Here is a 72,089-nt window from a genome sequence, read left to right as displayed (position 1 = left end):
TTTGCCTCTGATGCTCAAAGCAAAACTCTGCTCAATGATGCCTCTAATGTGTCTCCTTCATTCTTTATTGCTGATTTATGCTGATCTGAGTCCATGTCAGCTGTTCTTTTGCTGATCCTTCTACTTTTTGCTGATTTGATTGTTAATTGTCGAATGATCCAACGTTGCCGACGGATTGTTCACTTATTGAAAAAGAAGGGTTTAGGCATTTCTACAGGGGAAAGAAAAATAAAGACAGAAAAATATTAATGAGTGTACCTCTAGTCTCCAGGAAGAGATACAAAAGGCCCACCAAAAGGCATGGATCAAGTGCTGATACTGACTACAATGGAATGAATGTTCTTCGGATCTAAACGCCACTTTGACGCAACACACACCAAGGTTACACACCAAGGTCAGCCTTGAAGTTCTTTCCTCAAAAGTATACATCTCTATGTCTCTGCATAGCAACTCTATTGAGCTAAATACATACGACACTCTCGAGTACCCACATAAGCAATGCTTTAGGATCAACCGTGAGGCTCATGTGTGCCTCTGTGTCATGATATAGACTCTTTTCAAGAATACTCTATGATTCGAGATCTTTGTGCCAACTTTGCAGTTTATATCTTGAGCCAAATACTCCTCATCTAAGATGTCTTGACTCTTAGAGCCAAGTACTCCATGTCATCATATAATTATTTTGCTGGCAATCTCGCAAGTCACCATATCATTCTTGGGGAAGACGCAAATCAAATACACATGACATGACCATGCAACGCCATTGCTATGCATAAACCCTAGACAAATTCATCTCTAATATTGCCCAGTTGAATCGCCAAATCGACATGCCCGGCAGCCTGTGGGCTGGAACCCCTATCAAACCCTAAATCCAGATCCATGCACTGATGGTGAACTGGACCATTACCATTGGAACTAAACCTCTCCCTGCCAGAAAGCCCCTTTATCTTTTATGCGGGCCAAATGATTCTATCACCGACAAACCCAAAACCCAGTGCCAAAACCCCCCAACACCCAACGCATACAAAACGGCGTCGGCGCGATCGCAGGTGGCCCCTCTTGCTGACGTTCTAGAACCATCTTCTCCGGCCTGGGGAGTGGGGAATGCTGGTCTATGTACATTATCCCTCCAGAACATTTTACTTCCGGGTGAAATTCTAATAAAGTCGAAATCAAATTTAATTTCCACACAGAGAAAATACTCCCTCCTGTCGTCCTGGGTTAGTAAAATGGGTTCCCGCAGACATAATAACCAAACTCTCCGATAAAACCCAGCCGTCCTCTCTCCATTAGCTCGCTAGGGTTTTTCTCCGTTGCTCGCTCTCCTGGCATCAGCAATTCGTGAATTCCGTGTAATCCCTATATTCTTCATAGTTTTTCCCATTTTCCATTCTATGGTTCTTCTCTTCATCATTTTTTCCTACATTTCTCTCTCGAAATTCCCTTCAAAATTTGATCTTTTTGGGGCATTTGTTATGGTTTAATTTCTTCGCAGGTGACCATCGATTCGTACATTGATGGAGGCTGTGCGGTTCTCTGGGTCTGGAGTGGCGGGGAGGACAAGCCTGCCGTTATTCGAGGGGCTTCGCTTCTCGCCGGTGCCGTTTAGGATTCCTTCCTTGGTGGGAGCGTGCGGGGTGGGGCTCGGCCAGAGGAGCTTCCGTGGCCTCACCGTGAAGGCCGCCACTGTCGTCGCCCCAAAGGTATAAACCCTATGTCATCCTATACTGTCCCGGCACTAGTGTTTTGCCCCATTGTTTAGGCTAATTTTGTTGATTTGATTGGTTCGCTTTTTCTTGGTCATCATTTTGAGTTTTGATGGGCTTGTGGGGTTGATAAATTAGAACTAAGCAAAGTGATAAGTTACTGCTATTGGAAATATGAATATCTTAAATTGTGATGGAATTCTGTAGTTTTGCGCACCATTGATATGTTAAAGAAATCTTCTGATGGGTGTATGGAAATTCTTTCACCTCGTTTTGTGTTTAGTTGCTTTAGTAGTTGCATTTTTGTGCGTGGATTCTAGTATAGTATTACTTGGTAAAGGAAGGCACTTTTGAATTACTTTTAATTAATTTGCATTAGACTTGGTAATTTATATGTTTTTGGTTGTCTTATCAAAGTGCTCGGCTTTGAAAATCTGGATTTTCGGTAATAAATTGGCCTAAGTTAACAATTGCATGTTCTTTTTGTTGGTGTAGATATTTGCTGAATACATCCTCCAAAATGGCAATGTAGGAAATGTAATTACATTCAAGGATGAAAGCATGTTTCTTAGTTCTTAGGAGCATTATGATGCTGATTGCTGTACATTGTAGTACATTAACATGTTGGAATCATTTGGTCAGCCATCTGAAGTTTGAATAAATGGGCATATACATACACTTGCTCTCTACATCTGCATGATGCTTGGCTGAGTGCCCCACACATCATTTAATGCAGGAGCACTCTTCATTGAATGTAAGTGTGGTTTTGTGTGTGCATGCATGGTTTTGGGCAAACATGCTTGTGCATGTGCATGGTTCTCGCCTGCCTGCACAAAATGCACATCTCACTGGATGTAAGAGCACTCGTTATCGAATGCCCAATGAGGCGGCATTGTAGTGCAGCTTTGCTTATTAATGTGTTCACATTGGATGACGGGGTAGCTTAATATGGAGAGGTGGTGGAGATGCAGAAACCCAGACAACATCATAAATGGTGTGGCACTCAAGAGTTTTTGTTATACAATATGCAGACATGGTTTGAAAATTTATGGGCTTTATATTGTGCTCTTGTTAAATTTTGATATTTCTGTGCCTTTTTTTTGGGCATGTTGAACATCAGAAGTATTGAAAATATTTAATAACTCAGAAAATTATTAATATCTGATATTTTTATTTAAAATTTTTAATGGAACTTTCCTCGGTTCTGTACATTGAGATGATTGGATGTGACATCTTATCCTGTTTACTTTGTTATGTTCATATAAACTTATTTGCTCAAGTGTTTCTAAGAAACTAATATTTAATCATCAAAAGTACTTTCCCATCGCTTGTTATTGTTGTACACAATTAATGTTGGGCTATTTTGATAAATAATTTTATTTTACTTGACAAATAATAGTCTTTGACTTGGTAGTCTTATTTCTTTATTCAATTGATTCTGAATAAATTGTTTGATTTTCTAAGAATTTTTTAATTTGTTAAATCTTGTGCTTATGACCGGAATGATGATGTAACTATGGTTAATCACATAAATAAATAATTATCTGACTTGCTTAAATTGACTATCGGCAATACTGGTTATACATTGTATTTAAACAATATTAAGCTGTGCATACTTTTCTTATTTTGGACTTAAACTAAATTATTTTATGAAGATTTTTGTGGATTGGTTTTTTTAATCTACATTTAAATCATAGAGAATACCAACAATATTGACAGTTGATTTTCAATAACATTATTTGTTACTTGACTGCTTAAATCCTTGGTCAATATGTTGAAGGCAAACAGATCTTGTTTATTTCCTGGTTATCTGATTGGATCTGTTTCCTGATTTAACAGTATACATCCATCAAGCCCTTGGGAGACAGATTACTCGTTAAGATTAAATCTTCTGAGGAGAAAACTAGTGGGGGGATATTGCTTCCAACAACAGCCCAGTCAAAACCTCAAGGAGGTGAGGTTGTTGCTGTTGGAGAAGGTAGAACCATTGGAAAGAACAAAGTAGATATCAGTGTTCAGGTACCTCTTTTCTTCGACATAGCTGGATATTCCTATGCATCATCTTGATAGGTTGTAGACAATGTTTCTACTTTCCGGCTTCAATACCATTGTTAAAAATCGCCACCTTTCATGGTTGAAGATATTGTGATAGATGGATGTAAAAAGAAGTTAGCTTTATCTAAAGAGAAAAGGTTGGTTATGTTACCAAAGAAAAAAAAAAGAGAGAAAAGGTTGGTTGCTTTAAAATCCTGCTTCTTCACGTATATGCACATTTGTTACATCATCTCTTGGATGTATTAAGTTGCTTTTTTAGGTTTAATAATCTGCAAACTTTCTTGGAATGTAGGCTGGCAACCAGGTTGTATACTCCAAGTATGCTGGAACAGAGTTAGAATTTAATGGGACTAACCATCTTCTGTTGAAGGAAGATGACATTGTGGGTGTTCTTGATACTGATGATGTTAAAGATCTCAAGCCACTCAATGATCGGGTTCTGATTAAGGTTTGTTTACGTTTGGTTAAGTTTCGTTCTTGTTGTATGTCATTTCTTGAATGCAACTTTCAAAGCTGAAGTTCTGGAATTTGAACAATTAGGATAGCAGTTTAATAGGAGTGATTTGACTTTGGTGGGCTTGGCTTGCTGGAATTTCTGATTAAGCCTAAAAAGATTAAAACCTATAATTTATGAACTTTACAGCAAATTAGTATATGCCCTGATGGAGTAAATTTGAAGATAATGGAAACTGATAACATGAGCTGACAAGGCCTCATACCGTGAACTCTGAGAGGATTATAAAACTCGGTTGGCAGTTCAGGCTTGTCCAAGACAAACACTGTTGATCACCATGGCTTTTGAATGGTTACAATTTTCTTCCTCTTTTTTCCCCTTCTCCTTATCCTTTTTCTTTTGTCCATCTCAGAATCTTGTCTTTCTATGAAATCATGGTAAAATCAGGGAAATGCAACAAGTTCGATTGAAAATTCATCTACTTCATTCATTGGAGATTGATCCCAATTTAACAATCATTAGTAATAATTAAGCTAGTGTAGATTAGTCGCTCCTTTTGATGTAAAGATTTTTCTTTATTGCACCTTTGCCTCAATGCTGTGTTTAGTTGCCTAGAATTCTAATTGATAGAACTTGGATGGAATCATTGTACGACATTCAGTTGCTATCATCTCTAGAGAAGTTAATTAGGCATCTGCCATGTGCTGTCATATCCTCATTTTTTGGTACAGCTTGGTGAACACATTGGATCAACAGTTCATGTTAACTGTTAATCATGATGAAGTATAATATGTTTGGTAAGAAAATAAATGAGCTCATTGATCATCAATATTGGTGATCTTTGATTTACAACATCCTCATGCTAGATGTATTGAGTATGCTCTTTTATAATGACCAGCAAGGACAATGTTGCTGTCCTGCTTGCCAATGTTAAATTTAATGCAGGGCTTGGTTCAAAAGTCAGGATATCATGTCTCTCATAGGTTGGGTGTTTACAACAGGGTGACAGCACAAGTCATCTGATCATTATTAACTCTTTAAGATATATGATCTCTGATACATCTGCTAAGATATTCTAAAGTTACTAATCCCAAGTAATGTTTCAATTTTAATGGCATTTTGGGTACTGAAGAATTTACCAACTTGGCCTGTATTATAACCACTAGTTTTCCTGTTATCCTGTGTCTGTAAATGTTTTATTTTACTTCAGGTTGCAGAAGCTGAAGATAAGACTGCTGGGGGCATCCTGCTGACTGAGGCTGCCAAGGAAAAACCTTCAATTGGGACGGTGAGTATATTCTTCTGTTCTATAGACTATTATTTACATTACAATCTTAAAACTATTGCCTTGAATAACAAGAGTCTTCAAAAAGAGGCTTTATTATGGTTATGCTATTTTTTTGGCTTAATTAAATGCTTTAGTAACACGGAAATGTGGAGAGCTGTCAATCAGTCTGAAACTCTAAATGGCCTGATGATCGGACACATTAAAATGGCCTGTGCTCATTTTAGGCCCTAAAGCCTAATTGAAGCAGGAATCTGTGAAGCCCAATTTTTTTGGGCTGGGCCTGGGCTTAGGTTATCGAAATAGTTTAAGGCATGTGCCATGCACTGTTTGTTCAATGATTAAAGAGGTATGGTGCTTTTAACAGTTGGGGCTTGTAGCCTCCGTCAAACTGTGGAGCCCTCTGTGTGTGTGCGTGCGCGCGCGCGCGCGCGCGCGTGTGGCAGGACAAACCCTCCCTCCAACCACCAAAAGAGAAACCATTTAGATACAAAGGGGAGTCCAGCCAGAAAAGGCTCTCCAATTCAAATGGTATAAATGCATGGGCCTGGTACTGGCCCCCCTGCACAAGGAAATCCCCCAGTTTTGGTCGGGCCCTGGTTGCTGTACCAGTTTGTCTCTGATCATTCGCTTGTGTTTGACATCAGGTCATGGCCCAAGTGCTGGACCAGTTTGTCTCTGATCATTTGCTTGTGTTCGGCATCAGGTCATCGCCCAAGTCAGCACATTGAACCAACCTATCACTCCGATCTGACAGCCTTGATGGTGTCAGTTGGAGAATGAGAGGAGAGTACAAGAGTAAAGATGATTTATGTCAAGTTTTCTTGTGACATTTACCTTTGTGTTACCATTCCTCTTGGGATTAGATCCAAATGCTGAATGATCTTATCAGCACCTTCATCTTTCACAACTGAATAGCTGGTAGAAGCTAGCAAACTTCAGTTGGATGATCAACCTGAAATGACCTAGAGGTCCATCCTTGGTTTCCCCATAAGTGGGACATGGCACTTTTTTTTAGTATAAAACGAATAAAATAACAGCGAGAACTCCACCAACCCTAGCGCAAGTGCTGTGGTCTGTGGATAAACATCTCAAGTTGTCTGGAACATGTTCCGTATTGAATTGCAAGATATGAGAACACAGATGGCAGCATCTCTTCATGATTGATACTGTTGCACGTTTGAGAACAGGATGGTTGTTGGGTTGCATTCATTCTTTAGCTGAAGTAAAGGCCTAAGGCAATAGCTCCTAGATGCTGAACAATTTTTGTGGAGTGCCGAACTATATGTGTTATTTATTTTTCTTGATGATGGGAAGTTCCATCTAATTTAGTTTATTGATGGCAACTTCCATGTTGTAAAACAGGTGGTTGCGGTGGGCCCCGGGCCATTGGATGAAGAGGGCAAAAGAAAAGCACTAGAGATCGCCCCTGGTGGTACTGTGATGTATTCAAAGTATGCAGGAAGTGAATTTAAGAGTGCTGATGGCTCTGATTACATTGTCTTGAGAGCCTCCGATGTGATGGCGGTTCTCTCTGTTTAGAAAGGGATCGACTAGCCTATGTGACTTATCTTTGGCGGAATAGATAGTCGCAGGACTTATCAGGCGTTTGCAACTTAAATTTTTCTGTTGTTCTACACCATTTCTGCTATCTGTATCCATTCAGAGCTGTGAAATTTTGTTAGATTCTTACAATCAAAAAAATTTTTGTTAAATTCTTAGTTCATCCTTGCGATTGTGCTACCGTATTTTTCTTATTTGGGAGTGAGTGAATCCGGGAGTTATCCCAGAATTGAGCTGTAGCTGGAATGTCTCTCAGTTAGGTGGAATTCTCTGCTTAACGTCCCTCAATTCGCCCGTTGAACGGGGGGGGAGCAAGCAGAGACAATCGGGCCGATTCTTCCGCCAGAGTTTTGAAATAAGAAGATATGGACTTCCATTCTCGGTGCGAAGGTAACGTTTTATCTCAGAAGCCTGGGTAGAGCGGGGTAGCTCCGTTTGCTCATGTTCGAAACTTTTTGCCGCCGGCAAAATAGAGGAAGCCAGAGCTTTATCAAGCCATAAAAAACAGGCAGTGTGCAAGATAAGGATGGTACACACCACTGGCATCAGTCATATGCGAACAACATCTTCCAAAACAAAAAGAAACGGTAAAACAAACCTAAAATAAAAGACAAATACAAAACAGAGGATGCCATTACATGACTTTGCACTGCCTGAGTGAATGTATCCTCAAAAGAAGTGAAACAGTGCCATGAAGTAACATGAGCCCAACGGACGTGTAAAACCGAGTAATGATCAATCGATGAACGATACCGATAAAGATTGGCTGTTGAAAAAGTTAACCACACTTTCTTGAGAGAAACAATCCAAACCCAGCAGAAGTGGGAAATGAACCAGGTAGCTCAGAGATTGATGGAGGGAGCGGTCACACAGTGAATCAGATGATGTGGAAAATACTGCAGATGCTCCTGTGTAAACAATAGACACAGTACTGTAAATAGGAAGACAGACCACATGATATTTACATGGGAGTCCTGTAAATAGGATCCCAGATGAAGGGCACTGGTGCCTAAACAGTTGTATAGCCTCCATGGTCTAGCGATGTAAGGAAACAAATATGGAATTAAACTGCTGCCGGGAGGAGCCATCCAACTGTAGAAGAAAGTCATGAACACCAGCGGAACGCATCTATGTATACGAGTTGATTAACCAACAGAAGCTTCGAAGAAAAGCATAACTTGGGTGAAGGAGAACCAAGAATATGCAGGGGACCGTAAAATAGAACAGAAGCACACAGCAGCAACATGTTGCAATAAGTGATTGCAGTGGCAGAACCACTAGGAGTTAACCATACGTGCTAAATTGTAGGTGTGGCTTGTCTACGTTTGATTCAGTTTCAATAGTTTTCCTGGGTATTAGATGCTGGATATGCGGGATACAACAGTAGATTGGTGCAAAAGAAGGTGAACTCTTATTTTGCGCTCCGGATATAATTCCGGAGAGGTGAAATGATAGGACCTAAACCTTCAACAACGTTCATACACTCCTAAAAGATGGATTTTATTGATGAATGGTGTGGAAAATTTTAGAAATAATCTGCCGATCCCTCTTTTTTTTTGGTTAAGAGAAAAATGCTGGTTTCTTATGGATGCAGGATAATTCATTACAATGAGCGTGTTGGAGATTTTTTTTTTTTTTTAACGTATAGCATGAATCACAATCATGATCATCAAATCTGTTCTCAAATATTTGGGGTTGATCATAATCATTAAGTCTTTGTTTTATTTTTTGCAGATTGTTACTCAAAAAAAATGACATAGGCAAATGAACTGGACGTAAAAAGTTATGATAAAGTCAATCGTTTTATTTTGATACAATAAGTGATTGAAAGATTTTAAACTGTTCCATCTTCGACAGAGAATACCTCCAATGGAACATGGCCAGGAGAGCTTTGGAATATTAACAGCATGATTCCTGGACTGCCATTCCAAAGTGTCATCTAGAGATTAGAAGATGTGAGAGCAGATATATATCAAGCCTAAGCCTATGATGAACCACAAAAGACCTCCTTTCCTGAAGAAAGAAGAAAAGAACCCGACTTTTATCTCCTGCACATTCTTATCTAATATTGAATACAAAGACTGGTCGTCCTCTTGGTCAAAAACTTTGTAGGTGCAGCAATAACAAAAATTGTTAATTATCTAAATCATAAAACGAGCAGAACAACCAGGGAAAGAGATAGCTTAGCCATCCTGAGCTGAGTATATTGGTACTTTGCCATTTACATCATCAAATTCAGCAAAACCAGGCCACTGGAAAGATTCGGATTCAAAGAGGGAATCCAGTAGTTAATTGATTCGTCCTCATGTACCCGAAAGAATTAAAAAAAAAAAAAAAAACAAAACAAAACAAAATTGGCGGTCCTAAAGCTACTCAACTTCAATATTCTAATATGGATTGCTGATGTATGAAGATAGCGCAAAAAGTTTGGATCCCAATAATTGTTGTTAATCATCACAGAAATAGTTGTTACAACCTATTTAAAGCTCAATCAGTTTTTTCGACCAAAATTAACTGACAAATTTGAACTCAAGATCTGCAGGTGTCACATATAGTTTTTACTCTCCAAATATAAAGCCTATGGTTAAAAATTTTGTAACTACGCATTAATCAAGACATAGATAGCACATCAAGAAATGTTAGCAAACATTAACGCGGAATGCCAGCACAGGGTGGGGGGCCGGTGGACCTTGTCATATTATTTCTATGAGAGCAAACCCAATATATGAATTAAATACCTCTCTATAGGATTTGAAAAATAACGTAGCTATTAAAACTTTTAAAATTGGTTTACATCTTCAACTCAACAGTTTTGAATTTTGGGTGCCAGTATGTGTTATGTTTCTGTGTCAAAAATTGTCCATCTTTTGGTGGATGACAGAGTGCATTAGCTTTCTGCAGATGTAAAGCTTGATACATGACCATGTAACAATAAAGATAAAAATAGATTACAAACTTTTGTGCATGAAATTTGGGGTTAAGTATGAAGCCAATATAGAAAAATAAATTCACATCAAATCTTTTGTTCACAGTGCATGAATTAAGCCTCTTACTCTAGTGGAGTTGTCCTGCATTTCAAGGAACCGAAGTCGTCCGATGCACAAACCGACATGGTTCGAATCATTGTTTGAATCATTGTTCTCATTATAAAAGAGGCTTCTAATAACTTCATCTTGGCTTATGTTCAAGAAGCACATATGTTTATTTGTTGTTGTTAGTAGAAAAATGCAAGGTGCAATAACAATCAGATTGATCTCTAGTTTAAATTTATAATTGCAAATACAGTAGTCTTATTCTGACTAAAAGCAGCACAGAGGCCCAATTTTGCAAGAGCAAATGTAACATCCTATGCTGCAATGATCAAGGTGATTTTTGGATCTTTCTTAAGAAATTGTAATTTTAGAAACCAATTGACATTATGATCATAGGAGTCAAACTTTGAGAAAGATCAATAACTAATATAATCTATACAAAACTTTTCTAGATTACAATTAAAATAATGAGAATCTTTATTATAATAAGAATGGATAAAAGGAGGAAGAGGAGAAGAGGTGATGGTTTTTGATCCATTCGCTGCATGAGGTAAAAGGGAACAAAGGAAAGACTTATCCAAAGACTGCCTCTCTTTTCTCTTACTTCTCACACACAGACCAAGAGGCTTTCTCACAAGGGGCTCGTACACAAGAAGCCTAAACTCCCATTAAAAAATTAGGAAGGAAAAAAAAAAAAAAAAGCCTTCAGATCGGGGCATGCACGCGCCATCCATCCACCTTCCGTTTTTTATCTTTTCTCTGATGTGGATAACCCACCATTACAGAATATCCCATAAGGTCCGAACATTACAGAAAGTAGAAGAGGGCACAGAACCAGAAGTCCAAAGCTCCCAGCCCTTCCAAAGGTCAAAACCAAATATCCATGCGTATAAGTTTAAGGGAAAAGAACCCCAGAAGAGCACAAGGCAGCAGCTGGGTACCATATTCTCTGATCAAAAGCAGGGACGGGAAAAAAGGTTGCCCAAGATTTTTTTTTTTTTTGTTGTTTTTTTTTTATCTATACGAAATTATAATTATATTCTAAATTAAATGTATCATAAGAGTTTAGGAAATATATCTAAAGTGAAAATTTAATTAAATTCATACAATTTTTGTTTTTGTACTATCAAATAAACAGGCAATAGCTATCAAACTTGCAGGATTTCTCTTTCGCTAAGAAAAAAATAACCGCTATAGGATTTCTCTTCTAATATTTCAGATTTTAGCAGGAAAAAAAAGGAAAGTTTATTGGCCAACCACTTGACCGTGGAAATAAGATAAAGTCTTAATTAAATCCTTTAATTCTCCTGTTGCTAATTTCACATAGCATCGAGATTCATATAATAAATATGTTCTAAAATTTCTATATGCTCCATGGAAGAGCAAACTAATGCAAGAAATCCGGCAATTTACATATAAAAAACTTGATATTAGGTGCTTAAACACTAAAACTTCCAAAAATAAAAATTGTAGGCAATGAATCGGATTGCAAATGCCTTATATTCCATCCTCATTTCTCTTTCAAATTAAGATCTCAATCAAAATCGTGATGCTCCATACAAAGATTCCGCTCCGAGGATGGCATTTTTATCAAAAAAAAAAAAGAATTAAAAACCCCTCCTAAAATCCATTCTCAGCGTGATAAATGGTTGAAAAGAAATGGAAAAGGCGAGAGGGAGAATTTGGATTCCTTGTAGAGATTAAGAGCTAAGAGAGGAAGATGAACCGAAGTTGGAGCAATTCACCATGTCAATCGCCTCATGAGACGGATCATCGAGCGCCTTCCACGATTATCCCCATGCGTGACAACAGCAATGCAGGGTTGGGGCCGGAGCTTTTGTTAGTCAAATCTTATCTCCAGGAATGGGAACGGATCGAGTATGGATCGAATCGGGCAATATTCATGCCGATCTGGCAATCAGAAATCTCATGTTTATACCTATCCAGTATCCATCTTGGGCTGGATTGGATTGGGTCGAATCAGATCAAATAAAAATACGATTCAAGATGGATAAAAAAAAAATTAAATTAGATCATGAACTCAATATATAAATATTATAAAATAATCATAATTTTTTAAAAAATTAACATTATGGTTATATTGAATTGTATTTGAAAGGAGGCATATTATTATCTATATCCAATTCGAATCTATTTTTAATATTTTTTTCTAAAACTCATATCCATCCTAGATTTTAATCGGATCAGATAAAATCTGTTCCATTTGAATTGAGTCAAGTTGTGTAACTCGTGGGTCGACTAAAATTGTCCACCCTGCTTATCTCCAACGCTGCCCTTCAAGTTCTCAATCAAACGAGTTCTCTATCTTTTGATTATTAGTAAAATAAATAGCACCGATGTCAGTGGCAGTGATAATTAAAGGTGAAAGGGCAGTGGCACCTCCGAAGAGAGGGTCGACATCGAAAGAGAGAGGAAGTTTTGACATTAATGCATTGGTGGAGGTGCTAATAGAGTACACTCGAAGCCATAATGTCAAAGAGAGCCAAATGCAAAACGTTTCCTTCTTCTCGATTTGAATTAAAGATACATGGTGGATATATATGTGTACATGTGGCGAAAGATTTTTTTCTTAATTGAGGATCTATTTGGATGATTGGGCTCAATAATTCTAGCTAATTCATAGGTTGGACAGATACAACCTATAATCTAGTACTTTTGATGGTTATACTAACTCAACTCACAAATTTCATGAGATTTTGGGTCTAATTATCTAAACAAATCTTGAATCAGGAGGTATTATCGATCCATTTAAGATTCACCAATCCTGCAGTAGGAAAAAGTTCTATTTGAAATGGGAGGGATCGCATGTATCATGCATATTGATATGGATAATTCAGTGTATTCGAAGGTCCTAATCGTTGTTGGCACATGTCCACCCTCCACCCTCGTGCAAATTTCTCGGTCTACCCTCATCAATGAATCCCACGTCAGTGGTAAGATTGAGGAACTACAACATTGGTCCTAAAGTGGCATGTTTTGTGAATTGAGTTCCATCCTTGATCATCTAAAAGTTTATTAAAGGTTTGCGCTTACATGGATTACATTGCCAATATATACATACACACATACATTCATATATATATATATATAACGCTTAAGGGCATAGAGTCACATATAGAACCTTCGACAAGGTACAATTTATGTCATCTTCTTTTCCACAAACTTATCTAAGAATTGTTACATAGCATGTGGAAGGTGGTACCCGGCACATGAAGAATTTTCTTTGGACCCTTTCTTGCAAGCGTAGAGGGCCAGCCTTTTTTCTCACGCTTTCAAAGTGATGTTGGTGCGGTGGGCCAATGATTTGAACCACCATTTTGTCCTCAAGTCTTCCCCTCTTTGCTAATTTTTCAAATGCTATGGAAGGGTTTTTGTCATGGTAGGCCACAACCTAATGCCTAGAAAGACAAATGTGACACCCGTTTAGCATCCTTGCTTCTCTCACTACGTCTCAGCTTTCTTCAAGGTTGGACATTTAAGTCAATTATGCAAGTGGCTTAGCTTCTATCCAAATTTTGATCTAGCTTAGTTTTTCCATGCATTTAGGCAAAGCTATAGGTGCTAAACATGGCTTTTAGGACAAATTATTCTTCTAACGTAGGCTAGAATGTGAGTGTGAAGTGAAAGTGGGTGCCAAATCTTAACAATGGTACGATCCTTAGTACGGTAAATATAGAGGTGTTTGGTTGGGTGGAATGAAAGTTTGGAATAGGAATTAGAATGGGTGACCTCATTCCAACCATTTGGTTGGGAAGAGTTTCACTTCAATTCTGATTTTGGGATGAAATGGGAATGATCTAATTTACCTAAAACTCAATCTTCATTCCCTTCTGTGGATTCAAATTTCTATTTCGATTTCGATTCTAATTTCGATTTCGATCATGAATTAAATATTTCTGGAGATTTGATTATTTAGATTTTCATTGCAATCCATTTCGATATCGGTTATGAGCCAAGCACTCCCATAATTGATTCACTGAGATAGGATCTAATGTTAAAATTTTGAGAGAGCGGTCAACTACATCAAAGATGCTTCCTATAGACTTTCCACTAGGCAGGGTGTCCCAATGGTGGATGACCGTTGTAAGTATGTTGTTATCTATAGGGAATTCCGAAGGAATATTTTTTGCCCCACACCTTTGCCCAGCAACCTTGCATGCTCTTCTTTAAATGATGTATTTAGTTTGCCCCATGTGAACAGCGAGATCATTTTGCCCTTCACACTACAATCCAATCACAACTATTTGCCCATGCATGCATCATGCTAGATATATATTTATTGTTCTAATGGCTTAAAATAATGGCTGCTAGGACGATTTCCAAGGGACCCTCGCTGCATGCTGGTACTCGTATAAGAAGTTAAGAACTTTTACGTAACCATTGTCCTGGAGAGGCGCCCATCACATGGCGGATAATAAATATCATTTGATATTTTCCTTGTGGTTCCAACTACTACGAGGTTTCCTCCCTCAAAATTTTCCCGATAATTATAAACACAATACTTTTATTAAGAAAGCAATGACTTGATGAAATCATGCTGCTATTCTACCAAGATTGCCTATTATTTTCCAATTAAAACAGCTAATAATGATTGTTATAATAGCTATTAGCATCAAAAGAAATGTCAATAGACTGCAACATTGGTGTAATACTCTAATTTTGGTGGGCATATGTGTTTCTTTGTAGTTGGACGCTTGCTTGGGCCACTAAAATGGAAAAGCAAAATTACTAAAAATTTGGTTTTCCTTGGATACAAACTGAGAGACCTAGATATACTGCATAGCTCCACAAAGGAACAATCTTGGATGTACAACCTCTCGATAGCTACTCATTTATCTTTTATTGCCGCTACAAGATTCATACGCATAACAAAATCTATACTGACCATTCGAAAAGACGTAGGGTATGACTCATTTCTCTATTCAAGCTAGCTAATGATGTCTTTTTCCTATCTAATCATTATTTTATTGTCATTTATATGGAAAGCAGACCTTTAATCCTGCAGTATTATAAATGGAAATTTGATGACATGTCTCTATCTCTCATGTTTGGCTATGCGACTCCTTTTTCTCTTCGTCCTCACACATGACGGGTGCTGAATATTAATATACCAGTGAAGTACCATCAATATTTATTAATTGATTTTTTCACTCAATTATTACTTGGAATGGATCATTAGAAGTTCTTCAATAATTAACATAAACATAAAATAAGAAAGTATAATGTATATTGACCATTAGGAGATATATAAAATAAGAAAATATACACAATTATAGATCAAAAATTTATTAGAATAGAAAACGTATCCTAAGCATCTTTGCACTTATGAAAATCCTGTATCTTCATAATATTACCTGATCTCAAATTATACTAGAAATGAGATTTTATACTTGTTATTCGTGATGTGGCATGCTTACTTTTTCTATAATTTTTTAGATTTTTTTTTAATAATTTGAAGGGAATAAAGATTTCTCTTTCTCCATTGGAGATCATGAAATACACAGTAATAATTTGTTCAAATACATAACATTAAGTTTTTAAATAAAAAAAATAGATAGATAGATACAAATCCAATCTAAGCTATTCTCAAGTCAAAAAATCCTTCCCAAGAATGCCTTGAATATATTTTTCATTTCATGAAAACATTAAATCCATGCTACCACAATCTCTTGAAACTTCAAGAAAAATAACATAAATCAAACTAATAATCTTTTCATCATCTTCTTCTCGTAAAAGTAGAGAAATTAGTAAAACCTTACCTTTGCATTGACCATGAGATTAATTAACATGTCATGCTCCAATGCACCAATTGCCAAATCAAAATTAGGCCATGGATAGTTCTCCAGTATGGACTCACCTATAGAATCATGACATTTTATAGAGGCATTGTCTTCTAAAAATAGACTCACCAGCTTTGAATCAAGCATCCAGGCTATAGTATCCATCTCGACAATCTTCAACCCCTTGAATACCATAATTTTATCGAGCCACTCTTGCTTGATATCAAGCAGAATGATGAAGCTCAAGAGAGTCCCCTCCAACCATTACTCTAGTGGCTTCACCAATAGCAGTTCTACCTTCATCCCGTGGCCACGCTCGATGAGGTATTTGGCAACCCGATGGCAATTTCTAGTAATCTCATGCTAAAATATGATTTTTTTTTTTTTTTATGACTCTTCGTGATCAAACTTCCATGGTGATCTCAATCTAATATAGAATCCTTCCTATTTTATAACCATATGTAGTTGATCCAAATCTTAGAAAAAATCCTATTTAAAAATATATTATATTTAAAAAAGTTTATCTAAAAGAAATATATTAAGACAGGAGTGGGGAAAGAAAGTTTGTGGAATGCTTTTATGATAAGAGTCTAAGTATTTTTAACTCTCAAATAAAGATAGAGCCCAGGGGTTTAAACAGAATTTTTGCAATTTAAATAACATCACAAAAACAGAAACAAATCACCAAGAGTCTAATCAAATTTTCTTTGACTTTTTTTAGGGATTCTTAATTGGTATTGTTGCACACTGTGTCATTTACTAAATCAAATATGAAGATGGAAGAGAAAAATATATAAAAAATAGTCATCCTTGCTAAGCTGAACATAAAGATAAGAGACGAATTAATGTGGTAGGAGTCAACTGGACTTCTCTCATTTTTATGCTCTTTCATATTCCTAGTCAACTTGTATCAATTTTCCCAGTAAAGGATATGTAATTATTTCTCCAACAAAACAAACATCTTTATACTCCTTCGTTCTAATTACCCTTCTAATTTTCATATCTCATCGAAGCTCTCCTCTTTTTCTCTTTCTTGATTAAACTAAATGTCTTTCTAGTCTTATTGGACTTTCAAGTATCTATACCTATTAATTTGTTATTTCTCAAAGTGGATTAAAGAGAGGAGTCATCGAACTTTCCTGTAAAAAGCCCCAGTATCAATATGTGAGAATAGTTAGAAATCCCTAATCCATCGATACCTTTAATAGAATATTTATTTTTTTCATAACTAATTTTGATAATTAGAGTCATTATTAAGGTTAGAAACCGGCTAGGATTTCAACTAAAAATAAAGATCAGCTAGGCAAATTCGATGCCTTTAATAGCACAACCATTTTTTATAATTGATTTCTATCATTAGAGTTATTATTGGAGTTAAAAACTAGCTAGGACTCTAACAAAACAAGTGAATTATATGTGTATATGGACTGATGTGGAATGGATATTTTTTTTTTTTTTTGGATTTTTTTTTCTGAATTTTGAAGAGTTGCGCTTTTCTTTCTCCTAATTCCTAATAGGCATAGGGAAGACGAAGGTAGATTCAATTTTTTCTCTAAATAATTAAGAAGGATCCAACTCAAATTTGAAATTTATTTTATTTTATTTTTCTACCGCATGCAAGGATGAAAATATTTTGAAAAGAAAAATTTTAGACACTAACTCCAGCACACCTTGTTAAAATATTTTTTGTACTCAAATTTAAAATTTATTTCAAATATTTTCATGGATTTTTAAAAAATTTTTTCTATACACAATGATTGCTAACATATCTAGATATACATCTTCCTAAAATAATTTTTTTTATGTATGGTAATTTTTCTCTATCAAAAAATAATTAATATATTTAGATATTTTTAATATATTTTGATGAATTTAATATATCTAGATAATTTTTTTTTATAAAAAAATTGTGAATACTCCAAATGATTTTTCTATGATTTTTTTTTTTGGAATTTTGGAAGGGGGTTGAGTGAAATATGCCCCTCATGAAAATCCAAAGTTTTCTACCGACCTTAATTTCTAGAAGCGTTACGGGTTACATGATTTTGCTGCAACCATTGTCCGGTCCGGAAAGTAAATTTAAAATAAACTAAAGGGTATCTGCGTCAAATAGAAGAGATTATCTGGCTTTTGCCCCACGTACGAGTCGCATGCGGACGGTGCACTCGCTCTCAATCAGGAGAAATTATTGTCGGGCCACGCCCAGGAGATCAGCGCAAATCGCGGATCACGTGCACGGTGGAGAACGCGCAATCAAAAATTCGTGAAATATAAAGATTACTGTGGCGTCTTATTCACCGTGGGATTTGGCTGGTCTATCTGGACGTGGTCCAGGCAATAATTTTCAATCAATCACAGCAGCCACGTCACCCCACTTTCAAATCTAATTTGTTAAAGCCATTAAACCATGGACCTCTCTGACCTCTTTCTATTTTGATCGCTGATTCCGACGTCTCCTCACCGTTATATCCCTCATCATACCCTTTATGTGACAAAAATGCCCTCAAGTACCTTTCTTGATCTTAATTAACTCATGTTCTTTTAACTTCATCGTATCTCGCTTGAAAACTCGCGCACGCACTCAACTAAATATTCAGCATTTATATATTTCTTTCTCCTGATGGTGCAATTGATTAAAAGCTAAGCAAGTCAAACTTTACGATGAAATTTTTTAAAAAAAGATAGAGAAGGATCAGGTTGATAAGACCTTTAGATGCCTTTCTGATTGATTAGTAAAACAGTGCAGCATTATGCGCCGTCTTAGTATTATTGACCATTGATTAGCTGAATTTTAAAGCACTATCGCTAGTTGTAGTTGCTTAATCGTTACTGAGACCAGCTACGTAATTATATATTTGGTCACTTGGTGTGACCATGGATATAATCATAGTATTTACTGATGATTTCTTTTCTTGGACATTGTATTTGGGATGTATTTATATTTGCTCATCCTATTATGGCATAGTAAAATATAGGTTTAATTATATCAAAAATTTTAAAATTTTGAAAGTTTTTATTTTTATCAAATTTTAAATTTTTAAAATATTGTACCAATAGCTATTACTTTTATCTAATTAACAACGAAAATGAAAAATGGTCATATGTTATCACATAACATGTAATAGAAACTGATATAGCATGGGACTAGCTAATGTAAGATCCTGATCTTTTTCTTTCCTCTTTTCTCTCTTCTAATTAAGATTTCTTTCCATTTCCTTCCATCACTATATTTTTTGAAATCTCTGCCACCAGTATCTTTGCCTACACCACCACTAACTCCAAAGTCTCCACCATACCTGCCACACCACCAAGACCACCTCCACCATCATCACCCAACATATTGCCATCATTACCTTTGAATATATGTTTAGGGGAAGAGAATCGCATGTGGGCTTGGCATGGTTTGAGGGAGTTTTATAGTTTTGAGGGACCGTTATAAGAAAGAGATATTTGCCTTCTATAGCATACACTCTATAAAAATGATTGGCTTTTCGAGGGTCACAGAGAATGACGGTGGTGGATTTAGTGATGGTGATAGAGGGATACTTGATGGTGGTGGTGGACATGATGGAGGGTTTGGAGTTAGCAATGGTATAAGTAAAGATACCGATAGTGGTGTAGAAGATGATGGGATTTCAGAGGAGATAGTAGTGAAAAAAATAGATGAAATGGGAAGTAAAAATTCTAACCAAAAGAAAAAAAATAAAAAAAATAGAATTTAAGATTTCATATCAACTAGTTTCATGTCACATCAGCTTTCGCTAAATGTTATATGATGGAATGTGAGCATTTCTATTATGGTCGTTAGATAGTAGCAGCAGTCGGAGATAAATTATAATATTTAAAAATTTGAAGATTTGATTGCAACGAATCGAAGTTCAGAATAAAAATAAAAATCTCCAAAAGATTAGAACATTTTAACATAATTAAGCTAAAATATACACAAGAGCAGCTGTATACTAACATATATCTTACTTTGCTTTTGTCTCCTGTTTGCTCACATAAGATGCTGCCATTTCATTCTTTTTCTTTTCGATCTCGGGCAACCCATAGTATGTCAAGCATGATTTATTTTTACGCTGCAAAGCTACCTCAACTGAAATTTAAGAAACAACAATAATTCAATGTTCTACATATTAATCATTAGTAAAGCTATGAAATGGAATGTGCACGCAAGAGCAAATTGATTGTGATATGTCAACCAAAGCACGATCTTGAATTGAACAGCAGACATTTACCGATAGATATTGTACGATGTAACCAAAGTCTTATATGCATTATACTCGACCAGTTGCTTCATTGCTCAACATGTCAAAAAGATTGCATGCATAGTTAATCCATCTTTATCACATCGAAATCTACTCATTTTCCTTAAACATATAATAAAAAGAAACTAAACTCCCTAAATCTAAGTCAAAGATCTAAATCAGAAAAAAAAAGAAGAAAACTGTTATGCAGTCTTCTTTCACAAGGTACCACTAACAAACCACAAATTATATCTTATTTCAAAATAAGCAACACCCAATCTTGGCCCTTGTTCACCTCCCATGGGCATCCTTGGCATCTGGAGTGGCGTCCCACCCCTGGACGCATGCCAAGTTGTTTGCCTCCTTCCCCCACTTTGAAAATTTCCTTTGCTGTGGTGGGCCATTTTGGGACCCTAACTCTCCCCTCAGCTAAAAGTTTTTTCTGTCCGAAAAGCTCCCACTCTCCCACCCCACTTCTCCTCCAAACACATCCCAACCCCCCTTCTCTCTCTTACTTTCATCGAGAGAGAGAGAGGAGTAAAGCAAACACCAAAGCCAACGCCCTCGACCAGACGCGACCGTCGGTTAGGGCTTTTGCTCGCATTTTAGAGAGAGAAAGAGAGAGTGGAGAGTGCCCCTGGGAGAGATCGGAGATCGAGCTCGAGGATCGGAAACGCCGGCCGGGGAGGCAGCGAAAGGTGAGTTCTTGATGCGATCGGAGGGGATCCCGGGGTTGTCCCCCTAGGTTGGGGCTTCGATCGAGGGAATCCGATGGATTGTGTTGGGCGATCGGGGGTTTCTTGGCTCAGGAGGGCTCGATTCTCTCAGCATTGTGTAAATTCTTAATGAATCGGGCTCCCGGTGCCAGTTTGTTTGTAATTTTATGGGTCTGTTGGGAATTACTTTTCTTTTTGGGGATATTGTAGGGGAATTGGATCCGGAAATGGTTTCGATCTGGTAGATCTGGGATTTGGTTCGAGTTTTTTTTTTTTTTTTTCCGTAGAAGTGTGATGGTTTGATTTGTTCCAAAAGTTTCCATTGCTGGATTTTTGCAGGTTTGCAGGGTTTGGGGATTTGAATCGCGGAGGGGAAGTTTATGGTTTGTAGCTGTTAAAGGAGCTAGTTTGTTGGCATTGAGCAAATGGACTCGGATACGTCTCTGGACTATGCTCTGTTCCAGCTCTCGCCGAGGCGTTCACGGTGAGAATGCTCGAACTAGGTGGCTTTGGCATACTATACTTCCATTTTCTGGCAATCTCTGGAAAAAAAAAAAAAAAACATCGTTTCTCGCAGATGCGAGTTGTTTGTTTCGGGAGATGGGAAGACTGAGAAGCTGGCATCTGGATTCTTGAAACCATTTATTACTCATTTGAAGGTTGCTGGAGAGCAGGCTTCACGGGCAGTTCCGTCGATAAAGCTTGAGGTCGAGAGACGGAAAAATAGCAGCACATGGTTCAATAAAGGAACTCTCGAAAGGTTGGAGACTTAGAAAATTTCTGATGAAGTCTGTTAGTTAGATCATGTTTTAGAGACATATTCAGTGATTTGGATGAGGCCGATGTCTATGAACACCTGTTGTTCTGAATCCATTGTATGCAGTATTTGTTACGTATAAATTTTTGGTGTAGGTTTGTTCGATTTGTAAGTACACCTGAGGTGCTGGAATTGGTCCATACATTTGATACTGAGTTGTCACAGTTGGAAGGTGCTAGGAAAATATATTTACAGGTAATGCATTTCTCTGCATTCTTTTTTATTTGGATTACTTCCCTTAGCGTTACCTGAAAGTGAAAGCCCTTCCAATTCAGGGAGCAGGAGATCCACCTTCTGGTGCACTGGGTACGTTTAAGTTTTCTTTACATTTACTCCCAGTTTCACTTTTATTTTTTCAATAATAAACGTCATTTTTCACATGATATTTTTTGTCTGTTATTTCTCATATTCCAACTGATGGAACCTTGAGAAAAGTTTTAGTGTTGTGCATTATAGCCAGATATTTTTCCTTTCCAGCAATATCTTCACACTATCCTTCTGGTTTATTATTTGTAGTTTATACCGTGGTCTTGTTCCTTATCTAAATTTTCATGGCTCAACATCATGCAATCATCCACATGACTTTAAGTTTCATAATAATGTTCATGACCACACTGCATAGCAAGCTAGACATGCCCTTATTCTTACCTTTGAGTTTGGTTGTGCTGGTTGTTATTGTGTGAATTTAATTTGATCTATGTTGAACATCAAGATGAACTGGCATCACTTGAGGTTGGAACATATCATCAGAAAGGATATTTTGCTGTAAATGTTCTGGACTTTTGGCCCTTTGAACTAAAGTAAGATGCTGGAATGTATTTTAAAAGTCAGAAATATTTTTATTAGGGTGTTACAAAGTAAATAATGCTATACTTTGTGATGAACCGATAAGTAACCAAGTTTCAGTATTCAACATGAGATTCAATAACCTGCCATATGATAGGTTCCACCATTCCGAGGCAGATAGAAAAGAGTTCCACAATGTCTTATGGCTACTCTAGGCTAGTTGTGGAACTATCAGTGAGGGTCATAGGACTTTGTTGGACTTGGTTGGGTATCAATTCTTCAAATTGGAGGGTAGGAAGAGTGATAACTCAAATGGTGGCAGAAACTTTGGAACTGCTTCTTTGTGTAAATGCATAGTGCATGTGTATATATATGTTGTATCATCAACTATAACCCTGACAACTATGCCAATAAGAATGCACAAGTTGCATCGAAGTAAAATGGCCTTTTTTGATGTATAAACCTACAAACTTTTAATACACAAGGCAACACATGACAACACATGGATGTGATTGGGGATATGACAATAAGGTTCCCTGGACAAATACTTTTGACGAACCCATAAACACACTGACAACTTTTTATATAATTAATTTTAACTAATAGCCCACATCTGTCCCTTCAACTTAATGTGTATCCTTTTCCATAAATTAGATGTCCGTATATCGCAACTTGTTTTTATGTGATAATCTTCCATGTTTGGAATGGTTGATTTAAATCAGGTTTGACCCTCTATGATATTTTCCACTAGAATTTGCTAGAAACCAATCTTCGGTGGTTTTCTTCTACAAGGAAATTATTTGGTCTGGCTTGCTTTTTACTGCATGCATTTTTGTTTTGTAAAAGTTGAATTATTATGGTAACACAAAACTCCATTTAATGTTTTGTTCAGGTGAACATGGAACAGCAGCAGCAGACATAACAAAGTAGGCTTGTCTTCTTACTACAAAATTGCTCAAGTTGTGAATGCACTTGTTGATATAGTCCTATTAATTTATCATTTGATATAAGATTTCACATACACCTATATTTTGCCTATTTAACAAATTTATGGTTCTGAGAGGGAGATGTGCAACACAACAGGCATAGGTGCTTTTGATATTGATTGCATATGTCGATATTAATCCTTGTTAGTTTTTACTAATTTGTTATTTTCAGTAGCTTTCAAACATGCATGGTTATGGCTATGTCCACTATAAACATGATGTCTTGGTCTTCTTACTTGCATGACTATGTGCTAGAAGGGTCCCTTATGAAACTTATTTGTGCAGTTATTCTGAGCAATTACTTGTAGGTCGTGCATGAATTCCAGCAACACCATTATTCTTGCCCCCTCTCAATCCTTGATGTCTTTTTTGACATTTAGAAGGCCAGCAGTGAGTAAATTCTCCTATGTCAGGGGCAAGCACCTCAATGACTGCTTCATTTTAATTCACATCAACTGAATGGACCCTTACTACTGTCCACAATTGTCTTTGTGGTATTCATTAGCTGCTTAATTAATCTTGTACAAGCTTTATTTTCACATGCCCCGTTTGATTCTTTCTTTGCCTTCCGTCGGGCCTTTTTTGAGTATATCCTTTTCTTAGTTTTCTATTCTAGTAGTTGATCTGTATATCAAGGGCAGAAGAGTAAAATGTCAAACTATTTGAGCATAAGGTGATCAAATCTGAAAGAGGAACAACGTACAGTTTGCAGTTATGGAGATGAATGGAGATTCAAGATATCACTGGATATAATATGTGGGCAAATGGCCTAATGTCTTAAAGAAGTAGTTGTTATGGTGCTTGGAGTGGGGAAGGGTAAAAGATGCATGCACATGAACCTTGCTGGTGGAAAGCAAATGCTCACTAGACGACCATCAGAAAAGAAGAAATGTGTTGAAAAACGATCTAAAACAAGGAATAATGTCCTTCGAACCGGATGAAGATGTAGAGAAGGATATCCATAGCAGGGTTGAAGCATGATGAAGGTGAGATGTGTCTTTGGAAATGCTTAGCACTTGTCAATATGTATTGAGAGTCGAAGATAAGTTCTGAATTACTTAAAAGATGAATTTTGTTGTAATAGCTAGAATGATTGTTAATGAGGAGGGTGAAGAGATGAGTCCAACAGAGGGAAATCGTTGTGGTCGATGTGCAGTACAATTATGAGGGACAGAATTAAGACAAAACATGGAAGGGGAGGGTTAAATGATTTATATAAAAGATAAGCGAGGAACATGTGTGTGAGATGATATGCATGTCTAACATCGTGTTAAACAATCCTATAAATGAGCAGGCTTGAGAATATGTTAGTGGTAAGCCTAGAGAGGGAAAACCTATAGAAATGAAGTGAAAAATGTTCTGCAAACTCCATTATTGGAGAGGATTTGACTGCCAGTGAAATGCTGCTGTCCAGTAGCATTATGCATAACATTAGAAATATTCCTTTTTTCCATGTGGACAATATGAGACTAGTTTGTTTTGAAGATCACGATCACCATGAATAAAAAGATACAAGAAAAGCATCTGTGTAAAAAATTGCATGCTTCTATATGTGTATATGCCTGTAGTGCCCTGATTCCAACTTTTTATGATGCCACTCTGGCAATACCTGCACATGCTATTTTCTAGAGCTTGTTTAGTTGGCCACTATTTTCTGAGAGGCCCTTCCTTTTCTATCCTATTTTCAGAGCTCTCTCCTCTATGATGACCAACTGTTAACCTCATTTTGCTATCCCTATTGCTCTATCTGAACTCACATTCCTCCCTTTTGTCTGCTGCATTCTCTCTGCCAACTTTTGTTGTCTATGGAACCAACCCCTCAGTCTGCTTATCTTTTGATGTTGCCAACCCTATTTTCTCCCATCTTTCACTACCCTTTCCTTGTCTTCCTTCATCCCATCTGTGATGCATCTAGGAGGAAGAACAAATGCACCAATATAATTCTATTTATTTGCCTTTGCTTTCCCTCTCCCCCCTCTCATACCCTATGGTCAAACTCCATTCTTGTCAACTCCATGATCATTTTTTATTTCTTCCATTTGTGGCATACAAAGCTTAAGGACAGACGATGAAGCATGACCACATAGCTGACTTGGAAAATTATAGAAAAAAATGATACGTGCAAGAAAGTTCCTAGAGTTCCGGAATTTGAAGTATGTCGTACCCATTATTGATGAATGTGACCTATTGAGAATCATAGATTCAACAAAAATGATCTAGGTTTTCAGGAAATTTAGGCCAATGCTATAACTAAAAGGTTTTAGAAGAAGTGAGAAGAGATATGAAAAACCTTGAAAGGCTTTTTTTTTTTTTAAACGAGAAAATAATTTTATCAAGAAATTAAATCTGGTGTTTACTCAGATAGAAACAATAAAATTACTATATTCATTGCTTTTATATTTATTCCTTTTTTCCCTCAATAAGAAACTGGTTCGACCTACAATTTCTTTTGCTTTTTAATTGCTGATAAACAAAGTGAAGATATTTACTGCCTGAGGAAACTTGAAGCACTTTCCTGATGTAACAAATCCTTTTGATCTCCATTCCTAGGTAATGTCCTCAGAAGTGCTTTTTGCTCAATGAGGAACTGGTTACAAGAAAAGGAAATGGTAGCTTTATTTGGTGTTGCTCGATCCTCATGCAATTTACATTGTTCTGTTGGACATGTTAATGAAAATTGTAAAAGCAAGGAAGGATCCGTTTAATTCGGCTTCAGCATTTTTTCCATTTTTGTTAGGGAACAAATTTCAAATCTGTCATCACATTCCTTATTCTTTAAAATTTGTATGCATGGCTGTCTATTGTTGGTGTATGTTAACTTAATTTCATCAGGGCAAAGAGCATTCAAGCTAACAAAATAGACTGCACTTAAAAGTAGAATAGGATGTGCATGATTTCTGAGTTGGTAAATTTAGACTTTTGACCTGGCTGGAGGAAGGGTGTTTTCCTGGCATTATTTCATATTAGGTGACTGCATGGTGATGACTGGTTTCAAAGACTGTTTGCCTTATGTTATCTTAAGTGCTTTGCTTCCACCAATGTTGATAAGTTTAAGCTTTCTACATTTGCCAATTTAGGATCTGGGGAATACTGGGAGTTAGCATAAGCTGTAACAATTTTCTCTTAAAATGTTACCACTAAAAGTGAAAAATGAAAACCCTGAATGAGTTAGCATAAAGCCATGAACCTGACAACTAAATGAAATGGAGGGAAAAGAAAAACCATTGCTTTGAAAATTTTCTTACAGTTCCTGAACTAGTTTCTTAAAATGTTTCCCTCGTTTTATTGTTTCCTACCCAGGAAGGAACTTCTCAGGGCCATTGATGTGCGGCTCGTTGCTGTAAAGCAAGATCTGAGTACAGCTTGTGCTCGGGCATCGGCTGCTGGATTCACCCTTGACAAGGTCTCTGAACTACTTATCTTTGCTGACCATTTTGGTGCACATCGCCTGAAGTAAGTCCAAAACTTCATCTCTATAATATCGAGTTTTAGTTGCCTACCTGAACAACGTAAATGTTCAGAGTTTGGAACATGTGATAGTTTACTGAGAGGCAGGATTAACTTCGGTAAGCAGAGATTCAGCCTATGGTGTTTGTGAAAATGCCCTACCATCACCTGCTGATTCCGTTACTTTAATAGTCTCTTTAATCTGGTGTTTATACTTGAGTGGTTTTTTATCACAATCTTCCTAGGACCTAGATGCATCATGTGCAACCATTGAGCATGATTAATGTGCTTATATGCAAAACCTGCCAGTATGGTTGGCTTTTCATGTTCATTTGAGACGCTGCATGGTAACAGTTGTTGGGTTTTGCCAATGGGATAATAATTCACATGCTGGTTGGTTGTTTTTTCTTCTATGTCATATAGTCATGTAACTTATAGGACCACTAAAATGCATGGTCATGATGCGGCCGTATTGAGTTTCTGTAAGACTAGAAATGTAAGTAATGATATGATGAATTTAATGATACCCAACATAGATGATGGAATCTCTTTCTGTATGTATATATATATAGGGGATGGGCAGTATCTCACTAATTTGGGTTCAAGTAATATAAATTCAATGTTGCCATTCACTAAATCGAAGGTCAGTTTTCTACTTGAAATGAACACCGACCAGTAAGGTTACATAACAAGAAATTGTGTAGAGACCCCTCACCATTATTGATCTGTTTCTGTACTGAATGGAGCGGGATCTGGCAATAATGCCTCGTGCCAAGTGCCAACACTACCATGTTGTACCGAATCACGTACTGACACTATAATAGAATTTTACCGGTATCAGGTCCGATGCTGGGTTGGTGAATCCTGATTGGTGGTCTTTTCTTCCTCACCTTTCACTGTTTTGTCATTTTTTTACCAACTCTAAGATTTGTCCAGTATGGTCTCTATGTGATGCACAATGCAAGGACTCTGACATGGTTTTCAGCTGAAGGAAGCAAGATCCGGCTGTTTTTTCTCTATTTGTTCCATCAGATTTTGGCAGCCATCCATTGAATGACCACCATATGCTAGATTTGGGCTTCTGTATTGTAACATTTGAAAGCCTACTTGAAAACTCTGTCCATATGGTTTCATTACCTGTCCTCCCTCACCAGTCTGGCATTATTAGCTGGGTTATCCTAAATTTTCTGTGAATACTAGCTGCTTAATAGTGTGAACGTTTCAAAATCCAGTACTGCAAACCCACATATTAAATAATTGAATAAATAAATAAATGATCCATTATTTGGAGGTGGTAATAGTGTTATTGGTAACAACCAAGAAAACTTTCTCATCTCATCTTCTAATACCTCTGGGCATCTCAACGATAAGTCTCCTTGTCTATAACACATTTTCATCAATCAGATCACCATATGATCTTATGGTTGGTGTGTTCTGAAATCGATTGAATGTTAAATGGGTCCCTTGACTAGTGAAAATTCTTAATGTTTCAAGACAAAGTTTTCAAGGAGGATCCATTAGAGCTTTTTGTTGAATCGCAATCTAATGTTTTGGTTGAAATGGATTGGTTACTCACAAGGACTATGGCATCTTGATATATGGTTGGGAATAAGTAAAATTGGTATCTGTTATTGATGCATGTCAATCTTAGCAAACATGGATAAGATGCATATAATAGTGATTCATCAAAATTTTATAGCAAATTGGTCTATTGCTTCATGATTGCACCCAAATTTGCTGGAAGGATGTTTCATGTTAAAAAGCTGGGACATGTTTCCTATAGTGTTCACATTGGTGGTTCTAACATAATTTTTATGAAATGACTTATGGTGTTGGCACTGTTATCTCAAAAGGGAAATATCATAGTATAATATAGTCATACGCCCTTGCCTTTTCAGTTACCTTATCATGTTCTCTAAAATATGTATCTTGTGGAGCTTTGCCAGGGTTGAATAGTCCTCTTTTGTAGGTGAGAGGGTTTCCCTCTGTAAATACAGAAATCAATCTCCCTTACTCATCTATCCCTCTGTTCTTTTGTCTTCTTATTATCAATCTGAAGTTATGTCTACAATGATAATGACATGAAGTGATAATTAAGATGATGATGATTATGATGTTGCTGATAATGCAATATGCATCTTATTGGCATCCAGAGAAGCATGCACCAGGTTTATTTCACTATGCCAGAGGCGGCCTGATTTTGTTTGCCATCAGCACCTGCCTCCATCATTGCCATCACAATGGAGGGGCTTTGACGATGGGAATATCCGTGCCTCCTCTGGCTCAGACATGTCAATAGATGAGCCAGAGGTGGAGCCAGGTGGTGGTAAATTACCCTCTAATGATGGTGGGGGGCTTGAGCTCCCCAAGCCCAGCAACAGCCGACAACCAAAACTAAGCATGGCAGGAGTACCTGCTGCAAGTCAGCAGGTGAAGCCCATTCCCAGGCATTTTGTGGAAATACAAGCAGAGAAGGCAACAGAGGAGCCTCCTGCTGCATCGGTGGCTGAGCCAGCTCAGCAGGCTCCTGGAGAGGGTTCGAGGCGTCTAAGCGTGCAGGATCGGATCAACCTCTTTGAAAGCAAGCGGAAAGAACAGACTGGAAGTTCTAACAGCATCCCTGGTGGGGGTGTTAGTAAGGTGGCTGCAGGCAAGGGGGAGCACCGAAGGCTTCCTTCTGATGTCAGTGTCGAGAAATCAGTGTTAAGGAGATGGAGTGGTGCCAGTGACATGAGCATAGATCTTAATAACAGCACCAATAGCAGCTACAATGAGATGAAAGGGAGTGGGAGTGCTGCAGGGACCCCTACATCTGTCAACTTCCAGGACCAATCCATTAGTAAAACTGAAGAGAAGGAGGCTAGTGGATTGAAGGATACTGCCACATCATGCTCCTGGTCGGATCTTAAAGAATGCCCAACAGTGACTTCCTCTTCTTCCTCTTCTTCCTTGCCTTTGTCTCAGGTCGAGATCAAGGCTTTTCGTAAGGATAGAGATCATATTGAGAATGAAGGTACTGCAACATCCAGTACCCAGTCAGGATCAACTGTGGAGAAGGAGCAGGGGATTTACTGGAAGAATGTTTCTATGGGCAGGATGGAGAATCATGGACTGAATGATCAAGCTGCTTCTCAGACCCGAGTGAGAGCTTCTTCACAATCAGATGACTGTACAGGTTTGAAAGAGCATGCAGCCATTCATACCCAATGTAGAGCCATTTCAGAGGAGGATGTGAAAGACCAAGCAGCTGTGCGGATCCCATCACGAGCTGTATCAGCTGTAGGTGAGCAGGTTGGACGGAAAGATCAAGAAGGTTCACGGTCCCAACCTAGAGAGATGCCTTCAGGTGTAGGTGTTGGAGCAAAGGAACAATCAACCTTGATTACCCAATTCCGGACATTTGTGAGCAAAGCAGAGGACATCAAAGTGAAATCAAAAGGGCCATCAGATTCACGATTTCCATTCAAAACTTCGTCTGGCAAGACAGAAGGCATCTTCCCGGAAAGTGACTTGCTGATTCCCCAATCTCAATGGAGAACTCCTGGAAAACTGGAGGAAGTAGGAGTAAAAGATGCAGCTGCTTCTCAGGTTCCGTTTGGTTCTCTTCCAGCCAAACCAAAAGAACATTCTGGTCACCTGGGAACAATTTCGTCTCGGCAATTGTATGCGCCCGATCAGATTAGGAAGTTGCCGGGACAGAAAGATGAAAGAGCACCTGAAGAAGGAAATGCTGTTGCAGTTTTTCCAGGGAAGAGGCCTAAGGAAAGCATGGAAACATTAGATTCACCCTCCACATCTTTAACAGAGCAGGTTCAGGTGGTGAGGCCATCGAAAGGAAATCAAGAGCTGAATGATGAACTGCAAATGAAGGCAAATGAGTTGGAAAAACTTTTTGCTGCACACAAGCTCAGGGTTCAAAGTGATCAGATGGCTTCTCGAAGAAGCAAACCTGCTGATGTGCAGGTTGATCATGCACCCAAGGCCGTGGAGAAAAGAGCGGCAGCTCCTCCTCCTAACCAAATCCCTGAGAGCAATCAAGTGAGGGAGAATTCTAGTAATGGTGTAGGTTTTGATGCTAATTTACTGTTGAAGATGGTAGATAATCAGGACTATGGTAATAAAATAAAGCAGAAACTTGGTTCCCTCAGTCCATCAGATGACTGTAGAGGAAAATTCTATGAGAAATATATGCAAAAAAGGGATATAAAGCTAAGGGAAGAGTGGGGATCTAAAAGGGCTCAAAAGGAAGCAAAGATGAAGGCTATGCATGACAGCTTAGAACGTAGTCAGGCTGAAATGAGGGCCAAATTTGCAGGACCTGCTGGTGGACAAGATTTGACATACAGTTCACGCCGTGCTGAAAAGTTCAGGTCTTTTAAAGCCTCTTCATCTTTAAAAAACAAAGACCAGGTATTTACGTTCTAATGATAATGCTCTCAGTGCTGGTCCTTGTGCATTATTTTAAAGTTCTGGGATTTTGTGCACTTTCGTAGATACAGATTCTTATTTTACTTATGGAATTGTTGCACCTAAATGGTCATGTTATGATATTGGAAATTGGTAAATAAAGTTTTTCTCCCTACTAATTACTTTGTTACATGCTTAATTGACATGGATGTTTCCTTGAGTTTATATTGCAAGATAAATTAGTATGTTACTCATGAATGCAATGGATCTTTGGTTTTTAAAAGTATGTTCTAACATATTAGGTATTAGCTTTCAACTGTGAGATATTCGATCTGAAGAAAATAATTAATTATGGAGACAGTTATGCCATATATGTTAATAACCTATATCCTGTCTTGAAGCAGAAGTTTAGTGCAGCAATCAAACAAGAAAACAGACTGAGCGGCATGTTGACTTAGCTTGTTTCTGATGATTGATTTTAGATGTAGTTGCTCTATTGAGATTTTCATCATTATAAGCTGCTGAGAGATCATTTTTCTCTTTTTAACTTTTTTCTTGCTCTTGAAATTATGTTGTGGTCTATCATTTACCCTTTTAATATCGTAATTTGTATAATGATTGTTTCTCTTGATTTTTGAATCACACTTTGTAAGCAACCTATGGTCATTTTGGCGGCAGACATTAGAGTCCATTCAGGGAGAGGAAGAAGAGCTGCAAGAATTTTATGAACAGGTTGATTATAGCCAAGATAAATCATATGGTGATAATCTATTTAGTGATGGATCTTCTAAAAGCAACAACTCCAGAAAGCTTCCATCTAGTAAAAGTTTGTCTTCCACCACTCCTCGGACATCTGCACTGTCACTCCCCAAGTCTTCTACCAAAGCTACCAAAGCTGGTTCTGTAAAACTCAGGACCCAACCTGAAAATCCTCTTGCACAATCTGTTCCCGACTTCTCTGACTTCAGAAAGGAAAACACACAGCCATCAGCAGGAATTAGCAGAGTAAATACACGTGTTCGGTCAAAAAACTTTTCTCGAAGCAAGAGCAACTGTGAAGAGGTGAACCTCGTCAAGGAAGACAAGCCACGTAGGTCACAGTCCATGAGGAAATCTTCAGTTGGTCCTTGTGAATTGAAGGACCTTTCACCTCTTAATTCTGATGGAGCCAATTTGTCACCTGCAAGATTTTCCAAGGACAGTACAGAGCCAGTCTTTCTTAATAAAGTCCAGAAGAATGGTGAATCAAAATCATTCCTCAGGAAGGGCCATCATGGGTTGGGACCTGGTGCTGGAGCTGGTGTGGCTAAACTTGAAGCCTCCATGGTTTCTGAGGTGCTAAAGGATGGAGCAGATTTTGAAGAAATGGTGGATCAGCATGAGCATTCACCTGACATGGTTCAAGATGAAGAAGAGCTTGAAAGAAAATCTGCTGAAGGAAATCCTAAGGCCACAGATTTTCCTGCAGACTCAGAGAGTGAAAAGCCAAGACTGAGTCAAGAATCTGGAAATTTTGATGACCCTGGATCAGAAGATGGCGATGTTCCAAGATCATTTTCCCAAGCAGATGATGATATGGCTGCGGTTTCTACAAAGTTTAATACTTTTGCAGGAAATTTGCAGGCATCACCAGGGGAAAGCCCTGGATCATGGAACTCACACATTCAACATTCATTTTCTTATGCAAATGAGACATCAGATATTGATGCTTCTGTAGATTCAGCTACAGGCAGTCCAGCATCTTGGAACTTTCACCCACTAAACCAAATGATGGAAGCTGAAGCTGTTCGAATGAGAAGAAAATGGGGAAGTGCTCAGATACCTATGCTTGTTGCTAATGCATCTCAGCAACCACGGAAGGATGTGACGAAAGGGTTCAAGCGGCTATTGAAATTTGGGAGAAAAAGCAGGGGCGTAGAGAGTTTAATAACTGATTGGGTATCTGCCTCAACGGCTTCCGAAGGTGATGATGACACAGAAGATGGCCGCGATTTGGCAACACGTCCATTAGATGATCTGAGGAAGTCGAGGATGGGCTACCCTCTTTCTTCTTATGATGGCTCCAATGAGGGCGAGGTCTTCCCTGAACAAGGTATCATGCATGTTTCCTGACTAGTTTCTTTACTCTTATAAGCCATTATGCTTTTCTTGAACCGTCTTTTCTGGACTTCTTCCCACTTTGGTTGTTCCGCAAACCAGCAATTCAGAAAGCCTCTTGAAATATTTTCTTCCTCGTAAATATTCTCTTTCAATATAGTTTGGATGGGCTTGGGTGTTAAAAAGCCAGCATTTTTCATGCATGCAGATTTTAAAACAAGAACGCAGCGGAAATAGTATAGATTAAAATACTTTTAATTAGAGAGGCATGCATAAAATCTCATCTATAAAAACACCTAACAGGATCTTCATATGAGAGATGTGATTTAGATCTAAAATTATAAAAGGAAGAAGATCTGATCTTCATCTTGCGTGGGTAGATCTTCATCGCAATCCGATGATCTGTGGATGTCTTGAAGATTCTTTTGAAGCCGCACACACTTCCGATTTCTACAGGTATCTACATGAGACTAATTTGATCAGGAGTTTCCGATCTCATCGAGGTGTTAGCTCCCTTGCAGAGATTGCTTCTTGGATGTTGAATCTTTTTCTCTTTTTTATCTCTTCTCAAGAGAACAATAGAGAACCGGATCTCTTCTCAAGAGAACAATAGAGAATTGGAGGAAGGGAGAGGAGATGGGCGTGGATGCTTGGAGTCCAACTCCTTGGATGCCACATAAGGAAGAAGAAAGAAGCTAGGGACGTCCAACTCTTGGACATAGAATATGAGGAAGAGAAGGGAGGTGTCCAACCTTTGGACCTTCCATACACAAAAGAAAAGAGGCATAAGATCAAGTCATGCACGCCCTCTTTTCCTTTTCCTTTTGTTTTGTGTGTTAATCTTCATGCTAATCTCCCTTGCACCGTGAGACAAGGAGGCACACGCCCTCCCTTCTTTTCTTTCTTTGTGTGCGTGAACTCTTTCAAGTATTCTCCTCTTTTTAGATCTTAGGAGGTGCACCACTTATCTCTCGTTTCATCCTAATTCAAATCCAATTCAAATTAGGGTTTTAGGATAAAAGGCTTGAGAGAGAAGGACTCTCTCTAAGAGGCGCCACTTATTTTCCGTTTGCGCCATCTAATCCCACCACCAGGAAAAACTCACGTATTTCTTTTTGAGCGTGAAAGTCTATGGGGCGTGATCTTCCTTTGGACCAAGTCAAACACTTTGCCCAAGTCCAATTGGGTTTGGATTTCCATATGAGATCAAATCTCAAATCAAAAGGAGTCTTAGTTCCATGAGACTTTAACTAAATCAAACCTTGTGAGTTAGTTCAACCCAATCTGACTCAAACTCAGATCAAATCCAATCAAATTAAATCTTAATTTAATTTGACTAGGATTCAATCCCAATTATTTGATCAAATCAAATAATCTAGCAACAATTGCAAATAAATCCTCCTTTAACTTACTATCTCTTAGCAAGTTCTCTCTTGTAATTTTTATAAATCAGTCCAATCATCGATTATATTGATAATCGGATTTTTCTGCGATTCGAAATCATAATTCAACTATTCGATCAGTCAGGATCTCTTATGTATGTGATCCCATAGGTTTTATTCTATCTGATAGTGAGATATATTGTAATCTCTATCACGAATATCATTGAAACTCCTTTCAATGGATTGGAACAATTCCAACTCATTAAATGAGAATTATTGATCATCAAAATAATTTTTGTTGGTCTCACAATCCACCAGTGATGCCTAGCAGCATGTATTGACAATCCAGTAGAATAGAAGATATTAAATCTCTAGGTGTAGTTATCGTGTGACAGTTCTTCTATCATGAGTCCCGACAAGATGGAGGTTATGGAAAATTTGTCAAACTCTATCATTTGTTATATGTAAGATTTATTCGATTCGAGTTTATATTGTATAAAATCTTATGAAATTTTTTTTCATTATTCACACTGTCATGGTCATGGTCATAGTCTTTAGAATTCAGTCTCATAAATCACATAGGACTGCTTCTTATCTATCAAGGTCGATAGATCCCATCTAGATGTATAATTTACTCCTACAATGAATCTACTGCAGCCAATCTACACTGCAAGGACCTGAATTGTTAGGGATTAAGTGTATATACAGTCAAACTACAGTAATCCCATTATGAATAGCTAAGGCACCGTAGGTTAAAAAATCAATTACACCACTACAGTATTGAGAAAGTCACTGACAAGTGAGTAGACATCCAAGTAACTTCTCATGTTGGTCTTGCTCGGTACCTTTATTCTCTAATAACCATCTGCACTCGTTTTAGTATCCCCATACTGTAGACTCAAGACTCGTCTATCCAAAAGAAAGCGATCTGTGCACCAATCTTATCGGATCAATCACCATCTTCGTGATGATCCATCGATCGAAGGCATTTTAGGAATTAATCACCAATGACACATGTCTCAAATTCTCAACTCTTGAGAATATGTGTCATCATCTTATTAATTCTTTGAACAATTCATGAACACATACACTACATGAATGAAAATAAATTATCCAATTTTATTATTAAATAATAAGATCCAGTACAAAATTGTGTTCTAGAAAGAATAAATGTGTCAGCCAGTTAGCTTCTAGGGCATATATCTAACATTGGACCCTCTCCTCTGAGAGAGAGAGAGAGAGAGAGATCTAAGGTATACCGGGAGAAAGCAGCAGTTCTGTGCATTATGGTTGCTCTTGTAGTGACTAAAGTTTTGAAGTCCATTGATTGAGGGGTACGCATCCTTTGAGGCAACTAAGGGAAAAAATTATTAGTTAAAATGCCATTAACTTTTTAGGGGTTTAGAATTATAAGATGCCATTAGACAACAGGAGTAGAGCATACAGGGAGTTCTGTTACTTATAGTATTTTAGTCTGGACTTTGGCTTGTTTTGGATTGATTGGTATTGTTGTGTCTTTATGTGGTTCATCTCAAAATTTTGGAGTCCTTGATGCTGTCAGTTCTGTTAAGTCCTACTTTGTGCTTGTAACCAACCATGTCTCATGTGCTAGGGTTATCTTATTCCCTTATTTGCAGGTCTTTCTTCGCTCATCTTATCTAAGTCTGGCTATAAGTCAGTATAAATTTCAATTGAATTAGTCATTTGACCTCTTTAGCTTGAGAGGAAGGTCATGGGACTAGGAGACTTGCTAGCCTCACTCTAAATATTACTTCTGATGCCATGCTTACCATTTTCTACATCATTCTGGATTTTTACTACAATGGAATGTTATGCCTTTATGCCATGTTGCCCTTGATCTTTAAATCTACTAATAATGTTTTCCTTTTTTGGGAACCAGTAGCATTTACAGTGTTTCTCCAAGCAGGGAAAAATTAGAAATCAGGGAACTAATTTTTCGTAGTAAGCTACATATTTTGTATCTTCCCATTAGAACAAGATGCAATGACTTTGATGGTTAGGTATTAAAGCAAATTATACTTTTTTGGAGCTCAGTGTAACTTGGACAATTTACTGCCTTAAGCATGTAGTATATAGATAGGTTATGGTGTGCAAACCTTTGAATGCATCATGCTAAAACCATACAAAGATGTATAAGTTTGACCAATAGATTTGATGCATGATCATAACTAAGCTTAACACCTAAGGTTTGAAACTTGATTTTGGTTTTGGTTCTGGTTCAGTTTTGGTCAGACTTGTTGAGTTCCAGTTTCATCAGACTTGTCAAATAGTTGGTCGAAGCTGGTCAATTGCGGAGAAACCAACTGAAATAGGAAAATACAAAACTAGATGTCATCTTTACGTTGGTCTTGGCCAAAGCCACTCTGTTTTGGCTAAAACTTAAAATCTTGGTCTTTTGATGTTTCATACGTAAACTGCATAGCAGCTTCTCTTGTTTGAGTTGCAGCAATCTGGGTAATTATTAGTAAAGATGAAGCTCTGGACCATTGATTTCATGTCATCAACAAATTTTATATGGTGTAGCTGTTTATCTTTGTAAGATTGTTTCATTGCTTTGTATTCTAATTTTTCACCCCATGTACAATTTATATTTTTTTTCCCATTTACATATGCATGTAATATTTTCATTTCTAAAATATTAGTCAGGACCTTGATAGAGTTTTCTCTTTATTTATTTCTAAGCATGCTATAGCTGAACATACATCATTCTATGCAGCACAATCCGTACGCAGCTCCATTCCAAATGCTCCTGCAAACTTCAAGTTGAGGGAGGACCATCTTACTGGAAGTTCTTTGAAAGGTAATAACTAATAAGCATCTTGTTTAGAATTTCTAATGTTGTTTCCATGTGAAACTAAATAACTATTGGTGATTAAATTATGTTTGGTGGTTCAATTTCAAATTGCTTCCTCAACTACTAAGAACGTTCTTGTCATTTGTTGAGTTTTGTCTACATTGTTGGCTGCACCTTGACCTTGACAATTACAGCCCATTGTTTGAATTTTGCAGCACCTCGCTCTTTCTTCTCTCTTTCAACCTTTCGGAGCAAGGGAAGTGAATCCAAGCTTAGGTGACTCTGGAGTTAATATGGCTGAAGTAATATACTGCTGTGATTTTTTCGATACATGTTATACATCAGCATTAGTTTGTGATATATCGGGTAATTCATGTGATTGTGAGTTGTGGGCTCCCCATTTCTTTGTGATCTCAGTTTTGCATTGCGTTGGACATCTAGAATTTATTAGGCTAACATGCCAATTGGCACGAAAGTACTGTAATTTTGGGTAGCCCAGCGTTTTCCTCTCCTTTTGTAGTCTGTATTATTATATATCAAAATTATGGGAACAAGAGCCAGCAATGATATCTACTACGTGATTGTTTTGTACAAATTAAAGAGGCTTGTTTTTTTTTCTCTCCGTTTCTTCACAATGTGTATATTCTCTTAGTAACATCCAATCTTCAACTTATGACCATTTGTTCTTGCCTGTTGTGTATATTGGAATCCTGTTGTACTGTTTGCCCCATGATAAAGCGCTTGAAGGGTTTATGGCTTCCAGTCTCATACATGCATACGTACAGATATATGTGTGTGCGTGTGTGTGTGTATATATAATGTTTTATTACTGCTGTAAAGATTTCTGGTAAAAAGTTTGATGTGAAGAAAAGTTTTTGGCAGTGGCCAGTATATTTATAGTTTGAATTAAGTGTTCATTTTTTTATAGGTAAAAAATTTATCTAAAAATTTATTTTTTTTAGATAAATATTTTTAGGATAATATTTAGAGAGAAAATAATTAATTTATATTTTTTTAAAACGTGTAAAAATGGTTTCGAAATTTGTTATCCATATTTTTTTGTATTACTATTTTTTAAGATAAGTTGTTGAAATTTTTTATATTTTTTATAATATCTTTTATGTTTTTCATGTTTGAAGAAAATGGATTATTGAGTTATTCGGCATTTAATGATGGAGGTATTAGAAATGAGAATGAAGCATTTTAAGAATAAAATTAAATACCTATTTTACTGACTGATGGAAAAATGATTTAGCCATTTTCTAAGTAGGTAAGATTTTTTTTTATAAAAATGATTTAGCCATCCTCTAAGTAGATAAGATTTTTTTTTTATTTTATGGATAAATGCTATCCATAGAAAGTAATTTATCCATCTTGAAAAGTATGAAAATATGGATAAATTGGTCAATAGGAAAGTTGATCAATTTTCTCATGATATTTATCTACTAAAGAACGGATCTTTAGGATCCGTTTTTCTTTTGTGGATAAATATTCTGAAAAAATTGATCAACTTTCTCATTGACTAATTTATTCATGTTCTCATGCTTTTCTAAATAAATTAATTATTTTTTACTGGATAGTATTTATCCATGAAATGAAAAAAAAAAAAGTCTTATTCACCTAGGAGGTGGATAAGTCATTTTGAGAAAATAATTTTTTTATTTTATTTCTAATATATTCTTAATTTTATAATAATAATATTATCTTATATACAATATAATATAATATTATTATTGAACAATAATATTTTTACTTAATGTAATATATTATTATAATTATATAATATTTTAATATAATATATTATTTTATTATTATAATTATTATAATATAATTTCAATATCTTATATTATTTTAATATATATTAATATTATAGACTATATTATAATATATATTTTATTATATTATATTATATATAACAATCTATATTTATGAACATATATATTATAACATATAAAATATAATATATTATAATATAAAATATTATATTATATTATTATATATAATAAATAGTATTATAAAAAATATGGATAGACGTTATCAATTTATCTAAAAAATTAATAATGCAAAAAAATATGGGTAACAGAGTTCCACATCATTTTTCTATACATAAAAAGATATAAATAAATTATTTTTTTTATTTAAATATTAATTGAAAAAATATTTATCTAAAAAAAATACGTTTTTTAGTTAATTTTTTATTCGCATAATAAGGGGCCTAAAACCAAGCCCCGACAAGAAATGAAGTAAGCGAAATAATTGATGTCATACAAGGGGATCCTGAAGGTTCTGATTCGAGAGTGATAGTATTATTGTTCCTAGGTTTGCTATGGTGAAAACCTTCACATGATGGTGGGGCGTTTATATAAATTATTGGTGGGACTGGTTTGTGTCTACAATGTGTTCTTGGCAACTCAACAATGCTACAATGCTCGGTGTTCCCAAGCAATTTTTCGTTGCTAGCTGATGACATTTGCAGTCTTGTATTTGGGGTCATGGTTTTATCATTTGGCGTAAAGCTGAGACGCTTTTACTATGTGATGATTCAAAAATCCTAAATTATGGCAGGTTGCTCGAGCATGATCATGCATAGAAGTTGAAGCATTCACTCGAACTGGTAGTGATAGAAAGTTCCAATATGAAGTCAAAGGGGAACATATATATCATCATGATTTCTTTTTTTTTCATTTTTTGCTTGAATTGAAGTTGTTGCCTGTTTTTATCATATTAAGCTGAAGACATGTGTCGAACTACCATGTCTTATTTGATTAGTCAATGCCACCAATTGCTTGGTTGGGTTAGGTTAGATGCGAATTGTTTTTATTAAAGGAAAAAAAAACTATATCCAACCCCTTGTTATGCCGTCCTCTCCCTACTCCTTTGCCATTTGGGAGAAGCCGCTCACCCACAAGCAAGCAAGCCATCACATGCATGAGGACAAAGAATCCACCGTACACCTTTTAGCAAAGGATTATAAGAATGCAATTAGTATTTTTGATTTTATAGGAATAAGAAGTATGTTAAGAAAAAAAAAGTTTACTCATGCTAAGCATTCTTATGGAAAAAAGATTTTTTTACGTGTATACCCTTTCGAATATTCAAATTTGTATGAATACCCTTTCAAAATTAATATTTATATATATATACCCTCATAAAATACTTGTTTTACATGTATGTCTTTTTTTTCTTTTTTTTTTTGCATATGTACCCACATCATTTAACATCGTTAAAAAATTAAAAGTTTAAAATTTAAATGATTAAAATATCTTTATTAGTAAATATGCAAAAAAAAAATTTATTAAGATATATATATAAATAACAATTTCATGAGGGTATTCATACAAATTTGAATATTTAGAAGGATATACATATAAAAAAATTCTAGTTTAATTTTTATCTATTTCATCTAGATGGATTCAAGCTCTCTTACTCTACAATGTAGTAACATATTACATAATATAACAACACAATAATGATATTATATAATAGGTTATATATCAGAATACTATATTATATTTTATTTTTATGTAAGATGGGATGGTTATGTCCATCTTATAACAATATGATATACCTGATATACTTCACAAAGATATTTTAATAAAAATTTTTAAAATAAAATATAATAAAATTATAAATTTTTATTATTACATAATACCCAAATTTACAACTATGTCCATTCTATGTAAATGTATAAGCTATTCATCTAATATCAGATTTAGATATTTTTTTTAAAAATATATTATTATATATTAGAGAAAACATGAATGATTACAATCTGTTTATTTTTTAGATAAAATAATTTTGATCTATCATTTGATAAATAAATCATTTTATCTATATAAATTAATAAATTAAGTAAATTTATTATTTTAGTTGTATATATTAATTTTTTTGTATTAGAATAAGGAAAGAATTAACAAACCAAGAGAGGTATATTTATTTTCTAGATAAAATAATTTTGATCTATCATTTCATAAAAAGATTATTTTATCTATATAAATTAATAAATTAAGTAAATTCATTATTTTAGTTGTATATATTAATTTTTCTCTATTAGAATAAAAAAGAATTAATAAACTAAGAGAACTGTATTTTAGCTTAGATTTTTTACGTGTATACCTTTCCAAATATTCAAATTTATGTAAATATCTTCATAAAATTGCTATTCATATATATATATATATATATATATATATATATATATATCTTTATAAATTTTTTATTTGCAGAACTATCTATAAGGATATTTTAGTCATTTTAATTTTAAACTGTTAATTTTCAATGGTGTTAATTGATATGAGTACATATACAGAAAATAATATTTTATGAGGGCATACATGTATATATCAATTTTAAAAGAATATTTATATAAATTTGAATGTTTGGAAGGGTATATATGTAAAAAATCCTATGAAAAAACATATGAACAATAGAAACAGCTTTGCATCTTGTAACTCATTGATGCCTCTCTTTTTTTTTGTTGCAAATTGCAATATAATTTGTTGATGTCATCTGAAAATATTGAAGACTTGGAGTGATGTTCACCATGTCATTTATAATTAAAAAAATTATCTATAGGTCCCTCATTGGATTTGAAATTATTTTTAAGTCTCCAAACTTTTCAAATAGAATAAAAAGTCTCTAGACTGATCTGAAATTATTTTTAGATCTCTGTCGTCATCTGCTGCTGTTTAACTCTATATTAAATGATCAAACTGCCCTTGGATGGTTCTGATCATACAAGTCTATGTTTAGATTATACAGATTTATACTCAAATTATACAGGTTTATGTTCAGGTTATATAGGTACTGTGTAATCTGAACATAAACCTGTATAAGTTGAGCATAAATCTGTGTAATCTGAATATGGACCTATGTAATTAATTATCAAAATTATATAACCAGAACCATTCAAGGATAGTTTGGTCATTTACATGGAGTTAAACAGCAGCAGATGATGGCAAGGATCTAAAAATAATTTTAGGTCAATCCAAAGACTTTTTATTCCATCCGAAAAGTTCAGAAATTTAAAAATAATTTTGGATCCAATGAGGGACGTATAAATAATTTTTCCTTTATAATTCACTCCAAAACAGAGCTGACTTGCTTCGGAGACGGCATGGCAGTTCGGTTAGGTTGGTTTTAGACTTTGAAATTATCATAATGCCTCTAGGAAAGAACATGGTAATTGGTATTATCTAGTGAACTCTATCCTAAAACTGGTTAATACTCCTTTCTTGTAATGCACCAAAAAAAAAAAAAATGCTCTTCTTTCTTGTAGCTGTACGAATCTGTCTGGTCTTGAAATCGGGCCGGCTCAGGCTAAATGGACGGATTTCCTTGATGCTACTTAACTAATCCTGAGATAACAACAATGGTGCAGAACTAAAAAGAAAACGGTGTTGCAATGTCAAACTTCTGACCTTTTCCCAGCATCCACCCTCTCCCTCTCTCTCGCATTCTACCACAAACGCATCCATACAAACAAAAGAAAACGTTGCAACCAAAGCTCTTAAACACTCAAACCCACTACTCTCACCCTTGGCTTCCGAAATCAACAAACCCTTTTTATCAGCTTGCACCACATGGCATATGCTTTGTTTCTCCTCGGTCTTGTCATTAGCTAAATTCCTCTCTTCCCTCCCCTTTCCTCTACCCCTTTACCTCAGCTATGGAGGACTTCTCCTTCACCGTCGACACCTCCTACTCCCGCGGCCGTTCCCCTCTCCACGGCCCCCACACCACCCCTGCCATTTCCACCTCCCGCAGCCCCGGCCCACGGCGGAGGTCTCGTCGCCGCCCCGCCGCCGATGACACATCATGGGAAACCTCTGTGTCATGGCAGTTCGAGCCCACCGGGTGGCGCCAGCCCGGTGGTTTCGGCGCCGCCGTCAGCCCATGGACCCCACCATCCACCACCAACCGATCTAACCGCAGCCCTGCCATGTTCGGCCGGTCGGCGAAGGATTACTACCTCTCAAGAACCTCCAACCCACTCTACGAGCATTCACGTCGAGGCAGTAGGCTTGAGCTCCGTAGCCATGTCTCACGCGCTCATCGCCGGCGGTCTCGGGACTTCAGCGGGCCCAACCATGATGCTAGCACGTCTTCCATATTCACAGACTTGGGAGTCTTTCAAGGTCGAAGAGGCCGAGCCAGCTCCATCGACACCTCCTTGGCTAGCCGGGATGAGCTTGGCATGGCCGATTACGGCGTTCCAGAGCTCATCGCTCCCCGAAATAGCCCGCACTCTCCAAGGATTGATCATACCTTGGACCATCATCATCATGATCATACCTTGGACCATCATCATCATGATCATGTGCATGACATATCCTTCTCTCATGATTACAATACTGATCATCACTACGTAACCCCGAGTAAGAGCCATGATCGTGATGTAAGTTTGAGTCATGGAGATCATAGACAAGGGCATCATGTGTATAATATGCATGATGATGATGATGGTGGTGCATATGGTGATGACGATGATGATGAGGAGGAGGACGAGGATGTCAGGGTTACTCCTCCTGTGGGTCTATTTAGCTTGTTCAAATATTCGACAACGTGGGACTTGGCTCTTATTTTCTTAGGCTGCATAGGAGCTTTGATCAATGGAGGATCCCTTCCTTGGTACTCTTATTTGTTTGGAGATTTTGTTAACAAGATTGCATTGGAGTCCGTAAATGACAAGGCCCAGATGATGAAGGACGTCCAGAGGGTATATCAAATACTGCACAATTGTTATCTAACCAGTATATTAATTTTAACTATCAAACTTTTCATGTTGATCAAGTTTTCTATTTTGTCATTTGATGTGTTGTAGATTTGTCTTTATATGGGTGCACTTGCAGCAGTAGTGGTGATTGGAGCATATATGGGTAAGGGAGAGAGAGAATGGAAGAAAGATGATAGCTAGATTGGTTATGAAGTATGCCTGGTTTTGATAAATTGAGTTTATATATGGAGTGCAGAGATCACTTGTTGGAGAATGGTGGGGGAAAGCTCAGCGCAAAGGATTCGAAGAGAGTACCTAAGAGCGGTACTTAGGCAGGATATTGGATTCTTTGATACCGAGGTTAGCACCGGAGATGTGATGCATGGGATATCCAGTGATGTTGCACAGATCCAGGAAGTTATTGGGGAGAAGGTGTGTCTTTTTATCCTTAATTTCCCCTCCTTTTTTCCTGATATTACAAAAGGCCAACATTTTTAATTCCACTTTTTGTGCCAACGTACCATATATTCTTTTTTTATTATCACATGGATGAGCGAAAGTTTGAAGACCTAGTACAAAAGGTCTATTCTTGGTTATGGTTTATGAGGTAAAAAGTGATTTATAATTTGGATTTTTGTTATGTAATGGACTAATAGGGAAGGGCATTTGCAATCGTTATGATGATGAGAACATATTGCGATTATAATAAAGGCATTTGAATAATAAAGCTTTGACCTCCGAGAGGTATTGGTTTTGTTAGGATTCTTTGCCCATTGGTAGGCCGGCTGAACATATTTCCAAAGCAGCCTCCAAGGGAGATGAACTGAATTTGGATATCTTCATGGCTTTGTGAATATATATGATTTTGTCTAACCTTGGAATCTACCAATTAAATAAATAAAGAACTCACTTTAAAAAATTAGCCTTGGAGGTTGTTAACTTCGATGACATAATTAATTAATTTGAGGAATTCCAGACCTACATGCATGTGGCATGATTGACAAGCCTCACCAGAAGCTCTGAATCCTGGCATACTTGATTCTTTCATTCTATACATTTTTTTTCTCTTCATCTCTTGGGCAACCAAATTTATCCTTAACACTGCCAAAATTACTAACCAAACTATGTTTCCTTTCGTTGTTCGCATAACCATTCGGATCTAGATGGCACATTTTGTCCATCACATTTTCACCTTCATCTGTGGCTACTTGGTGGGCTTCATTAAGGCATGGAAAGTGGCCTTGGTGGTTTTCTCTGTGACACCATTGATGATGTTCTGTGGCATTGCTTACAAGGCAGTCTATGTTGGCCTCACTGCAAAGGAAGAGGTTAGATACGATAAGATGTCCACAAATTTGTCCATAACCAAATGCCTACCATGTCTTGCTAATGCTGTTCTGGCAAATAGGCTTCATATCGAAAAGCCACCAACGTAGCTCAACAAGCTATTAGCTCGATCAGGACGGTGCTGTCATTCGTGATGGAGGATCAAATGGCCAAGAAGTACACCGAGTGGCTCGAGAAGGCGGCGCCAATTGGGATGAAGATTGGGTTTGCAAAGGGAGCTGGCATGGGTGTGATTTATTTAGTTACCTACTCACAATGGGCTCTAGCCTTCTGGTATGGGTCTTTACTGGTTGCCAAGGGTGAGATCACAGGAGGAGCAGCCATTGCTTGCTTCTTTGCTGTCAATGTTGGTGGAAGGTAACACCTTAATTTATCTCTCTCTCTCTCTGTTGCCTTAAACTTTAATACATCCTCTGGTGTAGAACCATATCATACTTGGATTATGTGATACATTTTTTTTTTTTTTTCTACAGGGGATTAGCTTTGTCACTGTCATATTTTGCACAGTTTGCACCAGGCACCGTGGCAGCAGGCAGGGTGTTTGAGATCATCGACAGGGTTCCTGAGATCGATCCCTATGGCTCTGATGGACGGACACTCTCATCTGTTAGGGGCCGGATTGAGCTCAAAGGAATCACATTTGCGTACCCTTCTCGCCCTCAGGCACCGATCCTTCAGGACCTCAACCTCACCATCCCTGCATCCAAGACTCTAGCCCTAGTTGGAGCCAGTGGAGGTGGCAAATCCACCATTTTTGCTCTCATAGAGAGGTTCTATGATCCAGACCAAGGTTAGGAAGCTCAATGCTAACATACCAGCCCATGATAAGATCGTACACCTTAGCCTGACATGATTATTTTATGTACGGGCAGGATCAATCTGCTTGGATGGTCATGATATAAGGACTCTTAGGCTGAAGTGGCTCAGGGAGCAGATTGGGCTGGTGGGCCAAGAGCCCATGCTCTTTCCAACCTCCATAATTGAGAATGTGATGATGGGCAAGGTGAATGCCACCAGGAAGGAAGCCCTTGCTGCATGTGTGGCTGCCAATGTTCACACCTTCATCTCCGGCCTCCCGGAGGGCTATAACACTCAGGTGAAGCCATATACTCCTCCAATTTATGAACATATGCATCGACAACTATGCATGGACATGTATTTATGTATGCATGCATGTATTATGCATAATTGCTATAGCCTAATTTGACATCATGATCACAATTCTACTATTTGGTGTTCTTCGGCTAGGTTGGTGACCGTGGAACCCAACTCTCTGGTGGTCAGAAGCAAAGAATTGCACTGGCCCGGGTAATGATGAGGAATCCCCGGATTCTCCTCCTTGATGAGCCAACAAGTGCATTGGACCCTGAATCTGAGGCTGTTGTCCAACAGGCCATCGACCGCATTTCTGTTGGCCGGACCACCGTTATCATCGCCCACCGCCTAGCTACGGTCCGGAATGCCGACACCATTGTTGTTTTGGATCATGGATCTATTGTTGAATCCGGCCGCCACCGAGACCTCATGGACGGGGCTGGGGTTTATGCCAGCCTAGTGAACCTTGCCACATGCAACAACGTCATGAACAACAACAACATCAATGGTCATGATCCTTGGCCCAATTGGCCCAACCCACAGCACAAGGCCCATCACACCAGCTTCGTTGACCAGTCAGAGCATGGCCTCTCAAGATCAAAGTACGTGAAATCCATGCAACTGGTAGAAGAAGAAGAGGAGGGAAAAATAGAGAAACAATATCCAACCAAACAATACACCACTTCTGAGCTGTGGGGCTTTCAGAGACCGGAGTTTCCGCTTCTTGTCGTTGGGTTTCTTTTGGGTATAAATGCTGGTGCTATCCTCTCCATCTTCCCACTACTTCTAGGCCTGGCACTCCAATTGTACTTCGACGACGACAACACCAACATGAAGAGAGATGTGGGCTACTTGGCACTAGGCCTGGTGGGACTGGGCGTGGGCTCTATTGTCTCCATGACTGGCCAGCAGGGCTTCTGTGGGTGGGCTGGAACCCGGCTCACTGTCAGGGTCTGCAACCTCCTTTTCCGGTCTATCCTCCGGCAGGAGCCCGCTTGGTTCGACTTCGAGGAGAACTCGGCGGGTGCACTGATCTCAAGGCTCTCAGCAGACTGCACTGCCTTCCGATCCATGCTCGGCGACCGTTACTCGGTGCTCTTAATGGGCCTCGGCTCGGCAGCCGTTGGGCTCGGCATATCTTTCATCCTCAGTTGGAGGCTAACACTTGTTGCTATGGCCATGACTCCATTTACCCTAGGTGCTAGCTACTTGAGCCTGCTTATTAATGTAGGGCCCAAATTAGACAACAGTGCATTCGCACGTGCTAGCACTATTGCGGCCGGTGCCGTGTCGAACATTCGAACAGTGATGACATTCTCAGCCCAAGAGAAGATCGTGTCGTCATTTGACCGGGCCCTGTCTGAGCCCACTAGAAAGTCTATGAGACGGACACAGATCATGGGCCTTGGGCTTGGGCTCTCCCAGGGAGCGATGTACGCTGCATACACCTTGACCCTCTTCGTCGGTGCATACCTGATCAAGAAGGAACTTGCGAACTTTGGCGCCGTGTACAAGATATTCATGATACTGGTCCTGAGCTCATTCTCTGTGGGCCAGCTGGCGGGTCTGGCCCCTGACACCTCTGGGGCACCGATGGCAATTGATAGGGTGTTCTCAATTTTGAAACGTACTCCATCGATCAATGTTGATCGACGGAATGGGAGGGTGATTAAGGGGGGAAAGTTGCTCGATGTGGAGCTGAAGAGGGTGACGTTTGCATACCCATCGAGGCCCGACATGATGGTGCTGAGGGACTTCTCTATCAAGGTGAAGGCGGGGAGCACGGTGGCGATTGTTGGCGGCAGCGGAAGCGGTAAGTCGACGGTGATATGGATGGTGCAGCGGTTCTATGATCCTGACGTCGGAAGAGTTATGGTGGGTGGGGTGGATGTGAGGGAGATGGACGTGAAGTGGCTGAGGACAGAGTGTGCCTTAGTGGGCCAGGAGCCGGCCCTATTTGGAGGGACGATCAGAGAGAATATTGGGTTCGGTAGCCCAAAAGCTTCATGGGCTGAGATCGAGGAGGCGGCAGCGGATGCCCATATCCACAAGTTCATAAGTGGCCTGCCCCAAGGATATGAAACTCAGGTAACTAAGAGGCCTTCTCTCCTCCCAATTTATACTCACCTTGGATTTAATTTGGTTACGCTTTATCCCAAGGGAAAAAACAGAAAAAAGAAAAACTTTAATTTAGCTATTTATGTGACACACCTTCATCATATGATTTCCTGAATTGGAGTAAGATGTGGAACAGGTAGGGGAGAGTGGCGTCCAGCTATCGGGTGGTCAGAAGCAGAGGATCGCGATCGCACGTGCCATGCTCAAGCGATCGAGGATTCTATTGTTGGACGAGGCAACCAGTGCATTGGACGTAGAATCTGAAAGGTACGTCCAAGAGGCCCTGAAGAAGCTCTCGAAGCATGCTACGACGATCGTCGTAGCACATAGACTTGCAACAATTAGAGAGGCACACAATATCGCTGTGGTTCGGGATGGTAAAGTTGCCGAGTTTGGAAGCCATGATGCATTATTGGCGAACCATCTTGATGGGGTGTACGCTGCGATGGTTCGAGCAGAGATGGAGGCTCAAGCACTCTCCTAAGAAATCCTAAGACTTTGTTCGGTTGTTCTGTTGTTTTGTTTCTCATACTCATAAACCTGCTTCAGAGTTTCCAAACGTGCCTCATGTCTGAACACTACGAGATGGCTCGGTGGGCTCCAAGAGCAACTAGCTTTGGATTCCCATAAATGGTTAGGAGGGGGATGTTGAAGGCATGATCATAATGTATCTTCTAAGGCAATCAATCAAGTGATATACAAGTATAATCATCATGGAGGGTTCACTTTTTTAAAGCACCAATTGATTCTGCCCCATTTTGCAAAAAAGCTATTTATGCCCCTAGTGGAAGCAGTGAGAGGACACTCACTCATGCAAGGAATTTCAAAGGGATCAAATGGAAAGCATTTGTCTTCATCATCATCATAGCTGTCTTCTTCTTTTATTTTGTTCTCCTTCCTCATGCAAAAGAAAGAGAATTGAGGCGAATGTTTAGGGAGTTTTGTGGGCAAGATAAAGAAGGTTTAACGAGAGAAGATTTTAAAAATGTCACATATTAGATATTGAAATATGATAGATCAACACCAAGTCAGTTGCTTGTTCAAACATAGGAGAGACATATCATGTTGCACCTTATGATAACGAGTTTCATTTTTTTCATCATTTGTTTTTTTTTATTTATTTTTTATGTTTTTAATTATCAAAGTACCCCCATTGAGCAAGTGATATATTGCAGATTGCATTAGCTTGGTATTAAAAAAAATTCCAAATAACATATATATATTTTTTGGTAGAAAAGTAACATATGTTCCAATAATACCAAATTGTGATAATTTGCTCAACCACCGCAAAATATGTTTAACCTATCATAAGCTAATCCACTTTGTACAAGACGCCAATCCAAGATGCTTGAACTAAATTGCACCACCTCATACCAGCATGAGCATGCACCATATTGGATCAAACATGTGGTCCTCTCAAATAGCAAAGAGAGCTACTAGTCTCCAAAAAAAAATGTCAAAAGTTAGGTGAGCAGTTGAACCAGACTAAACATCTGCACCTCAAATATAATAAAAGTCCATAAAGTCAAGGGTGGGTGATCAACTCAATCCAAGCCCAAAAGCCAAAAATCAAATCCTGCTAAGAGCACGCTGTCTCTCTTTTTCTTTTTTTTTTTGTGAATGGAGATTGTCTCATAATCCTAATGGGTCACATTGGATCCATGCCAACTCGACCCACCATCTCATGAGACTACGACTGCACGCCGGTTTCCGGTGTATAGATCCATCCAAAAGAGAACCACGGCTCCCCATTTCTCCTCTGATCGAAAGGGACGCCCCAACCTTTTAAATTCCAAAAATACCCTCCAGTCTCCATCATTAATCTCAGAGAACGGATTGTGTCTTTGCTGCACGTGTCCGCAGACCTTAGAATTCTATTTGAGGGTATGCTGGTGATTTTAATCAACTTTTTTTTTTTTTTTTTTTTTTTTGGACGACCGTTGGAGAGGAAAAGGGGACATTTTGGGAATTCTCGCTTGAAAGGCACAGGGGACCAGCGGCGCTTACCTTCCCTTGGCGGCCGAGCAAGAGAATAAGTGAGCTCAGAATTACCACAGCTCTCCCACATTCCTTGGCTTTGAGTTCTTCCGAAAGGTATGCTTTTTCTCTTTTTTTTTTTTTTTCCCATTTTTTGGTTCAAAAAAGATATGATTCTTAGTCAAAATATTCCACATTTCCTACAACTTTCATGAATTGTAGAAGTTAAGATGAGCATACCTTTCTTCCTTTTTTCTTGAATTTTTGATTGCTCATTGTCTTCGATATTGTGTTATGCTTACACAGAATAGGTTCCTAGTGGGAAACTTCTTTGGTGTATTTTAGTTAAAATGAGTCAGAATAGTTTCTTTTCTGCATTTTCCGGTTGCGCTTCTCTTTGGTGTCAAGGAGGTTAATAGTCACCAGAAATGAAGTCATTTCTCGGATCCATGATTTGTTCTTGGGTCTGTTTGAGATAATATGTTCGACGTTCTCTCTTTTGTTCCATTCTAGCTACTTCTATTGTATTCTCTTTTATCATTAAATGTTTCTGATCAGTAGGTCCCTACTTTGCCTTCAAGCCTATGAATGGTTTAAGGTTTATTTGAACTGAAGCATACCACTAGCTTATTTTATTTTAATTTTTTAAGTTTTAGCTCAACTGCTTCAGATGATATGATTGTCCCTTGCTCCTATGTCATCTTTCATTTTTTATATTGCAAGAAAGGAAATCCACTTTATTTTCAATATTATGAATGGTTCCAAGGTCTATCTTATGCATCTCTGGTTACTGAAGTATTTGTTGCTATGTAAACAAATTACTGATTTGTAGTCCTTTTTCATTCTTTAGTTTTTTTGTTTGGAACGAGGAGTGTTATACTCAAAAGATGAATAGTTTCCATACATTATCCTTCGAACATCAATGTTGCTTGTAGAAAGATCTTTCTTTACCTTCAGACCCATGAATGTCCTTAGGCTCATCAAAGCTCGAGCATCTGAAGCTGTAGATTACCTTTGAAAAAAAAAAAAAACTGCTTTTTGTGATGTGATAATATCTTTGCAAATTTCTCATCTTTTATAAGATATATCTATCAGCTCAAAAACTATAATGGATTCTGGTGCCAAATTTGAAATTTCATCTCAATCCATAGCATATTAATGCTTCGTATGTGGTTTGGCACCTCAACAAACACTCGACTCGAATGCAATATTAAAGTTCAATTAGATTCTCAAAATCTTGTATGGTCTTGTGATACTTTGTAAATTAGTATGCCTCCATTTTGCATGAGTCTGCCCGGAGGCTTGTTATTCTGTATACTTTTAGGTTCATGCCAACCTTTTGACCCAATATCCATGCATTTGGGGCACCTTTTAATCCATTTTTTCTGTGTTCCATTGCATAGCAAGCAACAATGATGTTCTTAGCCTTACCTTTATTATGACATACCACTAATATCATGTGCTTATTCAATTTGGTTAGACGTGGTCAAAAGGAAAAGGGAGCAGGGAAAAATGGCATCCCTTACCCCAGGAGTACTAATAAAGCTTCTCAAGAACATAAATTCTGATGTAAAAGTCTGCGGAGAATACCGGTCCATTCTTCTACAAGTGATCAGCATTGTGCCCGCTATAACTGGCTCAGAGTTGTGGCCAGACCATGGATTCTTCATCAAAGTTTCTGATTCTTCCCATTCCACTTATGTTTCTCTGTCAAAAGATGACAATGAGCTTATCTTGACAAACAAATTGCAACTTGGACAATTTATATATGTCGACAAAATAGAGGCTGGGACCCCAGTTCCTGCTCTTGTAGGTGTGCGGCCGGTGCCTGGGAGAAACCCCTGCATTGGGAATCCTAAGGATCTAATGCATATGATAGTACCTTCTGATATTCCACAAGCACAGGATAATGAAGCAAACACTTTCAAATCAAGTGACTTATCTGAGGGAGAGAAGGAAAGCCCAAAACGTAGAGTGGTTATTAAGGAGGAGAAGGTTGTTGTTGCTTCTCGATACATGCAGGGTATCTCAAGCACTAATATAAAGAGTGCTGGCTTGGATTCTAATGCTGCTGGCGATAAAGTTAATGGAAATGCAAGTGATGTTGAGCCACAGAAGAAGATTGTTTCTTCTAAAAGCAAGCAAGAGCTAAAATCTCAGGTATGCATGTGCTTGGTTGTTCAAAAGCACTGAAGTAGTATAGAGAGAACAGCTACCTTATTTGCCTCACAATAATATATCCATAACCAATAAGCTTTGTTGTTGGTGGTTTTATAAATCCTTCTGTTATAGTCAACCTTGATAAATATGTGATCCCAGTCACAACATCAAAGAATCTAATGTGAAACAGATAAGAATATGTTAGTACTTGTCTTTCAGCGTTAAAAAATATGGAACAATAGGTTTGATTATTGAAAATTGACTTTTAAGATGATCGATGATTATATTTGGTATTAGTATTACAGGCATGGCCTTCTACTACTACCTCTTGCAATCAGAATAACATAAAAGTGAAGCAAGAGCCTTCTGAGGGAAGTCAAAAGGAGTCCCCAACACTCCGCAATCAGAGCATTGCTGTAAAAGTGAAGCAAGAATATATGGAGGGCAATCAGAAAGAGGCTTCAACACCGACAAAGAACTCATCAACTAAAAATACTTCCATCGTAAAGCAGAGGACACCCTCCAACTTCCATTCTTCGTTGAACAATAGTAAAAGAAGACTTGTGGATAGCATACCTTGGGACTCTCTTCCTGCCAACCTAATTAAACCTGGGAAGGTATTTGACTTGTAAAATATTTCTTGTCCATGTCATATCATATAAGGTAGTTACAAATATTGTGAATTCAAAACATTGGCCTACATGGATTTGATCAAGACCGGTTGGCATGTTGCTCAGTTTTGTTATACATATATCCATAATATCTATCTATATATCTACACATCCATAAATATATGCACATGCAAAAACATACATAAATACAGACATGAATGTACATATGTGGGTATTAATGTATGTGCAGTCTTAATGACACACATAACACTAACTTTATAAGCAAGATTACTGAAAACCATGTAGCAACAATTTCCACCATCCTTTTTATATTTAAGTCCTGATCCTCTACATATTGAACTTGTTACACTGATCAAATGGCAGGCTGGTTCAAACATGTAGCCCTGTCTATCAAATGAATATTTTTCCATTAAAATCCCATTTGTTTTAATTTTACACAATGTCATTTAGTCTGCCTGAAAAGTTCTCCTTTCTTCTCTTTCACTCATTTCTTAAGTCTTTTAATAGGGAATTGTGAGAAGGAAAAATATAGCTTTTCTTGTAGCAGCCGAGGCTCAGAGAGAAGCAACTGCAGCTGCAGCTCTTGTCAAGGGCCTGAGGTGAGCATCTCTTTTATTAGGATATTTTTGATCCTTCACCATCTATAGAATTTATATTGGGATATGTTATCAAATCAGGTTTATGAACCAAATCACTTAGTATCTTTTATATTAGGATATAGTAGATTTTTATCCAAGCCTAAGGGCCTTCTTTTTAGGCTCCATCCTAGAAATTTCTATAGAACCATCAGAAAATGGCATTCTGTGTATATGATATTTAAAAAATGAAAATGCTAAAAATAGATGATATTTTTTGCCAATATGCTTCTTGGCTTCATTTAAGTAGATGAATGTAGAACATGTACTAAACTTTGTCGTCTTTGCTCTCTTCATAGAGGCTCAATCAAGGAATATAGAAATCTTGGAGGCTTTGTCCTCTTCTGCATGACATTAAGTTAAAAAGGGAGCCTCAGTGCACAAAGCTCTGGCTACTGCGTGGCCTATAAGAGTTAGATGTATGCAGCCTTATCCCATATACAGAGAGGCTGTTTCTATGTTTTAAACCTGTCCACCCATTTCACAATGAAGCAAACTTACTGTTGCATTAAGGCCCACACTCATTGCATGACATCAAGTTGTAAAACCAAATTTGTAGGTAATGCTTCCTTCATAATGCACTTATATAGATAGCTAGGAATCTTGACAGGCACTTCTGTTCTGAAAAGTTGCCTATGAAAATTTGAGGGAAGTATTCAATCCATTTAGTTCTTTTATTATAGTATGTTAATTTCCGGCACATCCACTATCTTTGCTCCACTTACTGATTTCAAATTTGTCCCTGTGGTAACATCATTCTTATCTACTTATGGAAATATTTCTTCTTATACACTGAAAATTGGCTTGAGGTGGCATGCTATATCCAGGATACCAGATGATGACACTTACAATATATGCATGAATAAGCTTCCCCTAAATAGCATCATTTACAAAACTCACAAACTTTTTTTCTTCTACAATTATTAATGCTCATAAACTATAAGACTTCTATTATGTATGTTGTTCCCAATGTCCAGAAAGTATGCATTTCTAGATATATGTCTTGAGTTATGCGAACTCCAGGGAAATTATTTACAAAATGGAATGAGGCTTGTATGCATCACTTGAGCATTTGATTTTACACATCTTCAGATCACATTAAGAGATAGATATTACCATATTTGAGCAGTGAGATTATGTGTCAAGAAGAAAGTAATGTGATTTTGTACTATCTTGATGTTGCTCTGATGATTATGATTTGTTCAGCATATTTGCTGATCTACGCAAGTCTGCTACCGAGGATAATCCCCATGTCTCTCTTACAAAGTTCTTTTCACTTCACCGGCTCATAGATCAACCAAACGTCGCCATTCAGAAAGATTACTCCTTTCAGATCCATAAAGAAGCACCTTCAGATAAAGCAAAGTTGAGCAGAAAAAATTCACTACCTAACAGTAGAAATGTTATAAATCCTCCAAAGTTTTCAGAGGAATCTTATGGAAATGAAAAACTAGAGTGGGCAAGAGGGGATGGTTTCAAAGAGATACAAGAAGTCAGGGCTACTCTCAGGAAGGAAACACAATCATGGTTTTTGAATTTCTTGGAAGGTGCCTTGGATACTGGATTCCATGCAGAGTCCAGAGTAAAGAAGGGCACAAAAGACCGTGCTGCAGTCCACTCAAAGGAATCAGATGAGCGAATTGCAGTCACACTGTCACAGTTAAAGGATGCAAATGATTGGCTGGAGCAGCTCAGCAGTGAGGTGGGCACTGAAGCGGAGACTATTGATCGGTTGAAGCAAAAGATCTATGCTTGCTTGCTTGGCCATGTGGAATCAGCTGCATCAGCTCTTGAAAGCCGAAGCAATTGATAATTTGTTTGAATCATGCAGGCAAGATGATCGCTTTTAGCCATTGAAACTACTAGCCTGCAAATTCCACAATGGACTGCTTTCATATTTGTACGTTGTACATATTCTTCGGTGATCATGCAGGCCTAAAATGCTATTGTCTGTATATTCCAATAGAAGAGTGTATCAGAAACTCTGTTTTCTCACTCAGAAAACTTAAGGCCTTTTTTGGGCTCCTCAGAAGGAAGATGGTACTATTTATGTATTTCAATTATTCTTGTAAAGTTATTCTTTCTTCATGTTCCAAAAAGTTTGTGTAATTGTTATTTTATCTATTCCTACTATGTTGATGAGTCTCCTCTTTGGAACTGAAAATTCATTGAAATTGATAAAATTTCCTGGAAAACAAAAATAGGCTCGCATATATATGCATATATGTGTGTGTGTGTACATGCATACGTATATATACAGATATACATGTAGATGTATATATATGTGTATGCATAGCCATGCTAAAGGCACCATATGTTCCATCACAACAACACCTCATCGACATGTGAAACAACCTTAAAAATCCACCACCTCCTCTGCCCAAAGAAGAGAAAACGAGGCCTTGCAAGACTCCCATATTCGTCCCAATGGCCAGCAAACTCTCTCTCCAAACACTTGCTCCCCTTCCTCTAAGCTCCAGTCTCCAACAAGAACCCAATCATACGGCCTTAAGCTCTCCACCCCTACCACCCCGTCCATACCATCTTCCACTTTCCCTCCAAGGACACCCATTTGTGCTAAGGTACACGCTCTCTTCTTTACACATATCACATTATTTTCTACCTCCAAGTGCTTTGTTTTGTGCTATCAGGAAAACTTTTCCCACCTAACGCCTGGGCATTTCCTTTATTGGATGCATAGACTTAAAATTAGTTCGTTTCAAGCACCTGGACATTAGGGAGCAATAGAATAGAGTACATAACTAAATTTTAAACTTGGGTTATGTAACATTATTTTGTTTCTTTTCATTCTTCTGTTCTAAGTGCTAGAGCTAATAGTTCTGAAGGGTTTGAATGAATGCTTGTAGGTGTCCAAAGGTGATGTGCCCACTTCCTTTTAACTTCAAAGATCAGGATGGAAGGCAAATTCTTTGTGCACCACGGGCAAATCTGACAAAGAGCGCACCATCTTGTCCGATTGATCCACATAGTTATTTTTTTTCAATATATATTTAATGCCTGCAGATTGATTTTTTCGTTTAAAAAATTTATATAATGAAAATACTTTTATTCTTTGGTAAAATTATGACATCCTATATCCATATTATGATATTCTGCATTCATCATAATTTTTATTCATAAGATGTCATAATATAATGTAGGATGTCATAATGTGCACAGAATGTCATAATTTTTTCAAAGAATAGGAACATTTTCGTCATTCAAAATTTTCAAACGAAAAAGCTGATCTACAGGCATTACATATGCGTTGGAAAATGATTGGACAAAAATATCCCTTCTATATTATAATATCCTGGGCGACATCCTGGACTATAATATGCCATAGGATGTCATAATTTTTTCAAAGGACTGAAATATTTTTGTCATATCAAATTTTTAAATAAAAAAATCGATCTGCAGACATTAAATACATGTTGGAAAACGATGACTACATGAATCAATCAGATAAAAAGGTACGCTCCATGTCGGATTTTTTACACCATCTGTAGCGCACAAAGAATTTCTCCAGGATGGAAATAATATGGCTCTCTCCAAGCCAAGTCCAAGTCCATGATGGACGTCTAACCTCAGCCGGGGAATTATACTTGGCCCAAACCCAGTCCAAGTCCGACTTCTCCTTCTTCTTCTTATGTGTATGTGTCTTTAGCCTATGAATGACTACGTATGTGTGAGTGTTTTCTCTTCAAAGATTCATGTAATCTTGTTAGCACTAAATAATGCCAATCTAATTAATCTAGGGAGGATGACATTGAATTGGTAATGATCATTTTAAGCATGTTTCTTTAGGCTTTGTGCCTTCGGAGACTCCTATGAAAATTTTAGGAGCTGAGGTGGTAGGAATCAGAGGTCTGGCCAGCTTGCACAAACCACCAACGAGACTGCCGTAAGTTGCAGTGTCTGCAAGCAATCTTTAATCAAGATGCTATAGCTGAAGACATCACATTCACAAACCTTGCAAAGTTAACATTGAAACAATTTTGATACGTAGTCTATCTGGCCTCTCTCCAATAGTGTATTGTTAGTGATGTATCAGGCTCCACACATCTCTATGAACCATGTCTTCAGCCACATTTGCTGCTTTCGAAATCATCCCTTCTTTACAATGTGTATCAACTAATATGTTGAAGGTTTGTACATATGAAGCAACATACCTACATTTCTTTTAACAGTTTCATAGCTTCTTTCCATTGACCTGAAATGCGCAAACCTCGAATTAAGGAGTTGCAACTGACTATCCTCATCAAAAAAAAAAAAAAAAAAAAGAAAGAAAGAAAAGAAATGGAAAATAGAAAAAAGAGCTGTATGAGACTATGTCTAGAAGAATTCCTTTAATTTCAGACAAGAAACCAAGAGCCTCGGTTGGTAGCGTACATATCCATGCAGAGACTGTCAATTACCGTGTTGTATTTGACAATTACTGTGTTGTATTCGACAAACTTAGGTTTACGACTTCCTTCCGCTTCCTTCTAAGCAAACCAATAGCCTTAGAAGTTGTCCCTGTTTTGCACAATCCATGAATTATGGCTGCATAAGTAACAGTGTTAGGTCGACACACTCTGTTTGCCATTTCTCTCAGCAAATGTACATCTTTCATGATTTTACCCTCAACTCAAAACACCTGGAACGGAGTGTTAAATGTCATGGTGACCAGTTCATAACCAAAGTTTCAAAATTTTTCCTGATATAGAGGCACCAAGATCCACTTGATTCAAATGACAAAAACAACCGAACACAAGGGTAGGAGTACGAACATTAGGCATGTCTCCTACCAAAATTCACATGTGCAGAATTTGATCAAACAAACCTAGGGCATTATCAAGGATATTGAACCCACCACATCTACATATTTTTCCCGCATACTTCAATAATTAGGTTCGGTTCCTTACATCATTAATATAGTATAAGAAATCTGAAAGTGACACTATAAGAAATTTAATTTTTAACGACAAAATTTTAGCAATAAAATTTATTTCATCACAAATAATTAAGCTTTTACAATGAAATTTAAATTTCGTCTCCAAAAATCAGATATTTGTGATGAAAAAAATTTTATTACAAAAAGTTATATATTTTGCAACGAAAATTTTGTTTTTGTTGCTAGAAGTTGATCTTTAGCGATGAAATTTTTTTTCGTTGCAAAAAATAAATTTTTTTACGATGAAATATTTTTTTCGTAGCAAAAAAATATTTTTCTATGACGAAAATTTTTTTTGTCGCTAACAAAATTATATTGTTTGCGACGAAATTGATATTTCGTTGCAAAAAATAAGAGTTTTTTGGATCAATTTTATTTATATTTAACGACTAAACTATTTCATCGTTAAATTTTATTTTGTTGAAAAAATTTGAATATTTTGCGATGAAATTTTAATTTTCATTGCTAGAAATTGATCTTTAGCGACGAAACTTTTTTCATCGTAAAAAATTTTTTTTTTGGTGACGAAAAAATTTTTCATTGCTAAATTTTTTTTTTGCAATGAAAATAATTGCATCGCGAAAAATTTGATTTTGTGCGATGAAATATTTGTTTCGTTGCAAAAAACTTGATTTTTATGATAAATTTTTTATATTTGCGATGAACTTAAATTTTCGTTGTAAAAAATTAATCATTTGCGACGAAAAAATTTTTGTTGCAAAAAATATATTTTTTTTGACAAAATATTTACTTTTCGCAATGAATTGATTTCGTCGCTAAATATTTTTTAATTTAAAAAAAAAAAAGTACTTTGAAATTAGGCAAAAATTTGCCCCAATTCAAAATAAACCTCTTGTTCTCTCCTTTGCCCACGCCGCCGCGGTCGTCAAAGATCTTTCTCCCTCCCCGGTCTCCGACGACAGTCCTCCCTCTCCGGTCACCAGTCATCCTTCCCGGTAAGTGCTCTCCCTCCCCGCCACCATCCTCTCTCTCCCTCCCGGCCACCATCCTCTCTCTCTCTCTGCCACCGTCGAGTCCTCCCTCCCCGCCATCGTTGCCGCTCGAGCCCGCCCCCCATCGCCGATCGAGCCCACCCCCCAGCGCACCATCTCCCTCCCGTCTTGCACCCTCTCCTCCGCACACCGTCCTATTTCTTTCTCTCCCTCTCGGTCTCCACTGTGTCACCGTCGATTGAGTCCTCCCTCCTCGCCACCATCGCCGGTCGAGGCCTCCCTCCCCCATGGGCGGTGGAAAGCATCACTCCTCCGCCGCCTCCACCTCCGGGAAGAAGAGTAGGCCCTCTCCCAGTCCCCCCTTCACCGCAAAGGACCTCACGCCTGTCCTCTCCCTCCTCGCCTCCGCCGTCTCCCTCTCTCTCCACTTCCTCTCCGACTCCGACCTCCTCCTCCTCCCCTCCCAAACCCTATCCCTTGAATCCTCCCTCTTCTCCGCCTCCTTCTCCCTCTCTCGCCTCCTCTCCCTCCTTCCCTCCAGTTCCCTCCAATCCCTTGAAACCCTAACCCTAGAGCCCTCTCCTTCATCTTCTTCCTCCTCTTCTGCCCCTCTTCCGCCTCGCCCATGCTGCCCCCTTCCGCGGCGTCGCCCGCCACTTCGACCTCCCGTCCCCCGCCGTCACCTGCCGCACGTTCTACCTGGTCTGCAAGGCTGTCGCCACCACCGGTCGACCCCTCCCTCCCCTATCTCCCTCTCTCATTTTCTTTCTCAGCCTCCCTCCCTTACTTTCTTTGTCACTCTCCCTTACCTAGCTTGTCTGGTTTCGTAGGGCCGCCACCGCCGGGCCGCCACCACCATCGTCGATTGCCGTCACGTCACTGCATAGCTGTCGGATTCACGAAAGAGTTGAAGGTGAGAATAATTTTTTTAAATTTATATATTTTTTAATTTTTATTCTTTTTTTTCAATTAATTTTAGCCATTAGAAGTAATTATTTGTTATTTTAGTAATTAGATATAATGTTAGATATAATTATTTGTTTGATTTAATTAATTTTAATCATGATTTAAAAATATTTTAAAAATAAAAATAATTATAATAATAATATATTAATTGTAGCATAACAAATTTATAAGCCTTAGAATTTTTGTTCGAGGATAGCGTGCATAAAGTAATATTTTTTTTATGAAAAAAAATATTGGTGCTTTATACACTATTCTCAAATTGTCCTCGTGGACAGTTTGGGCACGTGAATGAATTTAATATTGCAACATATGTGCTTTTACATCGCAGAGTTTTGTCGGTATTTTCGATCATATTCTCTGGATACATAGCACAACTTTAATGCTTGTGTATCTGGAGAAATATGTGCATACGCACAATGAAAAGTCGAAGGTACAGATATTTCAAGATCATTCGATTGGCACAGAGGCTAGTATCGTCGCAAATGAGATCAGTTTGTATATGTGGAATCATTTTCCATAGACTGCTGAAAGTTTCAAGCATGTAGCTCCTCGATACCGTGATGCTCTAGTCTCTCACATCAAGATAAGAATTAAATTTGGATGTCTTGCATATCATTACATGATCTATATTATTTTTGATTATATAAATAAATTTTTTATTATATAAATAATTTAATGTATTTGTTTTTTGGTATGATGACTGTGTAGGATAATATCGACTTCGAGGATTGCACCGACGAAGAAGTGACAGCATGTATTCTCAAAATGGCTGCAAATAGATACAGAGATTGGCAATGTAGGCTTCATAAATACTGTAATGAGCTGCAGGCGAAGGAGATTGATCCTATGACTCAGTCATATAGAAATTGGGCTGGGTCTAGTGATGATTGACGGTGGTTATGTGAGCATTTTGGAAGTGAGGCATTTCAGGTATGTCTAGTGTTTCAAGTTATTTTAATTTTGTTATGTCCTTTATTGGTTATAATTGTATATATTTTGTAGTAACGATCGGAGGCGAATAAGGTGAATAGGAGTAAGATTGATTCTATTCACACGCAAGGAAATGCCTCTTTTGCACAGGGAATGAAACTACATTTGCAATCATACTTTGTAACTTCTTATTAAATATTTATATTATTTTGATATCTTTTTTTTATTTGAATAGGGACTATCCGGAGTCGACGCTTATGCTAAATTCTATCAAAACAACAGTGGCGAGTTCGTGATTGAGGAGGCGAGACAGCGTCATATAAGTATCATTATTCTACATTTTGAATACTTTTAAAGAGTTTGAAAAAAATTTACGATTTTATTTGGTTTATTGTGAAGAAAAAAATGTTACAATTGAGAGAGCAGACGATGACGGAGGTTGGATCTAACGGTGATACTGGATCGTAGCAGGTTTGTTTGATGACAGATGATACGATTTTGGATACCGTCCTCGGGTGGCAGCTAGGATCTGGTCATAGCATGCGGTCCAAAAAATCATGCAGTTCGTCATCTGGCCGGTCTGATGATGCATCGGTGCCAGAGACAGTTAGAACATCCATGAGCATGATGCAAGATCAGATTAGTTACTGGATGAATCGTAGTCAGATGCTCGAGAGGATAGTAGCTGCGATGGCGGGACGGCTCGATATTGATACTTCTGAGTTAACACCTCTACAGTCACATGACGCCGCCTCTGCACCACCATCGCGACACATATCGGGTCAGAGATCGACGTTTGGAGAAGGAAACGAGGCCAATGAGTCAGATTATACCTAGTTTGTAGTTTTTTTAAATTTAAAATGGTGTATGGACTTATATTTTTGTATATGACAACGGTGGTTATGAAACTTTTTGTTACTTGGAATTGATATTTTGAATTAGAATATTTCTATTGTGTTAATATATTGTTATGTAAAATATGTTTGATCTGAGAATTTATATTTGAGTAGATTTTTTTGATAAAAAAAATAAAAATTAAATTTTTTATTCAAAATTTAATTTAGCGTATTTCATCATAAAAAAAAATTTGTGAACCCAAAAAAATAAAATTTTTATTATACATTGCGACGAAATTTTTTATTTCATTGCTAATTTTGCGATGAAAAAATAATTTCATCGCTAAAAATTTTAATTTTTTGCGATGAAATTTTTATTTCATCGTAATTATTGTGACAAAATTTTTATTTCTTTGCCATTATCGTGATGAAATTTTAATTTCGTCGCAATTATAGCAACGAACATTTTATTTCGTCGCAATTATCGCGATGAAATTTTTGCGACAAATTATTTTTGCGACGAATTTTGTCGCCATGTTTTATGACGAATTTATTTTTTATCGCAAAAAATTACGACGAAAGAAAAGTTTCGTCGCAAAAGATAAGAGGATATTTTTTTTTAATCACTATATTTAGCGATGAAATTATTTTCGTCGCTAATATTTGTGATGTAATTCAATTTTCATCGTTAAGATAAAAAAAATTAAAAAATAAAAAATTATTTTTTACGATGAAATTATTTTTCGTTGCAATTTTAGCGACGAAAATTTAAGCTCTTACAACAAAATTTTTTCGTCGCTAATACAGCGAATACTTCGTCGTCTAGGTTTACTATTTTTTGCGACGAAATAAAATTATTTCATCGCTAAGGTTTTTTGCTACGAAGCTTTCTCTATAAATTTTTAGCGACGATATATTTTATCGTAAATATTTTTAGCGATGAAAATATGATTTTTAGCGATGAAAAAATTTCATCATAAGAAATTAAATTTCTTGTAGTGTGAAGGCAGACCTTTTTCATAAGAATACCAATCGGATCACTATATATAAGTATGCAAGAAAAAAATGGGACAAATTACATATTATTGAAAGACAGAAAGCACTATTATCAATGAGCAGAGCAATTATTGGTTAGATCAAATCCATTGCTAAGATGGTGGATCAATCCAACTGCGAAGCAACACATGCAGAGAGAAAAAGAGCATAATACACAAGCATTTGTATGTGTTGCTTTGCAATTGCACTAGTGGATCTAGTCCAACTAAAAATTAGTCCCACGGATGGTACTTTAATTCCATCATCATATATGCCAACCATCCTCAAAATCATCCCGACCAAAATTGGTGCTGCCCCTTGATTAATCTTCCTTTTTATCTACACATTCCTGCTTCTGGGGCTCTTGAAACAAGAGGAGGGTTACCCACTTCGTGCCAAAATACAATTTTATTGCTTTGCCGATGGTAGCCTTGAAAAGTCCATATATTGAACTAGCACATCTGTGAATCAATTATTTATTAAACCTTCCAAATATACACAAATCCATATCTGAATAGAACATCTCCCAATTCCAACTTACGATTTCATTAATGAGATAATCTTGTGCCTTCTTTGTAAGCAAGAAACATGCCGAAAGAAAAGAGAGAGAGAGAGACCAAAACAAGGATGAGGAAGCCAGCACCAATTAACTCAACTAAGTACTGTACAAACATGTTAGAATTATGAATGTGTCCATATAGCTAGCTTCCTATTCACTGTAACTACAACCTCTATGCACTGTAGCTACCAAAACCCGGGGTCGTGCGCTCGGAACCGGTCATGCAGCGCACGCATGGACTGCTGGTGAGCCAAACGTAATCTCGTCCGTTCTTTTTCCATGGCTCAATATCAGATGGATCTGAGAGAGAAGCATACGTACAAGGCCCATTCAGAAGAAGCAAGCAAGCAAGAAAGGAAGGTACGTAGAGATGGAGGGTGGCAGGGTGAGTTTGCTCCTGTTGGCGGCCATGGTGCTTGTGGCCACCTTTCCTCCATCCGCCTCCGCCGCCTGCTCGAAGGAACTCCGCAACTCTGATGCCACTGGGGTTACCAACATCAGGACTCCCCTCTCAAGGGTGATGCTCGAAGGTGGAGTCGGAGCTATGGATTCATCTCCTGCTTGATACTTCTAATGCAACCGTTACTTAAATTTTATTATTAATTAATAAAAGAAGTTAATTTGTCTAGTGGAAGCTAGCATCCCTTCTCCCTTCACCCTTCTCCCTTCTCCCTTCTCCCATCTCCTTTATAGTTGGTTAGAACTATTCTGCCATTTGGGCTTTGGCCCATTCAATAAAAAGTCACCATATAATCTGTGCCATGATTAACGGTGAATTTTTTTTCCACTCAAAAGTTTAGACCATGGTTGGATAATAGTGAATCTTTTTCCATTCAAAAGCTCAATGACAACTTTTGCTGGATTTTTTAATCACAATAGATGATGTAGTGACTTCTTATTGGAGCATCCAAAATCCAGACGATAGAACAGTTCTAACCATTAATTTCTCCTTTCAGAATAAATAGCCTTTCCTTACCTCTTTATCGGTTCCAAGATTGCATGATGATAGTCATCAATTGAATCCAAAACTTACCCACCCAACCAACAATCTGGCAAGTCTTCCAGTGACCTTCTCATGCATGTCTTCAAATGTTTGGAGGGCACCTTACAGTTTCACCCCGATATATATATATATATATATATATATATATATATATATATATATATATATATATATATATATATATATATATATATATAGGGTGGAAAAAATGTAAAAAAATGAAGAAGCAATATCTAGTTACGTCTTTTCATTTCCTTTTTCCATTTTTGGAGTGAGAACTACCAAATATTAATTGACAAATCCCCTAACACTTTTAAGGTAATCGTAAGTCACTTGATTTGGCATGATAGCCAACCCAAATCAAGTGACGTGTTGCAGTTGGGCCTTAAGAAGTTTCCCTATAAACGTTGGCGTGGGCCAGCTCGGGTTGGAGGTATCAACGGGCTGACCCATAGACCTCATTTATATTGTTCCATATTGGATCTTTAAGTTGGGCTTCATCGAAATATTAAATGTACTTTATCCCAATCTCTAAGTAAGGAATTGTTTCATATCAAACCAACAAATTATTAAACTAACACCAGACTTTCATTTATATCATTAAGTTGGTCTTCAACTTTTAAAAGAGACAATGTATTTAACCAATGAGGAGATAAAATTGTAATATCCCTAATTTTATGCATCTTTTGACCACCCATCAGAGCTTTTGTTCAGTCACTGCTGCTCACCTCTTTATTCTCCAGTATTATAGCCCTAAACATCCTTGCCTACAAGGTTGTAAGGGCCTGGTGACAAAGTAATTGTTAGATACTTGTCACGCTTCCGACTCGAGATTGTGAATCGAGAATCATGGCAACCACCGCATACTCATAGAAAATTCTTCCCATAAACATGCAAGACATCTTATCATACTATCCTAAAATAACAGCGGAATAATTAGTCAATAATTTAGATCCAAAACATAATGATTTAAATTTTTTCTTTAATATTTTAATAAATTCAATAATGATTCATAAGCCTTACATCAAATTCAATAAGACTTTCAACCTAAAATAAAAGTATGGAGATTCTGCTTCTGATCACTCTTCCATTCATATTTTGTATCATCTTAATTCCTCAACATCTGTAAAAACAGTAAAATAAGAAGTAATGAGCTAGACAGCCCAGTAAACAATGATCACTTTCAACAGATTTCATCAGGCATTAAAGTAAATAATTATTTATAGAAAATAAGCATATAGAGTTCATCAATTTGAAATCAATTTCGATTATGCAATATAGTTCATGTCAAATTTATTTTTTTTTCAAAATTCGAGTTTCTTTCGAGATTTCAATTTCTTTCATTCTTAAACTTTTTCGTCAACCATGAGCTATGACCACATTTTTTCTATGGCAGGATCATAACACCGCGTATCTTCTTGCGGTGAGCTGCGAATCATCTGACAGCAAAATCCTTCGAAACCGCTAGTCTCTCTGACGGTTTGTCGCTGATCTCTCTGACGACATGTCGCTGGTCTCGCTGGCGACATAAACCCTCAGGACAAATCAATTGCCAACGTATATGCTCTCATTGGCGGGATCCTTTACATAGTCAGATTATCAATTCATATTGTTCTTATATAAGAATTCTTCATAAATCATGTTTCATAATCTAATTTCAATAAAAAAATATATAATCATGTAGTATCAAAATCAATCAATATAATGCATCATGAAATCAATATGTTCAATGATGCTTCATCATTACATTTTGAATAAGATATTTTTTATAATAAAATATCATTCATCCAATTCATGCATCGTTTTATAATTTATGTCAGAAAAATATATTATAATTTATTGATAAATCTAGAAAAAATAAAACATTACTTACCTCGAATGCATTCCAATAAATCCACATAATTCTATAAATTTTTCTTCAAAATTCTTTAGTTCATAAACCATATCACAATATCCGATTATCAGGTGTCAATGATACCTATACGAGATCAAATTCAATAATCAGAAAGAATACAAATATCATATTTCAACAGTTTAGATTGGGTCCGATCATCTAATTTCATCTAATCAAAATCTAATTAGAATATAGACGATCCAAAATTTGACTATCAGATCAAATCGGATTCGAAGTGATAGGATCGAGGTTTCTTCATTGGTTTTATAAAATCAAATAGAGAGAAAAAATCAGAGGAGAGAGAATTCATGAGGTACAATTTGAATAGATCAGGTGACACAATCCAATATTATGATTGGTCCAATATCTCGATTGGTGAAATCAACATGATCAAATCAAGTCATAACTAGATCGGGATCATGGATGATCAAATCTAAGGATTCATGGTCTGATCAAGGTGCTAGCATACTACCTGACAACCACGGATCAGGATGCTTTCACTAGAATCATTCAAACTCATCAAAATAAAATTTTTTTTCTTGATAAATTCTAAAAGAATTAACTTCTAAAGAGATATAACTCTAGAGAAAGAAATTCATGAAGATAAATCTGTACTAATTAGACGATACGGTTCAACAAAAGTCGATTGATCCGATTAAGATAAATTAATCAATTCATGCTGAAATTACTACATGGATAGTTCAATAGAATCATAGGTGATAAAATCTAAAGATATTTGATCTGATCAAGGCGGGTGCCAGTACGCTGCCCGATAATCATAGATCAGAATTTTTCATCAGATCAAAAATATTAAAAAAAAATTTTATTGATAAATCGATCAAGAGAGAAAAACAGTTTTAGAGAGAAAAAATTCTAGAGAAAAATTTATCTTGAACTCTTCAGACGATAGGATTCAATAAATCCGATCGATCAAATCAAATCATACTGAAATTATCATATGGATAATTCAATAAAATTATAAAAAATAAAATCTAAAAAAATATCTGATCTGATCAAAGTGGGTGCCGGTGTACCGTCTGATGATCACAGATCAAAAATCCATCACTAAGATCATTTAAATTCATCATCATTCTTCTCAAAATTCTAAAAAATCTTAGGAGAGAGAAATAATATAAAGAGAGAAAGTAGAGAGAGAAAGTAGAGAGAGATTAGAGAGAGAAAGAGAAAGTAGAGAGAAGAAAAGAGGGAGAGAGAGGGGAGAGAGTCTATATTTTTTTTCTTCTTTTTTTATTTTTTTTCTTTTTTTTTCTTTTTATTTTCCTTCCTTCTTCTTCTCGTGGCTTCCTTTGGGCTGAAACATGAGACCTCACAATCCCCTCGATTAGTCGGTCGGTCAGTGGCCGATCGGCACGAGACTGGCCGGCGATAAAAGGACGACGTCGGGAGGCTCGGAGGGACCCAAACTGGTGGCCGACGGCAACCACTGGCGCCCAAAAAATCAAAAAAAAGAAGATAAAAATAGAGGTTTCTTTTGCAACAAAATTCGGCGACTCCGATCGTCGGCGATCGTGCACACGAGCACGGGAAGGAAGGAGGAGAAGAAAGGGAGAGAAATCGGGCTTACCTCGAGCTCTGATAACCGCTGTGGTGAGGAATCGAGGCGAGCACGGTGACGGGCTCTTGCAAGTGATTTTCGACGATCCTTGCCGTTTGGCTCTGATTTTCTTTGTGGAAAAAAAGGAGAAGGGGTCTTCCCTTTAAATAGAGTCAGAGGGGAGCCTCTTTCTGACTCCGGTTGGGAGTCAGTGAGAGGAGGAAGAAGACTCCCTCTGTTTTCTCTTCTTTTTTTTTGTGTATTGGGCTGGGTTGAAGGCCCAATGGGCCGGGCCATGACATTCTTTCCCTCTAAAAGAAATTTCATCCTCGAAATTTTTCTTGCTTGAGTCTTCATAGTTTCTTACTTGAATCTTATCCACAAATATTTCAATATTTTAATTCTTGATATAAATTCATTCTTAAATCATTTCATAAGGAAAAAGTCAATACATCAAATATTGATCTGAAATGGAACCATTCATTTTCTTATTTATCAAGACCAACATCTCAAAGATTTTCAATATTTTAATATTTCAAAATTATGCTCTCATACCCTATAAAATAATGTTCAATACCTCATGACTAGATCAAAATCAAACCTATCTCTTATAAATAGAAGAAAATCAATATCTTAATTTTTTGAATAAAAAATTTATTTTTTATTTTTATTTTTTCAAAATACTAGCCACTTTTAATCAATCAACCCATCATGAGATAGGAAAACATACTTATGTGAATCATACAATGACATCCCAATCAATCAAAATTCAAAAATATTTTCTCTTATTCGTGCTTTCAAAGGTTAAAGATTTATCATTTCAATCTCATTCTTGAACTTTTGATATTTTAATTCTCAATGCAACTTCATCGTTAAGTTATTTTATAAAGATCAATATCACCAATGTTGATTAGAATCAATATCACTATTTCTAGTCATCGAAATTTTCTTACTCAAATCCTCAAACTCTTAAATATTCTAATTCTTGAAGCAAATTTTATCATTAAGTCATTCCATAAGAAAAATCAATAACTCAAAAGTTGATCTAAATCAAAACTATTTTTTTTTATAATCAAAATCAACATTTCTATTCTAATTATATCAATTATCTTTATCTAAATATTAACTACTCTTAATTAATCGATTCATTATCAAATTAAATTATAAATAACTCCAATTCATCTTTTGTAGAACAATCATCAATATCAATAGATAACTTCAATCTTTTCTATTCAGTCAGAGAAATAATAATGATCAAAAGAGTTCAAACTTCAAATTTTATTATACCCTGGAGATAAATATTTGAGTATAATAATCTAAGATTAAAATTATTATTTGATAAATAATCTCAAATTCTTTCTAATAAATAGAGAATTATAAAATTTAATTCTAGGATAGAAAAAATTTATCTCTAAATATTCTAAATCTAAAATTAAAAATCAAAGAACCACTCATCATAGAATTAGGATGCTAAATATTTTTTTTTAGCATAGTAGCTGGAAGCACTACTTTTAAAAATCACATTAAAGATATCCAAATTTTTTTTTAATATTATTATTTTTAATATCAATGAATTTTTTTGTATCAAACCATATCATCTATCATGATTCTTTGACTTAAAAAATTAGCATTTCTGACTTACTCAAAGTAATCCAGATCACCATGCTTCCACTACGCACTCTGTTCTAACAATCAAAATTTCTTAGGTTCACCAAAATAAAATTTGATCAAATTATTTCTTTATCTTATCAATAAAAAAAAATTTAAATTTTAAATTTTAATTGAAACCAAAGATTAACTTCTGATTCTCATTCATACTTTTACTGGTATACAATAACCTTGATTAACTCTTGAGTTCAATATCACATTTGAAACCATCATATAGATTTACTATAATCAATATGAATCAAATCTTAATTTTCATATCGATTCAATTAGCCAAATTCTAAATCAAAATCTTTATAAGTCAAATCAATGAGAAAATCCTTCGATGGTCCATTAAGTTAGGACATAATCAGAACATATAAGAATTTTAAATCATTATCTTTTCTAAAATTTTTTATCATCAGAATCTTCAATATCTATCAAGTATCCTTTTATAACAATCATACAAGCTTCAAAAAAATCAAATCCCTACTTAATAGATTCAATCAGGAACCTCATTAACTAAAGTAAAGGAACTCCATATCAATTCCTAAATCCAAAATTTTTAAATTATAAATTCACATAGGTCTCATAATCTCAAATAAATATAAATCGAATCTTTTTTTTCTTATTCTAAATATATCAATTTTTTATTAACAACTTCAACAATAATATCAGAAAATCTCTTGATCAACTTAGATACGAAATTTTTAAATTAAAATTTTATACACATCATATAGTCTCCAAGAGACATAATAAGATCTATTATTTAGATTCAAGGATAATGATTAAAGATTTCAGTACAATGAATATCCTACAATCTCATAATCCATTTCATCAATAAGAAATAGGCTTCTTTGCAATATCTCCAAATATGCATTCATCCTAATATGTCATTTTATATATGATCTACATACCAAGTTTAATTTCGATAGATATTCCAATTAAGCATCATAAAAGATTTTCTTAGTCTATCCTGGAATAACATTTTATCATCAAATCTTTATCTTGCCAATAATAGTCAACTTTTCAACTAGAAGTAATATCATAGTATTATTCTCACATCGAATTTGAACTTACGATTCACTTGAATAACCAATGATCAAATTAATAACCACAATGCATAATAAAATTTCATGTCAATCCTTTCGTGATTACTTTCGATCAAAATCTAACTAATCATATCATGATCTATAGATCATCCATCATATTTCAAACACTATTGTTGCTCCTAGATTGATTTTGATGATTACAAAGCAGATTGAAGGGATACAAATGATTTTAAAATGAAAAAGTCCTTATGCTCTTCAAGGATAAAATTGTAATTTCACTAAAATCCTAATTTGATAGTACCATTTGATAGAACAAATGATTTGAAATCTATTGGTAAAAATTTTATTGTGTTTGGACTTATATTTTTGAAGTTATGAAGGTTTGAAGTGCATGAGTCGACTCATGAGTCAACTCATGGCACTATGAGCTGAATGGCACGCAAAAAATTCT

General features: G+C 36.9%; 4 protein-coding genes across 4 annotated transcripts; all 4 read left to right on the top strand.

The window, feature by feature from the left end:
* The first annotated feature begins 1,236 nt into the window (after window positions 1-1,236).
* Window positions 1,237-7,226, top strand: LOC105056693 (20 kDa chaperonin, chloroplastic). The gene is made up of 6 exons (XM_073247285.1): window positions 1,237-1,350; window positions 1,496-1,703; window positions 3,546-3,725; window positions 4,054-4,209; window positions 5,426-5,503; window positions 6,866-7,226. The coding sequence occupies exons 2-6, from the start codon at window positions 1,518-1,520 to the stop codon at window positions 7,040-7,042; spliced, it is 777 nt and encodes a 258-aa protein (XP_073103386.1). The 5' UTR covers window positions 1,237-1,350; window positions 1,496-1,517; the 3' UTR covers window positions 7,043-7,226.
* Window positions 7,227-20,554: 13,328 nt separating this feature from the next.
* On the top strand, window positions 20,555-38,269 carry LOC105056692 (uncharacterized). The gene is made up of 11 exons (XM_010938990.4): window positions 20,555-20,841; window positions 21,199-21,343; window positions 21,437-21,619; window positions 21,772-21,871; window positions 21,952-21,982; window positions 23,355-23,388; window positions 26,749-26,901; window positions 29,049-31,305; window positions 31,981-33,394; window positions 37,519-37,602; window positions 37,812-38,269. The coding sequence occupies exons 2-11, from the start codon at window positions 21,285-21,287 to the stop codon at window positions 37,874-37,876; spliced, it is 4,380 nt and encodes a 1,459-aa protein (XP_010937292.1). The 5' UTR covers window positions 20,555-20,841; window positions 21,199-21,284; the 3' UTR covers window positions 37,877-38,269.
* A 4,938-nt stretch (window positions 38,270-43,207) lies between these two features.
* Window positions 43,208-49,923, top strand: LOC105056757 (ABC transporter B family member 19). Its single transcript, XM_073247825.1, has 9 exons — window positions 43,208-44,314; window positions 44,420-44,474; window positions 44,568-44,743; window positions 45,475-45,639; window positions 45,720-46,015; window positions 46,132-46,448; window positions 46,531-46,754; window positions 46,907-48,841; window positions 49,008-49,923. Exons 1-9 carry the CDS (start codon window positions 43,265-43,267, stop codon window positions 49,353-49,355), a joined length of 4,566 nt encoding a protein of 1,521 aa, XP_073103926.1. The 5' UTR covers window positions 43,208-43,264; the 3' UTR covers window positions 49,356-49,923.
* Window positions 49,924-50,826: 903 nt separating this feature from the next.
* Window positions 50,827-56,432, top strand: LOC105056691 (uncharacterized). The gene is made up of 5 exons (XM_010938987.3): window positions 50,827-50,965; window positions 52,329-53,008; window positions 53,314-53,625; window positions 54,148-54,239; window positions 55,482-56,432. The coding sequence occupies exons 2-5, from the start codon at window positions 52,361-52,363 to the stop codon at window positions 56,083-56,085; spliced, it is 1,656 nt and encodes a 551-aa protein (XP_010937289.1). The 5' UTR covers window positions 50,827-50,965; window positions 52,329-52,360; the 3' UTR covers window positions 56,086-56,432.
* The last annotated feature ends 15,657 nt before the right edge of the window (window positions 56,433-72,089 follow it).

Source organism: Elaeis guineensis, chromosome 13 (assembly GCF_000442705.2).
Source record: "Elaeis guineensis isolate ETL-2024a chromosome 13, EG11, whole genome shotgun sequence".
NCBI classification, from domain to species: Eukaryota; Viridiplantae; Streptophyta; class Magnoliopsida; order Arecales; family Arecaceae; genus Elaeis; species Elaeis guineensis.
Note: the sequence above shows the minus strand (reverse complement) of the source record. Positions and strands in the feature narration are given on the sequence as shown.

Bases quoted from the DNA above. Each gene is read 5' to 3' on its own strand.
- LOC105056693 (XM_073247285.1), top strand. From the start codon at position 1,518: ATGGAGGCTGTGCGGTTCTCTGGGTCTGGAGTGGCGGGGAGGACAAGC. The intron at 4,210-5,425 runs GTTTGTTTACGT...ATTTTACTTCAG, and splicing joins ATGATCGGGTTCTGATTAAG to GTTGCAGAAGCTGAAGATAA. The intron at 5,504-6,865 runs GTGAGTATATTC...GTTGTAAAACAG, and splicing joins AAAAACCTTCAATTGGGACG to GTGGTTGCGGTGGGCCCCGG.
- LOC105056692 (XM_010938990.4), top strand. From the start codon at position 21,285: ATGGACTCGGATACGTCTCTGGACTATGCTCTGTTCCAGCTCTCGCCG. The intron at 21,344-21,436 runs GTGAGAATGCTC...CGTTTCTCGCAG, and splicing joins CTCTCGCCGAGGCGTTCACG to ATGCGAGTTGTTTGTTTCGG. The intron at 21,872-21,951 runs GTAATGCATTTC...CTTCCAATTCAG, and splicing joins CTAGGAAAATATATTTACAG to GGAGCAGGAGATCCACCTTC.
- LOC105056757 (XM_073247825.1), top strand. From the start codon at position 43,265: ATGGAGGACTTCTCCTTCACCGTCGACACCTCCTACTCCCGCGGCCGT. The intron at 44,315-44,419 runs GTATATCAAATA...GATGTGTTGTAG, and splicing joins TGATGAAGGACGTCCAGAGG to ATTTGTCTTTATATGGGTGC. The intron at 48,842-49,007 runs GTAACTAAGAGG...GATGTGGAACAG, and splicing joins CCCAAGGATATGAAACTCAG to GTAGGGGAGAGTGGCGTCCA.
- LOC105056691 (XM_010938987.3), top strand. From the start codon at position 52,361: ATGGCATCCCTTACCCCAGGAGTACTAATAAAGCTTCTCAAGAACATA. The intron at 53,626-54,147 runs GTATTTGACTTG...GTCTTTTAATAG, and splicing joins ACCTAATTAAACCTGGGAAG to GGAATTGTGAGAAGGAAAAA. The intron at 54,240-55,481 runs GTGAGCATCTCT...TGATTTGTTCAG, and splicing joins GCTCTTGTCAAGGGCCTGAG to CATATTTGCTGATCTACGCA.